Below are 72,089 nucleotides of genomic sequence, written 5' to 3' on the forward strand. Positions count from 1 at the left end.
AGGGAACTCACAAGTATCAATAATTACACTAAATGTAAACAGATTAAACTCACCAATAAAAAGGCACAGAGTAGCAGAATGGATTAAAAAAGAAAATCCAACTGTATGCTGCCTACAGGAAACTCATCTAAGTAACAAGGATAAAAACAAATTCAAAGTGAAAGGCTGAAAAACAATACTCCAAGCAAATAACATCCAAAAAAAAGCAGGTGTAGCAATACTCATATCGGATAATGCTGACTACAAGACAGGAAAAGTACTCAGAGACAAAAATGGCCATTTCATAATGGCTAAGGGGACACTGAATCAAGAAGACATAACAATTCTTAATATATATGCACCAAACCAAGGAGCACCAAAATATATAAGACAGCTACTTATTGATCTTAAAACAAAAACTGACAAAAAACACAATCATACTTGGAGACCTCAATACACCGCTGACGGCTCTAGATCGGTCATCCAAACAGAGAATCAATAAAGACATAGTAGCCTTAAACAAAACACTAGAGCACCTGGATATGATAGATCTCTACAGGACATTTCATCCCAAAGTGACTGAGTATACATTTTTCTCCAGTGTACATGGATCATTCTCAAGAATTGACCATATGTTGGGCCACAAAAACAACATCAGCAAATTCAAAAAAATCGAAGTTGTACCAAGCATATTTTCTGATCATAAAGCCTTGAAACTAGAATTCAACTGCAAAAAAGAGGAAAAAAATCCCACAAAAATGTGGAAACTAAACAACATACTTTTAAAAAATGAATGAGTCAAAGAAGAAATAAGTGCAGAGATCAAAAGATATATACAGACTAATGAAAATGACAATACGACATATCAGAATCTATGGGATGCAGCAAAAGCAGTGATAACAGGGAAGTTCATATCACTTCAGGCATATATGAACAAACAAGAGAGAGCCCAAGTGAACCACTTAAATTCCCACCTTAAGGAACTAGAAAAAGAAGAACAAAGACAACCCAAAAGCAGCCGAAGAAAGGAGATAATAAAAATCAGAGCAGAAATAAATGAATTAGAGAACAGAAAAACTATAGAAAAAATTAATAGAACAAGGAGCTGGTTCTTTGAAAAGATCAACAAAATTGACCAACCCTTGGCAAGACTTACCAAGGAAAAAAGAGAAAGAACTCATATAAACAAAATCCAAAATGAAAGAGGAGAAATCACCATGGACACCGTAGATATACAAAGAATTATTATAGAATACTATGAAAAACTTTATGCCACTAAATTCAACAACCTAGAAGAAATGGATAAATTCCTAGAACAATACAACCTTCCTAGACTGAGTCAAGAAGAAGCAGAAAGCCTAAACAGACCTATCAGTAGAAAAGAAATAGAAAAAACCATTAAAAACCTCCCCAAAAATAAAAGTCCAGGCCCTGACGGCTATACCAGCAAATTTTATCAAACATTCAAAGAAGACTTGGTTCCTATTCTACACAAAGTCTTCCAAAAAATTGAAGAAGAAGCAATACTTCCAAACACATTTTATGAGGCCAACATAACCCTCATACCAAAACCAGGCAAGGATGGCACAAAGAAAGAAAACTACAGACCAATATCTCTAATGAATACAGATGCTAAAATACTAAACAAAATACTAGCAAATCGAATACAACAACATATTAAAAAAATAATACATCATGATCAAGTGGGATTCATCCCAGAATCTCAAGGATGGTTCAACATACGTAAAACGGTTAACGTAATACACCATATCAACAAAACAAAGAACAAAAACCACATGATCTTATCAATAGACGCAGAAAAGGCTTTCGATAAAATATGAAACAATTTTATGTTTAAGACTCTCAACAAAATGGGTATAGAAGGAAAATATTTCAACATGATAAAGGCCATATATGATAAACCATCAGCTAACATCATATTAAATGGCACTAAACTGAAGGCTTTCCCCCTTAAATCAGGAACAAGACAGGGTTGTCCACTCTCTCCACTCTTATTTAATGTGGTACTAGAGGTTCTGGCCAGAGCAATCAGACAAGACAAAGAAAGAAAAGGCATCCATATCGGAAAAGAAGAAGTAAAGGTATCACTTTTTGCAGATGATATGATCCTATACATCGAAAACCCCAAAGAATCCACAAAAAGACTACTAGAAACAATAAGCCAATACAGTAAGGTCGCAGGATACAAAATTAACATACAGAAGTCAATAGCCTTTCTATATGCCAACAATAAAACAACTGAGAACGAACTCAAAAGAATAATCCCCTTCACAATTGCAACAAAAAAATAAAATACTTAGGAATAAACATAACAAAGAATGTAAAGGACTTATATAATGAAAACTATAAACCATTGTTAAGGGAAATCGAAAAAGATATAATGAGATGGAAGAATATACCTTGTTCTTGGCTAGGAAGAATAAATATAATCAAGATGGCTATATTACCCAAAGCAATATACAAATTTAATGCAATTCCCATCAAACTTCCAATGACGTTTTTTAAAGAAATAGAGCAAAACATCATCAGATTTATATGGAACTATAAAAAACCCTGAATATCCAAAGCAATCCTAAAGAAAAAGAATGAAGCTGGGGGCATAACAATACCTGACTTCAATCTATATTATAGGGCCACGACAATCAAAACAGCATGGTATTGACAGAAAAATAGACACTCAGACCAATGGAACAGAATAGAAAGTCCAGAAATAAAACCACATATATATAGTCAAATAATTTTTGATAAAGGGGCCAAGAACACACAATGGAGAAAAGAAAGCCTCTTCAATAAATGGTGCTGGGAAAACTGGAAAGCCACATGCAAAAGAATGAAACTGGACTACAGTCTCTCCCCCTGTACAAAAATTAACTCAAAATGGATCAAAGATCTAAACATAAGACCTGAAACAATTAAGTACATAGAAGAAGACATAGGTACTCAACTCATGGACCTGGGTTTTAAAGAGCATTTTATGAATTTGACTCCAATGGCAAGAGAAGTGAAGGCAAAAATTAATGAATGGGACTACATCAGACTAAGAAGTTTTTGCTCATCAAGAGAAACTGATAACAAAATAAACAGAAAGTCAACTAAATGGGAAATGATATTTTCAAACAACAGCTCAGATAAGGGCCTAATATCCAAAATATACAAAGAACTCATAAAACTCAACAACAAACAAACAAACAATCCAATAAAAAAATGGGAAGAGGATATGAATAGACACTTCTCCCAGGAAGAAATACAAATGGCCAACAGATATATGAAAAGATGCTCATCTTCTTTAGCTATTAGAGAAATGCAAATCAAAACGGCAATGAGATACCACCTCACACCTGTTAGATTAGCTGTTATTAGCAAGACAGGTAATAGCAAATGTTGGAGAGGCTGTGGAGAAAAAGGAACCCTCATACACTGTTGGTGGGAATGTAAAGTAGTACAACCATTACGGAAGAAAGTATGGTGGTGCCTCAAAAAAACTGAAAATAGTACTACCTTATGACCCAGCAATCCCTCTACTGGGTATATATCCCAAAAACTCAGAAACATTGATACGTAAAGACACATGCAGCCCCATGTTTATTGCAGCATTGTTCACAGTGGCCAGGACATGGAGACAACCAAAAAGCCCATCAATAGATGACTGGATAAAGAAGATGTGGCACATATACACTATGGAATACTACTCAGCCATAAGAAATGATGACATTGGAACATTTACAGCAAAATGGTGGGATCTTGATAACATGATACGAAGCGAAATAAGGAAATCAGAAAAAACCAGGAACTATATTATTCCATACGTAGGTGGGATGTAATAGTGAAACTAAGAGACATTGATAAGAGTGTGGTGGTTACAGGGGGGAGGGGGGAATGGGAGAGGGAAAAAGGGTAGGGAGTGGCACAAAGAAAACAAGATAGAAGGTGACAGAGGACAATCTGACTTTGGGTGGTGGGTATGCAACATAATTGAATGACAAGATAACCTGGACTTGTTATCTTTGAACATATGTATCCTGATTTATTGATGTCACCCCATTAAAAAAATAAAATTATAAAAAAAAAAGAAAGAAGAGAAATCACCACAGATATCATAGATATACAAAGAATTATTGTAGAATACTATGAAAAATAATCAGGAAAAAGCCCAAGTGTCTATCAGTGGACAAGTGGATTAAAAAGCTTTTGGTATATATATACTATGGAATACTACACAGCCATAAGAAATTATGACATCGAATCATTTACAACAACATGGATAGACCTTGATAACATTATAGTGAGTGAAATAAGTAAATCAGAAACAACTAAGGACTATATGATTCCATACATAGATGGGACATAAAAATGAGACTCAGAGACATGGACAAGAGTGTGATGGTTATGGGGGGAGGAAAGAAGAGGGAAGGGATTTGGGGAGGAGAGGGGCACAAAGAAAACCATATAGAAGGTGATGGAAGACAATTTGACTTTGGGTGAGTGGTATGCAACATAATCAAATGTCAAAATAACCAGGAGATGTTTTCTCTGAACATATGTACCCTGATTTATCAATGTCACCCCATTAAAATTAATAAAAAAATAACTATATGCCACTAAATTTAACAATCTAGAAGAAATGGATAATTTCCTAGAACAATACAATCTTCCTAGACTGAGTCATGAAGAAGTAGAAAGCCTAAATAGACCCATAAGCAGGAAGGAAATATAAACAACTATCAAAAACCTCCCAAAAAATAGAAGTCCAGGACCAGATGGCTACACTAGTGAATTCTATCAAACATTCAAAGAAGACTTGGTTTCTATTCTACTCAAAGTCTTCCAAAAAATTGAGGAAGAGGCAATACTTCCAAACATATTTTATGAGGACGACATAACCCTCATACCAAAACCTGGCAAGGACAACAAAAAAAAGAAAACTACAGACCAATATCTCCAATAAATACAGATGCTAAAATAACTAAACAAAATGCTAGCAAATCAAATACAACAACACATTAAAAAAGTAATTCATCATGATCAAGTGAGATTCATCCCAGAATCACAAGGATAGTTCCACATATGTAAAATGGTTAATGTAATATACCATATCAATAAAACAAAAACCATATGATCCTATCAATAGATGCAGAAAAAGCATTCGATAAAATACAATACCTTATGTTTAAAACACTCAACAAAATGGGTATAGAAGGAAAAATATCTCAACCTGATACAGGCCATTTATGATAAACCATCAGCTAACATCATGCTAAATGGCATAAAACTGAGGACTTTTTCTCTAAACTCAGGAACATGATGAGATTGTCCACTCTCTCCACTCATTCAACGTAGTGCTGGAAGTTCTAGCCAGAGCAATCAGACAAGAGAAAGAAATAAAAAGCATTCATATTGGGAAAGAAGAAGTAAAGGTTTCACTTTTTGCAGATGACATGATCCTATGCATCGAAAACCCCAAAGATTCCACAAAAAGAATATTAGAAACAATAAACCAATACAGTAAAGTTGCAGGATACCAAATTAATACACAAAAATCTATTGCCTTCCTATATGCGAACAATGAAACATCAGAAAACCAATTAAAAGAAATAATACCCTTCATGGTTGCAACAAAAATAAAAATAAAATACCTAGGAATAAACATAACAAAGAAGGTAAAGGACCTATAAAAGGAAAACTACAAAGCTTTGTTTAGGGAAATCGAAAAAGATACAATGAAATGGAAAAATATTCCTTGGTTTTGGATAGGAAGAATAAATATAGTCAAAATGACTATGTTACCCAAAGCGATGTAAAAATTTAATGCAATTCCCATCAAAATTCCAATGTTATTTTATAAAGAAATGAATATGGAACCATAAAAAACCTTGAATAGTCAAAGTAATCCTAAAAACAAAAAAAAAACAAAGCTGGGAGCATTCATTATACTACCTGACTTCAAATTATATTATAGAGCTACGATAATCAAAACTACATGGTATTGGCAGAAAAAATAGACACTTTGACCAATAAAACAGAATAGAGAGCCCAGAAATAAAACCACATATATATGGTAAAATAATCTTTGATAAAGGGGCCAACAACACACAATGGAGAAAAGAAAGCCTCTTCAACAAATGGTGCTGGGAAAACTGGAAAGAATAAAACTCAACTACAGTTTGTCCCCTTGTACTAAAATTAATTCAAAATGGATCAAAGTCCTAAATATAAGACCTGAAACAATAAATTACATAGAAAAAATCATAGGTACTGAACTCATGGACCTTGTCCATAAAGAGCACTTTACAAATTTGACTCCAAAGGCAAGGGAAGTGAAGGCAAAGATAAATGAATGAGACTACATCAGACTGAGAAGATTTTGCACAGCAAGAGAAACTGACAACAAAACAAACAGATAGCCAACTAAATGGGAGATGATATTTCCAAACAACAGCACAGATAAGGGCCTAATATCCAAAATATACAAAGAACTCATAAAACTCAACAACAAGCCCTGGCCGGTTGGCTCAGTGGTAGAGCGTCGGCCTGGCATGCGGAGGTCCCGGATTCGATTCCCGGCCAGGGCACACAGGAGAAGCGCCCATCTGCTTCTCCACCCCTCCCCCTCTCCTTCCTCTCTGTCTCTCTCTTCCCCTCCCGCAGCCGAGGCTCCATTGGAGCAAAGATGGCCCAGGTGCTGGGGATGGCTCCTTGGCCTCTGCCCCAGGCGCTAGAGTGGCTCTGGTCACGACAGAGTAATGCCCCAGAGGAGCAGAGCATCGCCCCCTGGTGGGTGTGCCGGGTGGATCCCTGTCGGGTGCATGCGGGAGTCTGTCTGACTGTCTCTCCCCATTTCCAGCTTCAGAAAAATACAAAAAACAACAACAACAACAAAAAAAACTCAACAAACAAGCAAACAATTCAATTAAAAAAAAAAGGGAAAGAGGATATGAACAGACTCTTCTCCCAGGAAGAAATACAAATGCAACAACAGATATATGAAAAGATACTCATCTTTATTAGCTATTAGAGAAATGCAAATCAAAACTCTAATGAGATACCACCTCACACCTGTTAGACTGGAACACACCTGTTAGATTAGCTATTATCAACAAGACAGGTAATAACAAGTGTTGGAGAGGCTATGGAGAAAAAGGAAACCTCATCTACTGTTGGTGGGAATGTAAAGTAGTATAACCATTATGGAAGAAAGTATGGTGGTTCCTCAAAAAATTAAAAATAGGCCCTGGCTGGTTGGCTCAGCGGTAGAGCGTCGGCCTGGCGTGTGGGGGACCTGGGTTCGATTCCCAGACAGGGCACATAGGAGAAGCGCCCATTTGCTTCTCCACCCCCCCTCCTTCCTCTCTGTCTCTCTCTTCCTCTCCCACAGCCAAGGCTCCATTGGAGCAAAGATGGCCCAGGCGCTGGGGATGGCTCCTTGGCCTCTGCCCCAGGTGCTAGAGTGGCTCTGGTCGTGGCAGAGCGATGCCCGGGAGGGGCAGAGCATCGCCCCCTGGTGGGCAGAGTGTGGCCCCTGGTGGGTGTGCCGGGTGGATCCCGGTCAGGTGCATGCGGGAGTCTGTCCCCATTTCCAGCTTCAGAAAAATACAAAAAATAAATAAATAAAAATAAATTAAAAATTAAAAATAGAACTACATATGACCCAGCAATTCTTCTACTGGGTATATACCCCCAGAACTAAAAAACACTGGTATGTAAAGAAACATGCAGCCCATGTTCATTGCAGCATTGTTCACAGTGGCCAAGACATGGGAACAACCAAAAAGCCCTTCAATAGAAGACTGGATAAAGAAGATGTGGTACATATATACTATGGAATACTACTCAGCCATAAGAAATGATGACATCGGATAATTTATAACAACATGGATGGACATTGATAACATTACACTGAGTGAAATAAGTAAATCAGAAAAAACTAAGAATTGTATGATTTTATACATAGGTGGGACACAAAAATGAGACTCAGGGACATTAACAAGAGTGTGGTGGTTACCAGGGGGTGTGGAAGGGAAGAGAAGGAGGTGTTGGGGTGTGGAGAGAGGCACAAAGAAAACCAAATAGAAGGTAATGGAATAAAATTTGACTTTGGGTGATGAGTATACAACACAATCAAATGTCAAAATAACCTGTAGATGTTTTTGCTGAATCTATGTATCCTAATTAATCAAGGTCACCCCATTAAAATTAATTTAAAAAAATTTTTTTAAATGGTGGAAACTTATAGAAATAAGGAATGTAGGCATTTGAGAGTTTATGCAGGTAAGCATCAGTTTTGAAGGTTTCTAGTCTATTGCCACACACTCTCGAAAGCAAGGGCTAGCCCTCTTCCTCACCCTGTCTAACCCAGGCAGGTGAAGTCACTTATTCATTCAGTGTCTACTTACATGATGCTTACTATGTTGCCATGGTTCTACAGGTTGACGTGTGTTCCCTTAAAGTCATATGTTGAAGTCATATTCCCTAATTCCTCAGAAGGTGACTGTGTGTGGAGATTGAGCCTTTAAAGAGCTAATTATGTTAAAATTAGGTCATTTGGGTTAACCCTCATCCAATATGACTGGCATCATTGTGAAAGAGGAGATTAGGACACAGATATGTGCAGACAGAAGACCATGTGATGACACAGAGAGAAGATGACCGTCCACAAGCAAAGAAAAGAGGCCTCAGAAGAAACCAGTCCCACTAACACCTTGATCTCAGACTTCTAGCCTCCAGGATGGTGAGGAGCTAAATTTTTGTCGTGAAACCATCCAGTCTGTGGTACATTGTTATGGCAGCCCTAGCAAAAGAATATGCAAGATAATATGAATTTTCTGGGTTTAGCACAGGGAAAAACGCAGAAATTGTCCTCAGACCCATGGCATTTACAGGCTGGTGGAGGTCAGATACAATACGTACGTGTTAGAGGAGGCCCTATGAAGTCACATATTGATTGCTGTAATAGAGAAGGCCAAAATGGGTGGAAGTTGGTCCACTTTAGATGGAAGGACTCTCTGAATCACTAACATCTAAGCTGTCAAGTTGAGACCTGAAGGACGAGCATGAGGCAGACATGTGGTAGCAAAAGGAAGACCCATCCACTTTGAGGAAGCAGCAGATACAAAGGCCTGGAGATGAGAAGAAAATATTCTTATTTGGGCCAAAATGGAGTTTGTGATGAAGAAAGCATGAAATGAAGTGTATAAGTGAACAGAGGGGTTAGGGGCAGTGCGTTGAAATTTCATGGTGGAGAGCTTGGATTTTATTTCAAGTACCAAAAAAAGCAATTGAATTTTTTTTTAATAAATTTTTATTAATGGTAATGGGATGACATTAATAAATCAGAGTACATATATTCAAAGAAAACATGTCTAGGTTATTTTGTCATTAATTATGTTGCATACCCCTCGCCCAAAGTCAGATTGTCCTCCGCCACCCTCTATCTGGTTCTCTGTGCCCCTCCCCCTCCCCCTAACTCTCTCCCTCCCTCCTCCCATGTCCTCCCTCCCCCCACCCCTGGTAACCACCACACTCTTGTCCATGTCTCTTAGTCTCGTTTTTATGTTCCCCCAATGTATGGAATCATGTAGTTCTTGTTTTTTTCTGATTTACTTATTTCACTCCGTATAATGTTATCAAGATCCCACCATTTTGCTGTAAATGATCTGATGTCATCATTTCTTATGGCTGAGTAGTATTCCATAGTGTATATGTGCCACATCTTCTTTATCCAGTCTTCTATTGAAGGGCTTTTTGGTTGTTTCCATGTCTTGGCCACTGTGAACAGTGCTGCAATGAACATGGGGCTACATGTGTCTTCACGTATCAATGTTTCTGAGGTTTTGGGGTATATACCCAGTAGAGGGATTGCTGGGTCATAAGGTAGTTCTATTTGCAGTTTTTTGAGGAACCACCATACTTTCCTCCATAATGGTTGTACTACTTTACAGTCCCACCAACAGTGAATGAGGGTTCCTTTTTCTCCACAGCCTCTCCAACATTTGCTATTACCCGTCTTGTTGATAATAGCTAATCTAACAGGGGTGAGGTGGTATCTCATTGTAGTTTTGATTTGCATTTCTCTAATAACTAATGAAGCTGAGCATCTTTTCATATATCTGTTGGCCATTTGTATCTCTTCCTGGGAGAAGTGTCTGTTCATGTCCTCTTCCCATTTTTTTATTGGATTGTTTGTTTGTTTGTTGTTGAGTTTTATGAGTTCTTTGTAAATTTTGGATATTAGGCCCTTATCTGAGCTGTTGTTTGAAAATATCATTTCCCATTTAGTTGGCTGTCTGTTTATTTTTATATCAGTTTCTCTTGCTGAGCAAAAACTTTTAATTCTGATGTAGTGCCATTCATTTATCTTTGCCTTTACTTCTCTTGCCATTGGAGTCAAGTTCATAAAATGTTCTTTAAAACCCAGGTCCATGATTTTAGTACCTATGTCTTCTTCTATGTACTTTATTGTTTCAGGTCTTATATTTAGGTCTTTGATCCATTTTGAATTAATTTTAGTACACGGGGACAGGCTGTAGTCGAGTTTCATTCTTTTGCATGTGGCTTTCCAGTTTTCCCAACACCATTTGTTGAAGAGGCTTTCTTTTCTCCATTGTGTGTTGTTGGCCCCTTTATCAAAGATTATTTGACCATATATATGTGGTTTTATTTCTGGGCTTTCTATTCTGTTCCATTGGTCTGAGTGTCTATTTTTCTGCCAATACCATGCTGTTTTGATTATCGTGGCCCTATAATATAGTTTAAAGTCAGGTATTGTAATGCCCCCAGCTTCATTCTTTTTCCTTAGGATTGTTTTGGCTATTCGGGGTTTTTTATAGTTCCATATAAATCTGATGATTTTTTGTTCCATTTCTTTAAAAAATCTCATAGGAATTTTGATGGGAATTGCATTAAATTTGTATATTGCTTTGGGTAATATGGCCATTTTGATTATATTTATTCTTCCTATCCAAGAACAAGGAATATTTTTCCATCTCATTGTATCTTTTTCGATTTCCCTTAACAATGCTTTGTAATTTTCATTATATAGGTCCTTTACATTCTTTGTTATGTTTATTCCTAGGTATTTTATTTTTTTTGTTGCAATCGTGAAGGGGATTATTTTTTTGAGTTCGTTTTCTAATATTTCATTGTTGGCATATAGAAAGGCTATGGACTTTTGTATGTTAATTTTGTATCCTGCAACCTTACTGTATTGGTTTATTGTTTCTAATAATCTTTTTGTGGAGTCCTTCGGGTTTTCGATGTATAGGATCATATCATCAGCAAAAAGTGATAGCTTTACTTCTTCTTTTCCGATATGGATGCCTTTTATTTCTTTGTCTTGTCTGATTGCTCTGGCCAGAACTTCTAGCACCACATTAAATAAGAGTAGAGAGAGTGGACAACCCTGTCTTGTTCCTGATTTAAGGTAGAAAGTCCTCAGTTTTATGCCGTTTAATAGGATGTTGGCTGATGGTTTATCATATATGGCCTTTATCATGTTGAGATATTTTCCTTCTATACCCATTTTGTTGAGAATCTTAAACATAAAATTCTGTTGTGTTTTATCGAAAGCCTTTTCTGCATCTATTGATAAGATCATGTGGTTTTTGTTCTTTGTTTTGTTGATATGGTGTATTACGTTAACCGTTTTACGTATGTTGAACCATCCTTGAGATTCTGGGATGAATCCCACTTGATCATGATGTATTATTTTTTTAATATGTTGTTGTATTCGGTTTGCCAGTATTTTGTTTAGTATTTTAGCATCTGTATTCATTAGAGATATTGGTCTGTAGTTTTCTTTCTTTGTGCCATCCTTGCCAGGTTTTGGTATGAAGGTTATGTTGGCCTCATAAAATGTGTTTGGAAGTATTGCTTCTTCTTCAATTTTTTGGAAGACTTTGAGTAGAATAGGAACCAAGTCTTCTTTGAATGTTTGATAGAATTCACTAGTATAACCGTCTGGGCCTGGACTTTTATTTTTGGGGAGGTTTTTAATAGTTTTTTCTATTTCCTCCCTGCTGATTGGTCTGTTTAGGCTTTCTGCTTCTTCATGACTCAGTCTAGGAAGGTTGTATTGTTCTAGGAATTTATCCATTTCTTCTAGATTGTTGTATTTGGTGGCATATAATTTTTCATAATATTCTACAATAATTCTTTGTATATCTATGATGTCTGTGGTGATCTCTCCTCTTTCATTTTGGATTTTATTTATTTGAATCTTGTGCCTTTTTTCCTTGGTGAGTCTTGCCAAGGGTCTGTCAATTTTGTTGATTTTTTCAAAGAACCAGCTCCTTGTTTTATTGATTTTTTCTATAGTTTTTCTGTTCTCTATTTCATTTATTTCTGCTCTGATTTTTATTATCTCCTTTCTTCGGCTGGTTTTGGGTTGTCTTTGTTCTTCTTTTTCTAGTTCCTTAAGATGTGAAGTTAACTGGTTTACTTGGGCTCTCTCTTGTTTCTTCATATAGGCCTGAAGTGATATAAACTTCCCTCTTATTACTGCTTTTGCTGCATCCCAGAGATTCTGATATGTCGTATTTTCATTTTCATTTGTCTATATATATCTTTTTACCTCTGCGCTTATTTCTTCTCTGACCCATTCATTTTTTAGAAGTATGTTGTTTAGTTTCCACATTTTTGTGGGTTTTTCCCCCTCTTTTTTGCAGTTGAATTCTAGTTTCAAGGCTTTATGATCAGAAAATATGCTTGGTACAATTTCAATTTTTCTAAATTTGCTGATATTGTCTTTGTGGCCCAACATATGGTCAATTCTTGAGAATGTTCCATGTACACTAGAGAAAAATGTTTACTCTGTCGCTTTGGGATGAAGTGACCTGTAGATGTCTATCATATCCAGGTGTTCTAGTATTTCGTTTAAGGCCACTATATCTTTATTGATTCTGTTTGGATGACCGATCTAGAGCCATCAGCGGTGTATTGAGGTCTCCAAGTATGATTGTATTTTTGTTAGTTTTTGTTTTAAGGTCAATAAGTAGCTGTCTTATATATTTTGGTGCTCCTTGTTTTGGTGCATATATATTAAGGATTGTTATGTCTTCTTGATTCAACTTCCCCTTAATCATTATGAAATGACCATTTCATTTGTCTCTGAGTACTTTTTCTGTCTTGTAGTCAGCATTATTAGATATGAGTATTGCTACACCTGCTTTTTTTGGGGTGTTGTTTGCTTGGAGTATTGTTTTCCAGCCTTTCACTTTGAATTTGTTTTTATCCTTGTTGCTTAGATGTGTTTCTTGTAGGCAGCATATAGTTGGATTTTCTTTTTTAATCCATTCTGCTACTCTGTGTCTTTTTATTGGTAAGTTTAATCCATTTACATTTAGTGAAACTTGTGGGTTCCCTACTGCCATTTTATAAATTGCTTTCTGTTAGTTTTGTGTCTTGTTTGATTCTTCTCTTTTGTTTTTCTATCATTTGTTTTTGTTTGTTTGTGTTCCATACTTCTTTCCTCTGTTGCTACCTTTTTTAAGTCAAGTGTTTTTGTGGTGGTTTTTTCAAGGGTGGTTACCATTAAGTAATGAAAAGGGTAAAAGGGTACCTACCATATTCATTGTAGTACCCTATCTTATGAGTATTTCTGCACTTCATCGTCCTTTGCTACTGTTAATCTCCATCCTCTCCCCCCTTTTTTTCCTTTGTTGTCACAGTTTAAGTTTGGTTTTATTGTGTTCTTGGTGGAGCTGTTACTTGTGGTGTTGTTTTCTTTTGTTCTTTGAATCTGGTTGGAAAACCCCCTTTAGTATTTCCTGGAGTGGGGGCTTTCTGATGATAAATTCTCTCATCTTTTCTGTATTTGTGAATGTTTTTATATCTCCTTCATACTTGAAGTATAGCTTTGATGGGTATAGTATTCTTGGCTGAAAGTTCCTCTCTTTCAGGACTTTAAATATTGGGGTCCACTCTCTTCTAGCTTGTAGAGTTTCTGCTGAGAAATCTGATGATAATCTAATAGGCCTTCCTTTATATGTTGTACTCTTCTTTTCCCTGGCTGCCTTGAGAATTTTTTCTTTGTCATTGGTTTGTGTCATCTTTATTATGATGTGCCTTGGATTGGGTTTGTTGGGGTTAAGAAAACTCGGTGTTCTGTTTGCTTCTTGAATTTGAGGCTTTAGTTCTTTCCACAGGCTTGGGAAGTTCTCGTCTATTATTTGTTTGAGTATATTCTCCATTCCATTTTCTTTCTCTTCTCCCTCTGATATACCTATTATTCTTATGTTATTCTTTCTGATGGAGTCAGACAATTCCTGTATGGCTTTCTCATTTTTTATTATTTTTGAGTCTCTTTCTTCTTCTCTCTGTTGTGCCTCAAGTTGTTTGTCTTCTATTTCACTAATCCTATCTTCAATCTGGGCTGTTCTGTTAGCTAAGCTTGTTACCTCGTTTTTCAGCTCGTGAATTGAGTTTTTCATTTCTGTTTGATTTGTTTTTATAGTTTCAATTTCCTTGGTAATATATTCTTTGTGTTCATTGAGTTGTTTTCTGAGTTCCCTAAATTGCCTTTCTGTGTTTTCTTGTATATCTCTGAGTATTTTTAAGATTTCTATTTTAAATTCTCTGTCATTTAGCTCCAAGGCTTCCAATATGTTAAGTCTTTTCTCCATAGATTTTTCCACATCTATTTGTGTTACCTCTCTTTCTTTTGTATCCATAATATTCGATTTCCTCTTTCTTATTGGCATCTGAGGGTGGTCTTGTTGATAGCACTAATTAGAATTAATAAAGAGTAAAAAGTAAAAAAAAAAAAAAAAAAGGTAAAACACCCCACAAAAAAAACAGTAATAATTTATTATTTCCCCCTCTTTTCTTTCTTCTCTTTCCCTCCTCTGCCCTCCTCAGGGAAATATCGTGATGACCTGTGAATTATATTATGCTAAATGGAACAAAAACTGCCTATAGTAGAGGGCCTGATTTGGGGTGAAGAGTTCAAGGGGCAAAAAAAGGGAGTAGGAACCTACTAAATGCAAAAAAAAAAAAAAAAAAGGAAGTAAATCTTAGACAAGCATAAGATGATTTGCTTGTAAGTGATGGTCGACTATAATGAGAGGGATAAGAGGGAACCAGAAAAAAGGAGGAAAAGAGAGAATAATAAGAAAAAAAATAAAAATAAGTAAAAATCTGTTGTATTAAGTGGAGCAAAGACTAAATACAGTGGAGACCTTGGGTTGGAAGGAATGCTAGTGAGTTAAAAAGCAACGTAAAGCCCTGGCCGGTTGGCTCAGCGGTAGAGCGTCGGCCTGGCGTGTGGGGGACCCGGGTTCGATTTCCGGCCAGGGCACATAGGAGAAGCGCCCATTTGCTTCTCCACCCCCACCCCCCTCCTTCCTCTCTGTCTCTCTCTTCCCCTCCCGCAGCCAAGGCTCCATTGGAGCAAAGATGGCCCGGGCACTGGGGATGGCTCCTTGGCCTCTGCCCCAGGTGCTAGAGTGGCTCTGGTCACGGCAGAGCAATGCCCCGGAGGGGCAGAGCATCACCCCCTGGTGGGCAGAGCTTCGCCCCTGGTGGGCGTGCTGGGTGGATCCTGGCTGGGTGCATGCGGGAGTCTGTCTGACTGTCTCTCCCCGTTTCCGGCTTCAGAAAAATACAAAAAGAAAAAAGAAAAAAAAGCAACATAAAAAGTACCCAAAATGCCACAAAAATAAACAAACAAACAAAAAAAACAAACAAAAACAAAAGCAAAAAAAAAATAAAGCCAAAAAAAAACCTTGAGTCCCAGATTAACTAATTTGTTCGTGATTGAGGATTAAATGGGAGGAAAGTAAAACAAGAAAAGAAAAAACGAATAGAAAGGAATAAATAAGAAAAAGAGAAAAATGAAGGAAGAAAAAAAAAGGAAGAGAAAAAAACAAAATAAAGCAAAACAAAAAAAAACAAAACAAAAGAGGAGAGAGTGATAGTTAAGTGTTTTGGAGTATAACCTTAAAGGAGGGTGAGGATGAAGAAGAGAAATAAAATGTAACACTCATGGGTAGTGTAGTTCAAGAAAAGGGAAGCATAAGATGGGCAGAGAATAGAAGGACCGAGGTGGAGGAAATAGAATTAATAATAATAAAGGCAATAATATAGAAGAAACAAACAAAAAAAAATAGTGGAACAAGTTGTAAAGTCTGTGGATTTTTCTTGATTTTGAGAGGTTAACTTCTTCCTTTTTCTTTTCTCTCCCTCTTTCTGGTTGGTGACTCTGTACCCCAGGCTCTGCCCCTGTGTCACACTTAGGTAGGGATTTGCAGTTGATGGGATTCTATGGCAATGTCATATAATTGGCCTTAGTCTTGCTGGTAGTCAAGGCTTGTTGGTGTTTGCAGGGTCCAATGATGAGAGAGTTTGCTTTCCTGGAGTCTCTCTCCTAGTCCCCCCTTCCTGAATTAGCAGCCTGGTGATCCAGCTATAAGGCTGCAACTGCTTCTGCCTGGGGAGTAAGAGGCTCAAAGAGCTGGAAAATCCCCACTCTATCCCCACTCTGCGCAAGGCTTTGGGAAAGGCTCTGGCAGTCAGAGCCTCCAGTGTAATCAGGCGGGGGTGGGAGTCAATTGTTGTCAAGGTGACTGTTCAGTGCCTAGCATTCAGTTGGACCACTCAACCCAGGCTTTCCACACTTTGTAGCCTGTTTTGGCTGGGAAGAAGAGGCACTAGTCTCTGCTTGCGACTAGTGTAGTATAGATCTTATTATCTGCCAAGTCCCTCTTGTTAGCGTTTATCCCTGAATATGGAGGCTCTATCAATCAGAAGTTGCCCCCGCCCCTTTAGCGAGAGGCACTAAAAAATATCACGCCTCTTGTCTTGGATCTCTGAACTGAGAGAGATCTTATCAATTAGAACCCGTGGGTGCGTAGATTTCATAGGTTAAGTTAATTTCAGTGATTGAGTCCGTAACTGTGCTCCCGAAGGTATTTCAGGCTGCCTGCGTGCCCCTCCCCCAACGCTTGATTGTTAGCTTGAATGGCTGGGTGAGGTGCCCCGCCCACGGAGAGAATCTCCCAAGTAGAAAAGACTGCCCTGGCGCCTCTTCCGCTTGCCCCACCGCTGGCGGCTGGGGCGCACCAGGCACAGGATAATGGGGCACCCTGGGTGTGTGGGCCAGTAGGGCGCTCTGGGCACGTGGGATGCCCAGGGCACGTGCGCGAATGGGGTGCTCCAGGCACCGGTGGCTGGGGTCTCTCACTCGCAGTGTGCGGGCTGCTGGGAACGTTAGCGGTGCTCGCTCTGCAACCGGACCGGGCGCGCGCCGGCGGCTGCTCGCCGCTCCCGAGTGTGGGCTGACTCACCACAGGCGCACTCCCTCCGCGGCTTGAATGAACGTCCCTGCGGTAGCTTCCTCCACACTCTCGTCTCTCAGATTCAAGTGATAACAGTCCTTTTGCTTTCAGTTTGTGTGGAACTCCGGAATGCTCCGAGGATAAATTTTTCTGTTTCTAGTTGATAAATTTGTTGTGATTTTGGGGAGATCTGTTGGACGCGCTGCTCACGGCACCATTTCCGTGACGTCCTGAATTTTTTTTTTTTAAGGAGCAAAAAGATTTTGAGCTCACCCTCAGGTAATTCACAACTATAGCATAACCTTTTTATTGGAACCACAAGATTGTGACCAAAGCATCATCACCCCAGCTCATAGTATACTAAAGCGCCCTTTCATTTTTTGAATAGTAAACCATTGGCAGGTTTAAAATGCACAATGGATTGAGATGAACAGAAATGTTACATTTTAAATTTGCTAAATCAAACTTAGCTTATGAGATCCTATTTTCAATAGTGGTAGAATAAAAGTTTATTCTTATTTCTTTAAAACACACACACACATGAATACTTGTAATCAGGAATTCACATTTATGTGGAACGGAAAATAAAACACAGCCCTTGATATCTCAGTTTTGGCTGCAGCATGAAGACATCAGACACCATATTCTCAAGTTAAACCCATGCTGACATTTTAGAGGTGTCTAAAAACTGGTTTTGTGTGTAAAAAGACCTGCAGATTAAAAAAGAGATTTGAGGATTTTTAAAAAAAATTTGAACAGAACTATGGAAATGCCCAAAGGCCCACTATACATTATTGCCTAGAACATCTTTTCAGGCCACTATATTAATGACTCCTTGTCAATTGGAGTGGATGAGCAAGAAGCATCAAGTATATCGAGGACTTCTTAAAGTACCAAATTCCAGAGAATGGAAGATAAATGCTAAGAAACTGCAGAGTCCTGCCCCATCTTTGAAGACTTTAGGGGTCCAATGGTCTCAGGCATACCAGGACATGCTGTCCAAAGTAGAGAGCACATTACTGCATCTTGTACTTTACACCACTAAGAAGAGAGCACCATGCTTGGTAGGCCTGGGCTCACTAACCACCAAGGATTTTCCAGGACTGAAGGATGTCCTGGAGGGCAGGATAAAAACCAAAAAAGTCCCAGGCAAACCCGAACAGTTAGTCAACCTAGCTGGCCTCAGTTTTTTTAAAAGCCGCTTTGAGTCAGGTCTCTGTACCTTGTAGCATTCTAACTAATACTTTCCTGAAGTCTCAAACAGATCCTGGCACTAAAGAGAAACTCTATAAGTTGTCTGCTGATTGGATTGAGCTCTAAATGGAATCAACTGCTACTGAGCAAACAATAAAGGTATATACATCTGCTATATCCTCAGTATCTAACACAGTCCCTACATCATAGAAGTATTTGGCAAATATCTTTTTAAAGCTAGAATGCCTTCAGGATGTTAGCAAGAAGAGAAATGTTACAAGAATGGATGGAAGACTGAAAATGAGGAAAATTAGCTCAGTAAAAACTCAAGTTCTGGAAGAATCCCTGAACAAAAAAAGAACTGCCCAGGCAGGGTCAGGGGAAGAACCTGAAGAGGTCTCTAGGCCTTCCCTAGTCATTCAGAAGAGAAGGAAGCATGTTACTCGAGTCTGTCCTAGGGTGGCGATGGGAAAGGGGAGTAGAAAAAATATAGCCACAAGAGATATTCCTTAAAAACAGGGGCAGGGCAGAATTTTATTTTTAGAGACTTTCTTAGAAAGAAGGTGAGTGATAAATCAAAGGAAACTTCAAGCTCTCCAACCTGAATCCATTTCATGAGCTCATGGGAGCAGCGGCAGCTGAGCTGGGCCATCTGGAATGGCCCTAGCTTGAGGGCTGGCTCACCTAAGGTCAAGCTCCCTTCCTGGCAGCAGCCTGAAATCAAAAGCTTATTGAGGCAAGGATAAAGGCCCAAGCCACCTCTCTAACTCAGGACAACTTTGAAAGGCCATTCTGGCTTCAGAATTGTCCATCCATGGGATTGAGGCTTCTCTTGTTCAACAGTTTAACTTCTCCAGCCCAGCCCTCTGTCCTTCATGTCTATAATGGTGCTGATTTTAAGAGCATTTCCTATTGCCCTTGGCATGCAACTATCCTTCTTAGACTCTGCTTCTCGATGTCAAAAACTGTGAAGAGGCTGAGCTTTTTACCAGCTTTCAGGCTAACAAGTTAAGTTGCCATAGGTTCATAGATTTTAGGCAGAAGACTCAGTCAAGACTCCTGGGTCAAGTACAAAGAAACATTATTCATGGCACAGTAGCCAGCATGAACTTCATGTTCAAGTTAATTTTTCATGCTCCTCAAATCCCACCAGCTGATGCAGAACACACATGGGCTTACAGCTGAGGAAGCCTGAGCTTAGGAAATCCCTATCTTTTGAATGTGGGGTTACTAGTAAATTTGCCCTAAAGAAAGCAATTATATTTATTATATTGGTCAGGAAACAAATCTGCCTTCTGTCTTGGAGATGGATATTAGCTCTATTTTCTAAGCCTGTGTCTATTCTCTTGGTTCAAGATGTTTAGTGCTTCCTCAGGTAGAGCTCAAAGCTCTTGACCACTGTCTATCTCTTTTCTCTATGGTGCTGCCAATCCTCTGGGTTCAGTTCTTCATCCATCTTATCCACTGCTGAAAGTTCAAGCAGCACCCTTGGTGAAGAACTTCTCAACCCTGCTAGATGATCTCCTGACATGTGATTTACCAGCTTTCACTCTTTGCTAATTTCTATGTTCCCACACTGGGCCTATAGAAATTAGGAGCCTCAGGAGCCATGAAAAAGTTTTGTGGGGCCTGACCAGGCAGGGGTGCAGTGGATAGAGCATTCGACTAGAACACAGAGGACCCAGAAACAAAACCCCGAGGTCGCCAGCTTGAGCATGGGCTCATCTGGCTTGAGTGCCAGCTCCCCATCTTGAGCGTGAGCTCCCCAGCCTGAGTGCAGGGTCGCTGGCTGGAGTGTAGGATCAGAGACACAACCCTTTGGTCACTGGCCTGAGCCCAAAATGTGGTGATTTGAAGTCTAAGGTCACTGGCTTGAGCCCATGGTCACTAGCTTGAGCCCAAGGTTACTGGCTCTGCTGTAGCCCCCAGTCAAGGCACATATGAGAAAAAATCAGTGAACAACTAAGGAGCTACAATGAAGAATTCATAGTTCTCATCTCTCTCCTTTTCTGTCTGTCCCTTTCTGTCCCTCTCTCTGTCTCTGTCTCACACACACACACACACACACACACACACACACAAATGTTTTGTGGGGGATGAGGTGTATCACTGGCCTGTTCATTTCCATCTGTACCATTCTGCCCCTTTGCTTAGCCATCGTGGAGCTTGCCATTATTCCAGATTTCTCCTGGTACTCTCCTCTCTGGGATCCTGAGAGGTAAGGAGATTTGAAAGGGTGGACACACAGACATGGGTGGCATTCAGAGAGTGAAGTCACTACACTGCTTCTAATTTCTTTTGTCTTTTCTCCAAATTTTCTCCTCTCCTCTAGCTTGGATGTGATTTGGAAAGTTTGATGGTTAGGGGGCAGAAATAGAAACATGTTCCTTCATTTCCTCAAAGCTATTTCTGGTCTCTTCTCTTTCATCCCCACCTGAAACTTAGATTAAAGAGTAAGTCAGCTTTGTTCTTAGTTGTGAATTATCTAAACATCAATTAAAGTTCTTGTTGCAAAATGGGAAAAAGTGGGCAACTATGAGGTAGACTTGAAATAGTACAACAAGTGATGATTTGTAATATTATCCTGCAACTCTAACTATAAATACTGTAAATACCATATTTCTCCATGTATAAGATGCTCCCATGTAGAAGACACACTTTAATTTTGGGGCCCAAAATTTGAAAATAAAAATGTATTACATAAAGTTATTGAACTCAAGTTTTATTCATTATAAAATTCAAACAACTCATTCATGCGAAAAAGCAGGAAATGCAAGTAAAAAAATCTACAACCACTGTATAAGATGCACCCAGTTTTTCAACCACAAATTTTTCAAAAAAGGTTGAGTCTTATATATGGGGAAATATGGTACTTAACAGAAATCTAGCTTTTAACCATTTTCTCCCTCAAATCAGTGTACATGAGTAAACACAAGTATAAAAAGCAAACTTGTGTACTAAGTATCTGTATAGATTCCACTTTCTTATATAGCAATATAAATGTTCAAAAGTCTGGAGAGAAGCCAAGAGAATATTTGTATGGTACAAATTTTTATACACAGTTTAAGCCAGATTGGAGTTGTTTGAAAGCATTTAGAATTAGTCAGAGAGAAACTAGAGATTTTCATGATTCTTCACAAGTTTCTAGCCTTGACTCTGAAACAACAATGTGAAAAGAGATACAGAAAAACAATGGGGAAGTGACATATACAATCATTTGGAAGTCTCACTTTGTTTAAAGACAAATAATGATCATAACAAAGGTGACTTACCTTAACAGAATTTTAAAAGCAAATAATTTGAAATAAAAAGCACAAGGGTATTTAATATGTTGAGCTGCTTAAAGAGTGGTCAATGCAAATTAGCTGGATCAACCATTTCCCCTGGCAGAGAAGCAATTATATTTAAGAAAATTTTAGAAGGTGGTAACTAAGCAACTACATTCAGCCTACACAAATTGTTCATCATTTCTGGTAAATTATAGGAGATGACAGCCTGTCATTATAAAATAGAGACATGCAAAATTAGGGCACTGTTATTCTATGTTCCTCCTACATAAGAAAGAACAATTATATATTTGGCACAATGATTGGGTTAACTAACTGCAATAAGTATTGAATGTTAGTATATCATAGAGAAAATGTATAAAAAAGAAAAATAAAAAAAGCCTAGGGATTTTTCAAAGAATGACCCCCTCAACAGGTACAATCCTCCCCTGACCTGATTTTACATATTTTCTGTCACAGCAAGAGCAGCTCAAAACAATCTACTCTATTGGCAGAATTATAAGTGAGTCTTTGGTAGAAGAGCTACATAAGAAAAAGACCTGTACTAGTATTTTTCAGAACTCGGAATTCTTTTTCTCTCTAATCAGATAATGATATTATTGGAGTCAAGGCTGTTTTGATAGTGGTAACTTAATGACTGCCTAACAATTCCTTTGGATAAGAAGATACTGATCTTCTTAACAGTAGATGAACTCTAAATGCCCTGATTGAAGAGCATTGAACACCTCATCTCTTGGGTAACAAAATATCTCTTTTAAAAGAGTACTCCTCTGGCCTGACCAGGCAGTGGCATAGTGAATAGAGCATTGGACTGGGAAGCAGAGGACCCAGGTTCATAACCTCAAAGTCACCAGCTTGAGCACAGGCTCACCAGCTTAAGTGCAGGGTTGCTGGCTAGAGTGTGGGATCATAGATATGACCTCATGGTTGCTGGCTTGAGCAAGGGGTCAATTACTCTGCTGTAGCCCCTGGTCAAGGCACATATGAGAAAGCAATCAATGAACAACTAAGGTGATGCAACAAAGAATTGATGCTTTTCATCTCCCTCCCTTCCTGTCTGTCTGTCCCTATCTGTTCCTCTCTCTGACTCTCTGTCTCTGTAAAAATATTTAAAAAAACTAAAAAATAAATTAGAGTATTCCTCTGAATTAAGAAAATATGTGGCCAATATACAACAGATAATATAGGTGTTCTCAAATTTCAGGGAAACCCTGTTGAACAAATCTGTTTTGACCTTTTGTTTATTCTCTCTTCATTAAAAAAAAAAAGAAAGAAAACTCTTACGGTTGAATAAAACCAGATCTCTACTAAGTTATCTATTTACCTTTTAAGATGCATTATCAAACAATCCATGTTTGGAAATAATAAAGTATTTCCTTGCAACCACTTCCCATACCTCCTCACAGCCTATTATGACCAAGTACAGATGGAATAAGGAGCACAGAGTGGCTCTTCCATGCTACTAAGCAGCAACCATTTTACACAGTTACTTCTCTCTGACAGTGGCTCTAACCACCATGTCAGTAAAAATTCTAAGGAAAGAAGAAACTTGTGCTCCAGCCCTATCCATTCAGCACATCTTATTTCCATGTAGGACATGGTTATTTACTGTGACCTAGAAAACTGGGGAAGAAAGTCAATGAACTGGAGCTAAACAGGAATCACCAGACAGGGGCCATTCCAGAGGCTTCCTGCCTTATCATGGCCCCTCTCCAGAGCAACATGAATTTTCTTCCATTCCATTGCTCCTTCCCTCTTCACTGTCTCTCTATTCAATAGATGTTCTGCTTTCTCACACTGTCTGCTTATTCAAACGTTTCTTTGTCCATGGTCTTGTGTGTAGATTATGTGACTGTTTCATCTCTGCCTTCCACATCAAACTAGATCATTCCTTTTCATTACTCAGTTTAAATTTTTGAAAAAGAAAATGATTATCCCAGTTTATCTTTCTAAGCCGGACCATGTTATACACCACTACCTAGCCCAGGGGTCCCCAAACTTTTTACACAGGGGGCCAGTTCACTGTCCCTCAGACCGTTGGAGGGCCAGACTATAAAAAAAACCTGAACAAATCCCTATGCACACTGCACATATCTTATTTTAAAGTAAAAAAACAAAATGGGAACAAATACAATATTTAAAATAAAGAACAAGTAAATTTAAATCAACAAACTGACCAGTATTTCAATGGGAACTATGGGCCTGTTTTTGGTTAATGAGATGGTCACTGTCCGGTTCCATATTTGTCACTGCTAGCCATAACAAGTGATATGGTGCACTTCCGGAGCCGTGACGCGTGCGTCCCACATTACTGTACATGAGCGACGCCGTGCTTTGAAGACCGCCACATACAGTACTCTCACTGACCACCAATGAAAGAGATGCCCCTTTGGAAGTGCGGCGGGGGCCGGATAAATGGCCTCAGGGGGCCGCATGCGGCCCGTGGGCCGTAGTTTGGGGACCCCTGACCTAGCCTATGGGTTGAAGTATCCAAAATTCTTGGAAAATCCTTTTATCTAGAGATGAGGAGGGTATGATCTGTATCTTCTTCCCTTAAATTTGGGCTATGTAAACACAGTATAAGTGACATAGTCCAGGTTTCCAGGACCAGACCTTGGAAAAATAAAAGTTTGCTCTTGGAACTCAGCCATCATGCTCTAAGGAAACCCCTAGCCACATAGAGGAGCCAGGTAGGTGTTGTGGTTGACTAACCAAGGTTCCAGTCAACAGTCAACATCAATTACCAGACATGTGTGAGTAAATCCTCCTCCAAATTTACCAGACCCCAGCCATTCTGCCACTTCTAGTCTTTCCAGCTGTTGCATCAGATAACATGAAAAAGTCACAACCCACCCTTACAGGGCCCTGTCTGAATTCTTGATCCACAGATCTATGAGCATAATAAAATACAGACTTTATACCAGTGGTTTTCAATAGCCGTCTGCCAGAAATTTCAAGTGGACCCATGAAAGAGTTGTAATCTTATATGAAGATTACAGTCTATAATCATTGGGTGGTTAATTCCTGAGAGTTGCTTACCCCCAACAAGGTCTGACTGACATGTTTACAACCACAAATATGATAACCTTATGCTAATAGAAAGGCAACCTGGGCCCTGGCCGGTTGGCTCAGCGGTAGAGCGTCGGCCTAGCGTGCGGAGGACCCGGGTTCGATTCCCAGCCAGGGCACACAGAAGAAGCGCCCATTTGCTTCTCCACCCCTCCGCTGCACCTTCCTCTCTGTCTCTCTCTTCCCCTCCCGCAGCCAAGGCTCCATTGGAGCAAAGATGGCCCGGGCGCTGGGGATAGCTCCTTGGCCTCTGCCCCAGGCGCTAGAGTGGCTCTGGTCGCAACATGGCGACGCCCAGGATGGGCAGAGCATCGCCCCCTGGTGGGCAAGAGCGCCGCCCCATAGTGGGCGTGCCGGGTGGATCCCGGTCGGGCGCATACGGGAGTCTGTCTGACTGTCTCTCCCTGTTTCCAGCTTCAGAAAAATGAAAAATGAAGAAAAAAAAAATAAAGAAAGGCAACCTGAAGTCACGACCAGTTATAACATCCAGAGAACTGTCAAAGGGGGTCTCTGCTCTCTGAATTGGGCTTGCTCCACTTTAGGGCATTGGGATGTGACTAGGTCCAGGTGGCTGTGGCCAGTTGCTGCCGCATGAGCTGGAAAAGATCTATGAGACGCTTTTGCTGGTGGAGCAGTGCAGCTGTGCTGCGGCAACTTTCCAGTGGTGCACAACAAAGTGGACTTGTGCTGCATGTTAGTGCCTCCCAATTACCACCACATGCAGACCTTGTACAGGTGTTACTATGCAAAGAAAAAGGTTCCAGTTCTCACAGTCTTCATTCAGGAAAATTGTGAAGCCTCAAATCATTTGCAAGAGTTACCCTATGGTGGCTGGGTGGCACCAACAGTTATTATTGAGGTACAATAATAAGGTATAAAAGTTGGTGGAATCTCTGGTATCTTGAAATCCCTTGACTCTCAAAAAGCTGAAGCAACCTATGGACATACTCTTATCTCATGATTGGCCAAGAATTATATACCATTATGAAAATAAGAAGCAACTTCTTAAGACTAAATCTTTTTCTGACAAGAAGTGGGAAATAACACATTAGGAAGTCCCGCTGCCTCAGAGATTTTAGAGCACTTCAAACCTACTCACTGGTTTTCCACGCACCTTCATGTGAAGTTCATAGCCTTGCTGTGGTGTCAGGCCAAGGCTAAAGGAGAGACTGCCAAAGCACCAAATTTTTAGCCTTGGACAAATGCTTACCACATAGACACTTCTTTGAGGTAATAGAAATAGATCATGATCCAGTCCTCCTTATTATTTAAGAGTATGATATTGAATGGCTCCCTGTGCAGCCCCATGTTCATCGCAGCATTATTCACAGTGGCCAAGACATGGAAACAACCAAAGTGTCCCTCGATTGGGTAAAGAAGATGTGGTACATATAAACAATGGAATACTACTCAGCCATAAGAAACAATGACATAGTGACATTTACAACAACATGGATGGACCTTGAGAACATTATACTGAGTGAAATAAGTAAATCAAAAAAAGTTAAAATCTGTATGATTTCACATATAGGTAGGATATAAAACTAAGACTCGTGGACATGTATAAAAGTAAAGTGTTTACCAGGGAGAAGGGGACATGGGGGAGGGGGAAGGTGATTTGAGTTAATGGAGTGGGGAAAGGGGACAGGTGTAAAGTGGGACAAATATAAGGTGATGGAAAATGACTTGACTTTGGGTGATGAGTATACAACATAATCAACAGTTCAAATGCTATAGAAATGTGCATCTGCAACCTATATACTCTTATTGATCAATGTCACCCTGTTAAAGTTAATTTTCTAAATAAAGTTTAAAAAATGGTTCACTGTTCTCAGGGCTACAATCTTCTTCCTGTGACTGAGCACCTATGAAATGTGCCTGAAAATAATGGCCTGCATACAAGGCAGGATTATAGTGCAACAAAGGAAGTTATTAATGAAGTATTGGAAAAACTGAATCAGGACCTCAAAGTTCCATTGAACTTTATTATGATGGCTGCTTGTTATGAGCCAAGCAACCCACAGACACAAATGCAGTTGGTTCATAGGACCCATCCTCAGATAACTGAGTTTTGTGCCACACTTGGAATCACAGACATTAATGTAAGTCTTCAGAAAGCCAAGAAAGAGCTCACTTGTGGTGAATATGAAGAGCAGGATGAAGAGCATAGTAATGCCTGCAGAGAAGATACTAGTGGCTGTACTCTGTGAATCCAGATAAAATAATGGTGGATGAAGAAGAGGAACATAAATATAGTTTTGTAAGTGCACAGTGCACATAGTGACAAAATATAACATCCAAAGAACCTTCTTCTAATTAAGCTTCTGACTTTTCCACAAGCTTTTTTGGTGTCAGGATCTTGCCAGGTTCCATGTTTGTGTTTTCTGATGATTACACTGGGTTTCTCAGTTGGCAGAGATGGAAAACCTGGTAATGCTGTGGGTTCTGGAGATGGGAAAGACTTACCCAAAGGGCCACTGAGAAGGCTGAGTGATGAACAAAGAAAATTACAAGCAGAAATCAAGTCATCTATGATGCAATGGATGATGATGATACAGCATAAGGCAGTTTACTTGTCTTAGTTAGGTATTTGTCTAAGTTGGGGTTTTGACTCAAGACTTAACTTTGTAATAATGAAGTTATGTAAGAATTGATTTTACCTTTAGGCTTTTGTATATTTCAGATAGAGGCATATTAAATTTTCATGTATTTACTTGCTTGAGGACTCATTTTTTAAAGATGAATATTATTTTCATTTTTTCAGCAGATACTTATTGAACACCTACCTTGACAAAGGCAAACTTATATAAGATACCACTATAAAGATGATGGCTCTGGCCAGTTGTCTCAGTGGTAGAGCATCGGCCCAGCATGTACATGTCCTGGGTTTGATTCCTGGCCAAGGCACACAGGAGAAGCAACCATCTGCTTCTGCATCCTTCCCCCTCTCCCTTCTCTCTATCTCTCTCTTCCCCACTACCCCACCTCCAGCCATGGCTTCATGGGAGCGAGTTGGCCTGGGCACTGAGGATGGCACCAAGGCCTCCTTGGGTGGCCCACTGACAAAACAGAGGTTTAGTTTCTCTACATGGCTCTTAAAAATACTCTATATTAACAATCCATTATGCAGAATGAAGGGCAGCATAATTTGTGCAGCTCAATCCCTTCTACTAATTAATACTGAGCTGAACTATGCCCAAAATGACCTATATGTTGGATCTATATACAGTTAGGCCAATGCTCTAACACTAAGCCAACCAACCAGCCAAAGCCTCAAGTGTTTTTCTTAATTTAAAATGCAATTCATAAATTTGTGAGTAAACTTGGTGGACTGAATATAATTGTTATATTTAATTGTTACCTCCTGAAATCTCACTAAAATAAGAAGAAAAAGAATTAAAATCTATTAATCTTCAAGAAAAAAAAATCCAAGGAAAAATTAGAACATATGAGGGATGTCAACAAAATCTGGAAACTGGAAAGCAATGAATTAAAAATGGTTGAATATGCCATTGAGTGATGAAGCCTAAATCAGTAATGGGAAATCCAATAAGTACACTAATTATGTGTCAAAAATTTGATAAAACAGAACCTTGGGAATTCTCAAGAATTGAATAAACCAGATATCACTGAGTCTAACGGTTTAGTTTGGGCTGACAGCAATAAGATTGGTTGAAAGTCTTTGTATTCCCAAAGCACTCCCCCAGCCCATTCAGACAGGGCATGAAAAAGAGCAGAAGACCAGAGATCTGAACACCAGAAAATTGATTGAGAGACTCTGACCTGAGCAAGACCAGTCACAACTGAGTGCAGGAATGAGGTGGCTTACTAAAAAAGCAATTTTGCTAAAATGTTAATACTACCCAAAGCAATCTACAGATTTAAAGCAATCCCAATAGTGTATTTGGCATGAATTATAAAACATCCTTCCTAAAATTTATGTTGAATCTCATGAATGCTAAAGAGCAAAAGTATTCTCAAAAAAAGGAGAGTAAAATTTAAAGTTTCACACTTCTTGAATTAAAAATTATTACAAAGTCACAGTAATCAAAATAGTGTGATACTGGCTTAAAGACAGACACATAGATCAATGTAACAGAATAGAAATGGAAAGCTCAGAAATAAACCCTCATACATATGGGCAAATTATTTTTGATAATGGTATCAAGATCATTCAATAAGGAAAAGACAATCTTTTTAACAAATGGTGTTGGGGAAACTGAATATCCGCATGCAAAAGAACAAATGTGGGCCTTTATACCACATTTGGAAATTAACTCAAAATAAATCACAGATCTTAGAGTAAGACCTAAAACTATTAAACCCTTAGAATTAAGTATAGGGGGAAGATTTCATGATATTGGAAAATGACTCCGGATGTGATAGCAAAAGCATAGGCAATAAAAGTAAAATTAATAGATTAGGGCAGAGACATGGGAGGGGCTGCCACTCCCATGAGTAAGCAGGGCAGAGGGTCTGGAGGGACTCTCACTGTGGGGAAGGTCGCCCTGAGACGTGTGGGTCTTTAGCCCCAGGACCGGAGCCCAAGTCTAGAGTCCCAGAGCCTAGAAGAGGCGCCCAAATAACATTTGGCAGTAAAAAGAGCAGGGTTTCTGTCTGCAGGAAAGACAGCTTTCAGAGATGCAGGCTCCATCTTAAAGGGTCCACACAGAAAAATCTCATTCAGAGCCATCTACCCGAGGCTCTAGTAAAGGGAAAGCTGAGAGGACTGGAGTTGCAGGAAGAGAGTATAAAGTTGGAGGCTCACAGAGAGACACTGTGAGGGATGGCCACTGGAACCCCTGTGCTGAGTGATTCTCCAATACTGCAGTCACCATCTTTCTTGGGCAGAGCAACCCTTCTGTGTGGCATCAGCCTGAGGGAAAGCAACTGCTCCGCCCTTGGGAGTCTCTCCCACCCCAGTCATGATGACAGGTCAATCCGAGAGGCCAGGAAGCAGGGGGCATGTAAGTGACTCAATTTTCTACTGCTGAGGTCAAAGCTTTCCCCCACATGATCCCAACTCTAAGACAGGTGCTTACACCTCACTGAAGACTGAGTATAAACAGTCAAGACTACAAGCAGACCATACCCTGGATCTCAGAGGCCACACACACCAGTTTCCTGTGGCCACAGCCTACTGAGGTCTGTAAAAAAAAAGTGTAGACAGACTGAAACCTGCAGCCAAGGAGTGGAGCCACGCACATCACCCTTCTTAATTCCTGAATTGCTGAAGATTCTAGACTCTACCAGAAGTTTTTCTCAGTGGGGGAGCCCAACAAGCAGCCAGCAGACAGAAGCTACAGGAGATGGGACTCAGAAAACCTTGGCCTTTTAAGCGGACCTTCCCTCAGACCCAGTGTGGGTAAAAGCCAGCCTAGGTGTGCAGCTTGATATTTCCATGTGCACCTGGGCCCAGCAGAGGCAGCACAAACTCTGGATTGCTTTTGGCTCCAAGTAAGTTGCTGAAGGCCCAGTCACGGGCAATGATTGCCACTGATCTGCGCCAGGTTTCTGTCAGGAAGACGCAGTGCTGGCACATCCAGGGGCCAGTTGTGGAAAGCATCAGTTCAGAACCTAACAACCCTTGCAGGAGAGGTATCCTAAAGAAAGGCTTCTAACATCAGGCTCAGCTGAGACGAGTTCCACTCACTGTTATCAGCACCTGCACAGTGGCTCTTGTGCACTGGATAAAATGGAGCTTCACATTTAGCAGGCCTAGGTGATGGATATTCAGCTGTGCAGGGTTAGATTCCAAAGGGAAAAGGGTCAGAGGCTAGGAGCATAGACATTTATCAGGGAGGTCCATGTGAGTCTATAGTTGGATCTAGTTGAGAAGCTTAGTCACCTTTGAGGGGAGCACAGTGAGCCCAAGAGAGGACTCTCTCAGTCTTCCTCCCTGAGTCCAGGGTCTCACCAGCTGAAATAATTTCTGCAGAGGGGACTATCGGCAACACCGGATCTGAACCTGCTGCTCACCTTGTTGAGGAGAAATAAAATTTGAGTATCTAGCAGTGGCTGAAGGATTAAACTCTAGAGTAGGGGCCACATTCCCCATACTGAGCTCCTGATCAAGAGACCCCTGAAGTAGAGGGTCCCACTAATGTTGTACTCACAACCTCAGCTGCCCTAACCCAACAAATGTGCAACCTGTAGAGGGATTGATTGGGTGAGGCCAGTCTGAGCCCACACTACAGTCTTTCTACAGAAGACTCTGTGGGAAAACCAGGCAGCTGCAAGAGCAGAATGAGCAGCTTAAAGTAGGAACAAATCTTACAGAGATGCTGTCATCTCTAAGCAGGAGAAGCTGATCCTTATACAAAGGTTGGCCCCTCCTACACTATCCACAAAAAAATGTAGACATAAGCAGCAAAAAGTATAGTAGCTGCAGAGAGGTAGCCCAAATCAGTCACAAACAACAGCTGACACCAACCAAAGAAAATCTAGAGCCAGTACAACTGGTAGTGGGTGACAAATAGCAAGAACCTTAGACACAGCTACCTACACAAGCAGCAGACCCAAAGATGGAGTCTACCAGGCACCAGGCACTGTGAAGAATAAATATGCCCAACAAGATATATATATTGCACAGTATGTAATACACATGATCAAGGTTGAGCCAAAGAGCCATACAGCCTGAAGGGATAAACATACCCATGAAAGGACCAACTACATTTAATACACACATACAACAGGAGGGAAAATAGTACCCTCAAGAAGCATTCATAGAAAGAAGAAAAAAAACAAAACAAGTAGCTTGAAGGTCAGTACCACCAAGTCCATATTCTTCATAAGGACTACACAAAAATTTCAAAATCAGACAGTGCTATGTAATACACAGACAATATGGGCAGAAAAAGAAATGTGAATCAAATGAATCAGTGAGAAATCCCCAGAAAAATAACTGAATGAGATGGAAGTAACCAAATTACCAGATCCAGAGTTTCAAATAATGATTTTCAGTATGCCCAATGATCTTAGAGCAACAATGAATGGACATAATGAGCAACTAAATAAAGATATAGCAAGCCTCAAGAAGGACATTGAAATCATTAAAAAGAACCAGTCAGAAATGACAAATACAATATCAAAAATGAAGTTTTTGCTAGAAGAAATCAACAGCAGGCTGCATGAAGCAGAGGATCGAGTCAGCGATATAGAAGATAAGATAAAAGAAAGCACAGAAGATAAGCAGCAAAAAGAAAAGAGTCTCAAAAAGACTGAGTAAACTCTAAGAGAGCTCAATGACAACAAGAAGAAAAACTACATCCACATCATAAGGGTTCCTGAAGGAGAAGAGAATGAACAAGGGATACAGAAACTGTTTGAAGAAATCATAGCTGAAAATTTCCCTAAATTGATGAAACAAAAGTCACACAAGTTCAAGAAGCAAAGAGAGTCTCATTAAAGAGAAACCCAATGAGGCCTACACCAAGACACACCATAATTAAAGTGTCAAAGTTAAAAGACAAATAAAAAATACTAAAAGCTGCAAGAGAAAAGCAGTTAATTACCCACAGAGGAGCCCCCATAAGGATGACATCTGACTTCTCAACAGAAACACTTGAGGTCAGAAGAGATTGGCAAGAAATATTCAAAGTGATGCAAAAGAAAAACCTACAACCAACATTACTTTATCCAGAAAGGTTATTGTTTAAAATGGAAGGAGAAATAAAAAGCTCCCAAGACAAAAAATTTTTTAAAAACTCGAGGAATTCATTACAACCAAACCAGTACTACAAGAAGTATTAAGGGGCCTGCTCTGAAAAGAACAACAAAAAAAATCTAAAAAAAAGAGGATTGTAGAGTTAAAGAATAAAATGGTAATAAATAAATATAAATCACTAATAAACTTAAATGTAAATGGATTAAATGTTCCAATCAAAAAACATACTGTAACTGCATGGATAAGAAAACAGGACCAATACATATGTTGTCTACAAGAGATTCACCTCATAAAAAAATATACACATAGACTGAAAGTGAGGGGATAAAAAAAGTATTCATGCAAATGAAAATAAAATAAAAACTGAAGTAGCAATACTTATATCTGATGAAATAGACTATAAAACAAAGGCTATAGGAAAGGACAAAGAAGGTTACTACCTAATGATAAAGAGTGCAATCCAACAGAAAGATATAACCATTGTAAATATTTATGTGCCTAATATAGAAACACCTAAATATATAAAGTAGATTTTGAAGGACATAAATGGTGAGATCAACATCAATACTATAATAGTAGAGGATTTTAGTACCCCACTAACATTAATAAATAGATCCTCCAGATCAGGGGTCTGGAACCTATGGCTCGCGAGCCAGATGTAGCTCTTTTAATGGCTGCATCTGGCTCACAGACAAATCTTTAATAAAAAAATAACATTAAAAATATAAAACATTCTCATGTATTACACTCCATTCATTTCCTACCGCTCATGTTCATAGTTGTGGGTGGCTGGAGCCAATCACAGCTGTCCTCTGGAACAACACTAAATTTTTATTAGATAATGCATAATGTACACAGGTCGTTGTATGGCTTTCATGGAATTACATTTTAAAATATGTGGCGTTCATGGCTCTCTCAGCCAAAAACATTCCCAACCCCTGCTCCAGATGGAAAATTAACAAAGAAACAGCAGCCTTAAATGACACAATAGATCAAGTGGATTTAATAGATATTTTCAGAACCTTGCACACCAAAGCAGAAGAATATACATTCTTTTCAAGTGCTTGTGGTATATTCTCTAGTATAATCCACATGTTAGGACACAAAGAAAGTCTCAGTTTATTTAAGAACATTGAAATTATATCAAGCATGTACTCTCATCACAATAGCGTGAAACTAAAAATCAACTACAATAGAAAAACTGAAAAACATTCAAATACTTGGAGGCTAAATAGCATGTTATTAAGTAACAAATGGGTTAACAAGATCAAGAAAGAAATCAAATATTTTCTTGAAACAAATAAAAATAAATATACAACAACTCAAAAGTTATGAGACACAGCAAAAATAGTCCTGAAAGGGAAGTTCATAGCATTATAGGAATAATTTAAGAAGAAAGAAAAAGCTCCAATAAACAACTTAACCCTACAACTAAAAGAACTAGAAAAATAACAACAAACAAAGCCCAGAGGAAGTAGAAAGAAGGAAATAATAAAGATCAGATTGAAAATAAATGACATACACAATAGCGAAGATCTGGAAACAGCCCAAGTGTCCGTCAGAGGACGAGTGGATTAAAAAGCTTTGGTACATATATACTATGGAATACTACTCAGCCATAAGAAATGATGACATCGGATCATTTACAATAACATGGATGGACCTTGACAACATTATACGGAGTGAAATAAGTAAATCAGAAAAAAAAAAAAAACTAAGATGAATCCATACATAGAAGGGACATAAAAATGAGACTCAGAGACATGAACAAGAATGTGATGGCAACAGGAGCGGGAGGTTGGGGGAGGGGGGAGGGGGTGAAGAAGGAGAGAGGGGTTAGGGGAGGGGAGGGGCACAAAGAAAACCAGATAGAAGGTGACAGAAGACAATTTAACTTTGGGGGAGGGATATACAGCACAATCAAATGTCAAAATAATCTAGAGATATTTTCTCTCAACATATGTACCCTGATTTATCAATGTCACTGCATTAAATTTAATATAAAAAAACCTGGAAAAAAAAGAAAAGAAAATAAATGACATAGAGGCTAAAATCAATACAAAAGATCAATGACACCAAGAGCTGATTCTTTGAAAAGTAAACAAGATTGACAAACCTTTAACCAGACTCATCAAGAAAAAAAGAGAGAGAACTCAACTCAAATTAGAAAAGAAAATGGAGAACTAACAAGTGACATTGAAAAAAAACCAAAGCATTGTAAGAAAATACAATGAAGATCTATATGCCAAAAAACGGACATCTTAGGTGAAATGGATAAATTCCTAGAAACATACGATTGTTCAAAACTCAAACTAAAAGAATCAGAAAACCTAAACAGACTGATTATAACAAATGAAATTGAAACAGTTATCAAAAAAACTCCCAACAAACAAACACCCTGGACCTGATGGCTTCACAGGCAAATTTTACAAAACAGTCAAAGAAGAACTAACACCTGTTCTTCTCAAGCTATTTCAAAAAATTCAAGAGGAGGGAAGACTTCCAAGCACCTTTTATGAGGCAAGCATTATCCTCATTCCAAAACTAGGTAAATACACTACAAAGAAAGTATAAACCAATATCCCTGATGAACATAGATGCTAAAATTTTCAACAAAATATTAGCAAACCAGAACGAGCAGTACATTAAAAAAAGTCATACATCATGATCAAGTAGGATTTATTCTATGGAAATTATATCAATAGATGCAGAAAAAGCATTTGATAAAATTCAGCACCCATTTATGATCAAAACTCTCAGCAAAGTGTGAATACAAGGAACCTACCTCAACATAATAGTAGCCATCTATGAGAAACCAACAACCAATATCATACTCAAAGGGCAAAAATTAAAAGCAATCTCCTTAAGAACAGGAACAAGGCAGGGGTGCCCCCTTTCACTACTCTTATTAAACATAGTTCTGGAAGTCTTAGCCACAGCAATCAAACAAGAAGAAAAAATAAAAGGTATCCATTTGGAAAAGAAAATGTAAAACTATCATTATTTGCTGATGATATGATACTGTACATAGAAAACCCTAAAGTCTCAGTCACAAAACCACTAGACCTGATAACTGAATTCATCAAGGTGGCAGGATATAAAATTCATATTCAGAAATCACTAGTATTTTTATATACCAACAATAAATTGTCTGAAAGAGAAATTATGAAAACAATCCCCTTCACTATTGCAACAAAAATAAATGAATAAATAAATAAAGTGCCTAGAAGTAAATTTAACCAAGGAGATAAAAGACTTGTACTCAAAAAAATATAAGACATTGATAAAAGAAATCAAGGAAGATACAAACAAGTGGAAGCATATACCGTGTTCATGAATAGGAAGAATAAACATCATTAAAATGTATATATTACCCAAAGCAATCTATAAATTTAATGTAATTCCTATTAATATTAATATACCAATTGCATACTTGAAAGATATACAGCAAATATTCCAAAAATTTATATGGAACTAAAAAAATACAAGAATAGTCTCAGCATCTTGAAAATGAAAATAAAGAATAAAGTATCACATGTCCTGATATTAAGTTATATTACAAGGCCATAGTAATCAAAACAGCTTGAAGCTAGCATAAGAACAGGCATATAGATCAATGGAAGAGAAAAGATAACCCAGAAATAAACTCATACCTTTATGGTCTATTGATATTTGACAAAGGAAGTAAGAGCATACAGAGTTTCTTTAATAAATGGTGTTGGGAAATTGGACAGGTACATGCAAAAAGAATAAAATTAGACCACCAATTTACACCATTCACAAAAATAAACTAAAAATGGATAAAAGACTTAAATGGAAGTCACAAAACCATAAACATCTTGGAAGAAAACATAGGCAGTAAACTCTCCAATATCTCTAGTAGCAATTATCTTGCCGATTTATCTCCATGGGCAAGTGAAATAAAGGACAAAATAAACAAATGGGACTATATCAAACTAAAAAGCTTTTGCACAGCAAAATACATCATGAACAAAGACAACCCACATAATGGGAGAACATATTTGCCAATATGTCTGATAAGGGGTTAATAACCAAAATGTATAAAGAACCTCTAGAACTCAACACCAGAAAGGTAAACAATCCAGTTATAAATGGGCAAAAAACTGAATAGACAATTCTCCAAAGAGGACATACAAATGGCCAATAGGCATATGAAAAATGTTTAATGTCACTAATCATTAGAGAAATGCAAGTTAAAACCACAATGAGATATCACTTCACACCTGTCAGAATGGCACTTATTTACAAAACAACACAAAATAAGTGCTGGTGAGGGTGTAGAGAAAAAAGAAACTTCCTACACTTCTGGTGAAAATGCAGACTTGTGCAGCCACTATGGAAAACATTATGGAGTTTCCTCAAAAAATTAAAAATGGAATTGCCTTTTGACCCAGCTATCCCACTTTTAGAAATATATTCTAAGAATACCACATCACTGATTCAAAAGAAGATATGCATTCCCATGTTTATTGCAGCATTGTTTATAATAGCCAAGATCTGAAAATAGCCTAAGTGTCTGTCCGTCAGTGGATGAAGGGATTAAAAATCAGTGGTACATATAGACAATGGAATACTATATGGCCATGAAAAAGAAGGAAATCTTACCTTTTGCGATGGCATGGATGGACCTGGAGATTATTATTCTAAGTTAAATAAGCCAGGCAGAGAAAGACAAATATTATATAATCTCACTTATATGAGGAATCTAATGAACAAAGTGAACTGAGGAATGGAATAAAGGCAGAAGTGGGGTCACAGAAGTAGAGAGACAGCTGTCAGAGAGAAGGGGAATGAAGGGATTGGATCAGAGGAGCTGAAACGATTAGTGGAATTATATATATAACACAAAGATACAGACAACTGGAAAGCAAATCCCAAAGGGAAGGGGGAAGAGAGTTAGGGGGAGGGGGGCAAAGGGGGTGTAAAGAGGGACAAGGCAATGGGGATGAGAGAGTGATAGTGAGTGGAACACTTGAATCTATGTTAACACAATAAATTAAAATTAATTAAAAATTTTAAAATTGGGTAGAGGACTTGAATAGACATTTCTCCAAAGGAAATATACAAAAAACTAACAAGCACATAAAATGGTGCTAAACATCACTAATCTTTAAGGAAATGCAAATGAAAACCACAATAAGATAATGCCTCACATTAATTAGGATGTCTGCTACAAAGAAAAAAATCACAGCAGAAAGTAACAAGTACTCGCTAAGATGTGGAAAAATTAAACCTTATACACTGTTGGTGAGAATGTAAAAGAGTTTAGTACTATAAAACATAGTATAATGGTTACTCAAAAATACTAAAAGTAGAAATACCATATAAGCAAACAATCCCACTTTTGGATATATATCCAAAAGAATTGAAAGCAGGGTCTCAGAATGATATTTATATATCTATGTTCATAATGGCATTATTTACAATATCCAAGAGACAGAAGTAACCCAAATAAATATTGATGAATGAGTGGATGAGCAAAATATAGTATATACATGCAATGGAATATTATTCAGCCTTTAAAGGGAAGGGAATTCTGACACATGCTGCAACATAGATGAATCTTCAGGACATTGTGCTGAGACAAATATTAAATATGTAATTGTACTTACATGATATGTCTTGGGTAATGAAACTCATAGAAATAGAAAGTAGGATGGTGATTTTCAGGGCAAGGGGAAGAAAAAATGAGGAATTTTGAGGTATAAAAAGTTCTGGAGAGTGGTTATACAACAATGTGAATACACTTAATATATTCACATTGTACATTTAAAAGTAGAAGGAGAAATAAAAACATAAACAGATATAGAAAAGATGAAAAAACTTATCAACAGAAAACCCTCACTTTAGGAATTACTAAAAGAGATTATTTGATCAGATAGTAAAAAAAACAAAACAAAACAAAATCAAAAGGAAAAGCTCCAAAAACATCACAACAAAAAGATTAATCTATGACAACAAAAACAAAAAAGGGGAAAGGACAAAGATTAACAGTAGCAAAGAAGGATGGAGTGAAGAAGCATTCACAGGCATCCTCAAACTACAGCCTGTGGGCCACATTCAGCACCCTGAGGCCATTTATCCAGCCCCCCGCCGCCCTTCTGGAAGGGGCACCTCTTTCATTGGTGGTCAGTGAGAGGAGCACTGTATGTGGCGGCCCTCCAATGGTATGAGGGATAGTGAACTGGCCCCCTGTGTAAAAAGTTTGGGGACCCCTGACTCATGAGATAACATAATACAATAAATATTATATATATCCTTTTTATTATCTATTGGTAACCACCCCTGAAAAAAACACTACAGAAACACATGGCTTAAAAAAAAAGAAGAAACAAAGAAAGAAGAATAGAATACAATCAAACAAAAACAAATGACAGGAAAACAAAAGAGAAGAACCAAACAAGAAATAGAGCTATCAGAAAGCAATATATAAAATGGTATAGGAAACCCTCAAGTGTCAATAATTAAATTAAATGTTAATGGTTTGAACTCATCAATAAAAAAACACAAGAGTAGCAGAGTGAATCAAAAAAGAAAATCCAGAGCAAGATGGCAATGGAGTACCACTTCCATCTCCATACCAACTTCCACCTCCCAGAACCAAAGTGGATTAAATTTTAAGAACCATCTTAATTTTAAGAACCATCATCTGGAAAAACTAACTTTGGACTAAATTAAGAGGACTCCTCAACCAAGGAACACTGAAGAAACCACATGAAACTGGGAGAAAAAAAATGGAAATGCAGAGAGAGCTGTTCAGCTCCCAGGAGTGAACAGCAGCCCAGAGGGACTCAAGTGGTGGGAAGCAAGTTTAGCAGAGAGGGAAGGGTTCTGGGCCCCAGGAACAGAGCCCTGCCTGCAGCCCCAGAGCCTAGAAAAAGCATATGACAGTATTTAGCTGCAAAACAAGCCAGGATACCATTTGTGAGAAAGAGACAGATTTCTCAGACCCAAGGATTCTTCTTAAAGGGACCGCACAGAAAAACTCTTTCACAACCACTAACTTGGGACTGTGAGAGACTGGGAGAGTTGAGAAGACTTGAGTAGCAGGAACAGAGTGTAATCTAGGAGGCACAGGGAGAAACACTTTGAGGGACAGCCACCCTAACCCCTGGGCTGAGTCACCCCCCAAATCTAAACTGAATATTTCCCCTGGAACCAGCAATACCAGCAAAGGGAAGAAGGACATGAGCCAAACAAGCTCTCCTGTGGCACTCAGAGCAGAGTCATTTTTTAAAAATGAGCCTTCACAAATACAGTATTGAGTACTAAGGTCTGAGCTGCAGTGCCAACATCCACACTACTAAGGGCTTGCCAGAGGGCGGTGGCAGTGGGACACAGAAGTGTGGTCCTATTGGAGGGGGTGGAAACCGGGCCAGCCATGACTGAGGTCCGGCATGAGCTCAGTCTTGCCTGACAGGGGCAGAAGGGTTGCATGAAAGCAGTTCAACCAGGCTGCAGGCCAGGTGAGCAAGAGTGGACCCTCCTTCAATCCTGCCCACAAAGGAAAGGCAAAGCCAGTGAACAGGCAGAGACTCGTGGCTGAGCATTGGTATGTAGCCCTACACCTGCTGACAAAGCTTGCAGCCACAGCACAGCATGCAGCCCCACCAGCAGAGGCATGGCGAAGGCCAAGATCCACCAAGGCTTGTAGCCCTGGCACATAAACCCAGCCCATCTGGGGAGGAAAGGCAGAAACCCCAGCGACTGCCACAGCAGGACGGCGCCAGCAACATCCATACCTGAATGCCTGAGGCAGTGGCAGAGGGGTTGGTGAGCCTGCAGACAAACCTAGAGAACACAGAGTCTACACCCATTGAACTCCAGTGGCCACACCCTTCTTATACACAGACAAAATAGGAAGGCAGAGAAATGCAACCAAAATAAATCAGGAGAAATCCCCCCAAAATAACTTGAATGAATCAGATATAACCAAATTACCAGATGCATAGTTTAATATACTGATTGGTAGGATGTTCAAAGATCTTAGAATAACAATAGATGGACATAAAAAAAACTAAATAAAGAGATAGAAAGTATAAAAACATTAAAATAATAAAAAGAATCAGTCAGAAATGAAAACTACAATATCAAAAATGACAAAAAAAATGAAAAGAATTAAAAGCAAGATAAATGAAGCTGAGGATCAAATCAGCGAGTTAGAGGACAAGATAAACAAAAGCATGGAAGCAGAGCAGAAAAAAAAAGAGACTCAAAAAGTCAAGGGATAAAGACCTTGTTCAATCAAATCATAGCTCAAAACTACCCAAAACTGATGTAGGAAAAAGTCACACAAGTTCAAGAAGCACAGAAAATTCCATTAAAGAGAAATCCAAAAAAATCTACACCAAGACACATCATAATTACAATATCAAAATTAAGAGATAAAAAGAAAATATTAAAAGCTGCTAGAGAAAAAAAATCACCTAAAAAGGAGCCCCCATATGGATGACATTCAACTTCTCAATAAAAACACTTGAGGCCAGAAGGGAATGGCAAGATATATTCAAAGTAATGCAGAACAAGAGCCTACAACCTAGACTACTATATCCAGCAAGACTATCATTTAAAATTGAAGGAGAGCCTGACCTGTGGTGGCGCAGTGGATGGGGCGTTGACCTGGAAATGCTGAGGTCGCCAGTTTGGAACCCTGGGCTTGCCTGGTCAGGTGGCATATGGGAGTTGATGCTTCTGGCTCCTCCCCCTTCTCTCTCTCTGTCTCTCCTCTCTCTCTCTCTCTCTCTGTCTCTCTCTCTGTCTCTCCCTCTCCTCTCTAAAATGAATAAATTAAAAAAATTAAAAATAAATAATAAATAAAATAAAATAAAATAAATTGAAGGAGAAATAAAAAGCTTCCCAGACCAAAAAAAAAATTTTTTTTTCAAGGAATTCACTACAACCAAATCAATGCTGCAAGAAATGTTAAGGGGTCTGTTGTAAATAGATCAAAGGGGGGAAAGAATATAGTAAAAGAGAAATATAGCTTTAAAGAATAAAATGGGAATAAACAACTACATATCAATAACAACCTTAAATGTTAATGGATTAAATGCTGCAATCAAAAGACATAGGGTAGCTGCATGGATAAAAAAACAGGACCCATACATATATTGTCTACAAGTGACCCACCTCAAAACAAAAGAGACACACAGAATGAAAATGAAAGGATGGAAAAAAATATTTTATGCAAATGGAAATGGAAAATACCTGGGTTAGCAATACTTATATCTGAGAAAAATAGACGTTAAAACAAAGGCTATAGTAAGAGATAAAGAAGGTCACTACATAATGATAAAAGGAGCAATCCAACAGGAAGATATAACCATTATAAATATCTATGTGCTTAATATAGGAGCACCTAAATTTATAAACAGATTTTGATTGAAATAAAGGGCAAGCTCAACAGCAATTCTATAATACTAGGGAATTTTAATACCCCATTAACATGAATGGATAGATCCTCAAGAAAGAAAATTAACAAACAAACAGCAACCTTAAAGGACGCACTAGATCAACTGGATTTAATAAATATCTTCAGAACCTTTCACCCTAAAGCAGCAGAATATACATTCTTTTCAAGTGCTCATGGTACATTCTCTAGGATAGACCACATGCTAGGACACAAAACAAGTCTCGATAAATTTAAGAAAATTAAAATTATATCTAGCATGTTCTTTCCTCACAATGGCATGAAACTAGAAGTCAACTACAATAAAAAAAACTGAAAAACATTTGAACACTTTAAGACTAAACAGCAGGTTATTAAATAATGAATGGGTTAACGATGAGATCAAAGAAGAAATTAAAATTTTCCTTTAAACAAATGAAAATGAACATACAGCAACTTCAATTTATGGGACACAGCAAAAGCAATCCTGAGAGGGAAGTTCATAGTATGGTAGGCAAAAAAAAGCCCAAATGAACAACCTAACCCTACATCTAAAAAAAAATCTAGAAAAAGAACAACAAAGCACAGAGGAAGAAGGAAGGAAATTATAAAGATCAGAGTGGAAATAAATGACATAGAGGCTAAAAAAGCAATACAGAAGATCAATGAAACCAAGAGCTGGTTCTTCGAAAAAGTAAAAAAGATTGATGAACCTATAACCAGAGTCACCAAGAAAAAAAGAGAGAGGACTCAAATAAATAAAAATAGAAATAAGAGTGGAGAAGTAACAACTAACATAACAGAAATACAAAGGACTGTAAGAAAATACTGTGAAGAACTGTATGCTAAAAAATTAGACAACTTTGGCTAAATGGACAAGTTTCTCGAAACATATAATCTTTCAAAAATTAATCTGGAAAAATCAGAAAACGTAAAAAGACCAATTACATCAAATGAGACTAAAAGAATTATCAAAAACCCCCCAGCAAACAAAAGTCCTGGGACAGATGGCTTCAAGGGAGAATTTTACCAAATATTAAAAGAACTAACTACTATCCTTCTCAAGTTATTTCAAAAAACTCAAGGTCAGGGAAGATTTCCAAGATCCTTTTAATAAGAAAGCATAATCCTCATTTTAAACATCAGGCAAAGATGCTACAAAGAAAAAAAGCTATAAGCCAATATCCATGATGAACTTAGGTGGTAAAATTCTCAACAAAATATCAGTAAACTGGAACCACCAATACAGAAAAAAAAATCATATATCATAATCAACTGAAATTTGTTGTGGGGAGGTAAGGCTGGTACAATATTTTCAGATCAATGTGATTCATCACATTAAAAAGAGGAAGGAGAAAAATCACATGATAACATCAGTAGATGCAGAATAAGCATTTGATAAAATTCAGCACCCATTTATGGTCAAAACTCTCAGCAAAGTGAGAATACAGGGAACATAACCTCTACAAATGATAAAGACCATTTATGACCCATGGCCAACATCATACTCAATGGGCAAAAATTAAAAGCAATCTCCTTAAGATCTGGAACAAGGCAGGGGTGCCCCCTTTCACCACTTTTATTCAACATAATTCTGGAAGTCCAAGCCACAGGAATCAGACAAGAAGAAGAAATTAAAAGCACCCAAGTTGGAAAAGAAGTTTTAATATTTGCTGATGATATAATACTGTACATAAAAACCCTAAAGTCTCAGTCAAAAAACTATTGGACCTGATAAATGAATTCAGCAAGGTGTCAGGACAAAAAATTAATGTTCAGAAATCAGTGGCATTTTTATACACCAACAATGAACTGTATGAAAAAGAAATTAAGGAAAAAATCCCCTTCACTATTGCAACAAAAAAAAATAATAAAGTACCTTGGTGTAAATTTAACAAAAAAGTTTAAGGACTTGTACTCAGAAAATTATAAAACATTGAAAAAAAATTAAGGAATATACAAACAAGTGGAAGCATATACTGTGTTCATGGATAGAATGAATAAACATTATTAAAATTACCCTAAGCAATCTATAAATTCAATGCAATTCTTTTAAAATACCAATGGCATAATTCAGAGATATAGAACAAATATTACAAAAATTTATATGGAACCAAAAAAGAACACAAATAGCATCAGCAATCTTAAAAAGATTAGTTAGCATCATCCTGAAGCACAGAGGTTGCCGGCTCGATCTCCAGTCAGGGCACATACAGGAACAGATTGATGTTCCTGTCTCTCTCTCTTGCTCTCTCTTCCTCTCTCTAAAATCAATAAAATAAATATTTAAATTGGTGAACTTTGGAAAGATAAGATGGCAATGGAGTAGGTGGACGTACCAACTTCCACCTCCCAGAACCAAAGTGGATTACAAATGAATTTTAAGAAAATCATCTGGAAAAGCAAACTTTGGACTAAACTAAGAGGACTCCTCAACCAAGAAACACTGAAGAAGGCACACTGAAACTGGTAGGAAAAGCAGAAATGCAGAGAGGGCTGCCCGGCTCCCCAGAGCGAACGGCAACTGGGATAGAGTCGCATGGCGGGAAGTGCGTTTAGCAGAGAGGGGAGGGTCCTGAGTCCCAGGAACAAAGCCCCAGCCTGCAGCCCCACAGCCTAGAAGAGGTGTATGGACAGTATTTAGCTGGAAATAAGACAGGATACTGTTTGTGATAGACTGATTTCTCAGACCCAGGATTCTTCTTAAAGAGACCGCACAGAAAACCTTTCTCACAACCACTCACTCAGGGCTCCAGGAAACAGGGAGAGAGGAAAGGTCTGAAGTAGCAGGAAAAGAATGTAATCTAGGAGGCACAGGGAGAAACATTTTGAGGGACAGCCACCCTAACCTCTGGGAAGTCACTCACCAAATCTGAAGTGAATATTTCCCCTGGAAACAGCAATACCAACAAAGGGAAGCAGGACACTAGCCAAACAAGCTCTCCTGTGGCACTTAGAGCAGAGTTGCTTAGAAGGAGGGACTTTTCAGGACTAAAGTAGTGAGTGTTACACAGTCTGAGCTGCAGCGCCCCCACTCACAGGGCTGAGGGCTCACCCGAGGGCAGGCAGCAGCAGGACACAGAAGCGCAGTTCTGTCGGCAAGGGCGGAAGCCAGCTGGCCACACTAAGGCCCAGGTGTGAGCTCGGTCTAGCCCAGCTGGAAATGAGGGGACGTGCAAAAGTGGTCAAGCCTAGCTGCAAGCCACCTGCAATCCAGCCTGCGGGGGGAAGGGTGGGAACCCCAGAAGGGGTGGAGACCTGCCCTTGAGCAAGGGCACCGGAGCAAAGCCTTGACACACCCGAGAACTGAGGCTTGTGATCTGACTTGGGAGCCAGCTCCTCCTGTGGGGGTGGAGCCAAAAGCCCAGAACTGGCAGAGTCCCACTACTGACCATCGGTATGCAGTCTCACCCAGCAGGTGGAGCCAAGGCTTACAGACCTCCCATGAACCAGCTCCTCCTGCAAGGGTGGGGAGAAAGCCTAGAATCAGGTGGAGACCCACAGCTGAGCAAAGGTGCTAGCCCCTGCCCTCAGAGCCGAGCATAAGGCCACCCGCAGGAGCAGGGTAAAGGCCAAGGCCACCGAGGCTTGTACACCTGAGCAGGTGATCAAAGCCACTCCCACGAAGGAGAAAAGGAAACCACAGCAACAGCCCCAGTGGGCAGGCACCAGCAACACCCATACCTGAATACCCTAGGCAGCAACAGCAGAGAGGATAGCGGGCTGCAGACAGACCACACCTAGGGAACACAGAGGCCACACCCAGTGGACTACCATGACCAAAACCTTCTTTTACACAGACAAAATGAGAAGGCAGAGAAATGCAACACAAAAGAATCAAGCGAAATCCCCAGAAAAGGACCTGAATGAGTCAGATATAACCAAATTACCAGATGCAAAGTTTCAAATAACAATTGTTAGGATGCTAAAAGATATTAGAAAAACAATAGATGGTCATTACAAACACCTAAATAAAGAGATAGAAAATATAAAAAAAGGACTTTGAAATTATAAAAAAGAATCAGTAAGAAATGACAAATACAATATCAGAAATGAAGAACACAATAGAAGGAAATAAAAGGAGGATGGATGAAGATGAGAATCGAATCAGCGAGGTAGAGGACAAGATAAATAAAGGCACAAAAGCAGAACAGAAAAAAGACTAAGGAAACTCTAAGAGAGTTCTGTGACAACATAAAGAGAAATAACATCCACATCATAGGGGTTCCTGAAGAAGAAGAGAAAGAACAAAGGATAGAGACTTTGTTCAAACATATTATAGCTGAAAATTTCCCTCAATTAAGTCAGGAAAACATCATACAAGTTCAAGAAGCACAGAGAACTTCATTAAAGAGAAACCAAAAGAAATCTACAACAAGACACATCATAATTAAAATTCCAAAGGTATGTGATATTAAAAGCTGCTAGAGAAAAAAAGACTATCACCTACAAAGGAGCCCCCATAAGAATGAATTTCAACTTCTCAACAGAAACACTTGAGGCCAGAAAGGAATGGCAAGAAATATTCAAAGTAATGCAGAACAAGAGCCTATAACCAAGACTAATTTATCCAGGAAGGCTATCATTTAAAATTGAAGGAGAGGCCCTGGCCGGTTGGCTCAGTGGTAGAGCGTCGGCCTGGCGTGCGGGGGACCCAAGCACTAGAGTGGCTCTGGTCATGGCAGAGCGACGCCCTGAAGGGGCAGAGCATCGCCCCCTGGTGGGCAGAGCGTCGCCCCTGGTGGGTGTGCCGGGTGGATCCCAGTCGGGTGCATGCAGGAGTCTGTCTGACTGTCTCTCCCTGTTTCCAGCTTCAGAAAAAAATACAAAAAAAAAAAAAGAAAAAGAAAATAAAATTGAAGGAGAAAAAAAATTGAAGGAGAAATAAAAAGCTTCCCAGACAAAAAAAAACTTAAGGAATTCACAACAACAAAACCAAGGATACAAGAAATGCTAAGGAGCCTGTTGAAAACAGATCAAAGGAGAAAAACAAAATAGCAAAAGAGGGACAGTTTTAAAGACTAAAATGGCAATAAACAATTACTTATTAATAAAAACCTTAAATGTAAATGGATTAAATGACCCGATCAAAAGACATAGGGTAGCTGCATGGATAAAAAAACAGGACCCGTAAATATACCGTCTACAAGAGACACACCTTAAAACAGAAGATGTAAATTGACTGAAGATAAAAGGATGAAAAAAATATTTTATACAAGTGGAAATGAAAAAAAACCTGGGGTAGCAATACATATATTAGACAAAATGGAATTTAAAACACAGACTATAGTAAGAGATAAAGAAGGTCACTACATAATGATAAAGGGAGCAATCCAACAGGAAGATATAACCGTTATAAATATCTATGCACCTAATATAGGAGCACTAAAATATATAAAGCAGACTTTGATGGATTTAAAGGGTGAGATCACAGCAATACTATAATAGTAGGAGATTTCAATACCCAACTAACATCACTAGATAGATCCTCAAGAAAGAAAATTAACAAAGAAACAGCAGACTTAAAGGACATACTAGATCAACTGGATTTAATAGATATCTTCAGAACCTTTCACCCTAAAGCAGCAGAATATACATTCTTTTCAAGTGCTCATGGTACATTCTCTAGGATAGACCACATGTTAGTGCACAAAAACAGTCCCAACAAATTTAGGAAGACTGAAATCATATCAAGCATTTTCTATGAGCATAATGCCATGAAACTAAAAATCAACCACAACAGAAAAACTGAAAAATACTCAAACACTTGCAAATTAAATAGCATGTTACTAAATAACACACGGATTAACAATGAGATCAAAGAAGAAATTTAAAAATTCCTAGAAACAAATGATAAAAAGCATACATCAACTCAAAATATATGAGACACAGCAAAAGCTGTCCTGAAAGGGAAGTTCATAGCATTACAGGCATACCTCAAGAAGCTAGAAAAAGCTCAAATAAACAACTTGACCCTGCATCTAAAAAAACTAGAAAAAGAACAGCAAGTAAAGCCCGGAGCTAGTAGAAGGAAAAAAATAATAAAGATCAGAACAGAAATAAATGACATAGAGGCTAAAGAAACAATACAGAGGATCAATGACACTAGGAGCCGGTTTTTGAAAAGGTAAACAAGATCAATAAACTTTTAACTAGATTCACCAAGAAAAAAAGAGAGAGGACTCAAATAAATAAAATTAGAAATGAGAGTGGAGAAATAACAACTGACACAACAGAAATACAAAATATTGTAAAAAAAAAATACTACGAAGAACTGTATGCCAAAAAACTAGACAACCTAGATGAAATAGACAAATTTCTTGAAACATATAATCTTCCAAAAATTAACCTGGAAGAATCAGAAAACCTTAACACATTGATTACACCAAAGAGGTCAAAAGAGTTATCAAAAAATTCCCAACAAAGAAAAGTCCTGGGCCTGATGGCTTCTCAAGTGAAATCTACCAAATATTCAAACAAGAACTAACTTCTATCCTTCTCAAGCTATTTCAAAAAATTAAAGAGGAAGGAAGACTTCCAAGCTTTTTTTATGAGGTGAGCATAATTCTGATTCCAAAGCCAGGTAAAGACAACACAAAGAAGAAAATTATAGGCCAATATCCCTGATAAATTTAAATACTAAAATCCTCTACAAAATATTAGCAAACCAGATCCAGCAATTTATGAAAAAAATCATACACCATGATCAAGTGGGATTTATTCTTGGGAGGCAAGGTTGGTACAATATTCACAAATCAATCGATGTGATTCATCAGATAAACAAAAGGAAGGAGAAAAACCACATGATAATTTCAATATATGCAGAAAAAGCATTTGATAAAATCCAGCACCCATTCATGATCAAAACTCTTGGCAAAGTGGAAATACAGGAAACATACCTCAACATGATAAAGGCCATCTATGACAAACCCACAGCCAACATCATACTCAATGGGCAAATATTAAAAGCAATCCCCTTAAGATCAGGAACAAGGCAGGGGTGCCCCCTTTTACCACTCTTATTCAATATAGTTCTGGAAGTCCTAGCCATAGCAATCAGAGAAGAAAAATAAATAAAAAGCATCCAAATTGGAAAAGAAGTAGTAAAACTATCATTATTTGCAGATGATATATTTGTGTATAGAAAACCCTAAAGTCTCAGTCAAAAAACTACTGGACCTGATAAATGAATTCAGCAAGGTGGCAGGACATAAAATTAATACTCAGAAAACCGAGACATTTTTATACACTAACAATGAACTGTCAGAAAGAGAAATTAAGGAAGCAATCCCCTTCACCATTGCAACCAAAAAAATTAAGTACCTAGAAATAAATTTAACCAGGGAGATTAAAGACTTGTACTCGGAAAATTATAAAACATTGATGAAAGAAATCAAGGAAGATACAAACAAGTGGAAGCATATACCGTGCTCATGGTTAGAAAGAATAAAAATCATTAAAATGTCTATATTACCCAAAGCAATTTATAAATTTAATGCAATACTGATGAAAATACCAATGACTTACTTCAAATATATAGAACACATATTTCAAAAATTTATATGGCCTGACCTGTGGTGGCGCAGTGGATAAAGCGTCGACCTGGAAATGCTGAGGTTGCCGGTTCGAAACCCTGGGCTTGCCTGGTCAAGGCACATATGGGAGTTGATGCTTCCAGCTCCTCCCCCCTTCTCTCTCTGTCTCTCCTCTCTCTGTCTCTCCCTCTCCTCTATAAAATGAATAAATAAATAAATTAAAAAATTTAAAAAAAATTTATATGGTGCCAAAAGAGATCAGTAATAGCCTAAGCCATCTTGAAAAGGAAGAATAAAGTGGAAGGTATCACACACCTGGATATCAAGTTATACTACAAGGCCATTGTACTCAAAACAGCCTGGTACTGGCATAAGAACAGGCATATAGATCAATGTAACAGACAGAGAACCCAAAAATAAATCCACACTTTTATGTACAACTGATATTTGACAAAGGAGGTAAAAGCATACAATGGAGTAAAGACAGCCTCTTTAATAAACGGGCTGGGAAAATTGGACAGCTACCTACAAATAAATGAAACTAGACCACCAACTTATACCATTCACAAAAATAAACTCAAAATCAATAAAAGACTTAAATGTAAGCCATGAAACCATAAACATCTTAGAAGAAAACACAGGCAGTAAACTCTCTGACATCTCTCGCAGCAATATATTTGCCGATTTATCTCCACGGGCAAGTGAAATAAAAGACAGGATGAACAATTGGGACTATATCAAACTAAAAAGCTTTTGCACAGCTAAAGACAATAAGAACAGAATAAAAAGACAAACTACACAATGGGAGAACATATTCGACAATGCATCTGATAAAGGGTTAATAACCAAAATTTATACAGAACTTGTAAAACTCAATACCAGGAAGACAAACAATCCAATCAGAAAATGGGCAAAAGAAATGAACAGACACTTCTCCAAAGAGGACATACAGATGGCCAATAGACATATGAAAAAATGCTCAACATCACTAATCATTAAAGAAATACAAATTAAAAGCACAATGAGATATCACCTCACACCAGTCAGAATGGTGCTCATCAACAAAACAACACAGAATAAGTGCTGTTGAGGATGTGGAGAAAAGGGAACTCTCCTGCACTGCTGGTGGGAATGCAGACTGGTGCAGCCTCTGTGGAAAACAGTATGGAGATTCCTCAAAAAATTGGAAATCAAACTGCCTTTTGACCCAACTATCCCACTTTTAGGAATATACCCTAGAAGAACACCATAGAACTGCTCCAAAAGGAGAAATGCACCCCCATGTTTAGGGCAGCATTGTTCACAATAGTGAAGATCTGGAAACAGCCCAAGTGTCCGTCAGTGGATGAGTGGATTAAACAGCTTTGGTACATATATACTATGGAACATTACTCAGCCATAAGAAATTGTGACATCAGATCATTTACAACAACATGGATGGACCTTGATAACATTATACTGAGTGAAATAAGTAAATCAGAAAAAACTAAGAACTACAGTCTGTCCGTAAAGTCATGGTGCACTTTTGACCGGTCACAGGAAAGCAACAGAAGACGATAGAAATGTGAAATCTACACCAAATAAAAGGAAAACTATCCCAGTTTCATACTTATTCAGTGCAGTTCGATGTGACTCATGCACAGATTTTTTAGGGCTCCTTAGGTAGCTATCCTGTATAGCTTCTACAGACTCATCACTGACTGATAGCCTACCAGAACGGGGTTTCTCCACCAAACTGCCAGTTTCCTTTAACTGCTTCTCCCACAGAGTAATGTTATTCCTATGTGATGGCGCTTCATTATAAACGCGCCAATATTCACGTTTCACTTTGGTCATGGATTCGAATCTAGCGAGCCACAGAACACACTGAACTTTCCTCTGTACCATCCACATCTTGACTGGCATGGCCGTGGGCTGCTCCGCTGTATACATGGTGTTATGTCATCATCTGCACTTGCACACATGCTGCCACATCATCCTACAGAAACTCGGAGGGTTTTCCTTTTATTTGGTGCAGATTTCACATTTCTATCATCTTTTGTTGCTTTCCTGTGACCGGTCAAAAGTGCACCATGACTTTATGGACACCCTGTATATATTGCCTTTCAGAATAGAGGCAATATACTGAATAAGAAAATGTATAAGGTGATACTAAATAAGAAAACTGTAAAAGAACCTGACCATGCAGTGGTGGTGTGGATAGAGTGTCAAACTGGAATGCAGAGGACCCAGGTTTGAAACTAAGGTCACTGGCTTGAGTGCAGGCTCACCAGCTTGAGCATGGGATCACTGGCTTGAGCATGGGATCACAGACATGACCCCATGGTCACTGGCTTGAGCCCAAAGGTCACTGGCTTAAGCAAGGGGTCACTCGCTATGCTGTAATGCTCCAGTTAAAACACATATGAGAAAGTAATCAATTAACAACTAAGGAGACTAAGGAGCCGCAACAAAGAACTGATGCTTCTCATCTCTCTCCTTTTTTGCCTGTCTGTCCCTATCTGTCCCTCTCTCTGACTCTGTCACAAAAAAAAGACAATACATATGTATTATTACCTATGTGAAATTCAAAAGCCAAAAACTGGTACAGAATATGGTCCTTCAAAAGACAAAAGGGGTAAATGTGAACTGATACATGTCAGAACAGGCTTCAAGGATTTTGAGCCTTGAAAGATAAGTTAAATGGAAAACCAGCATTCCTGGTAGAGGGCATAGTGTAAGAAAAGACTTGGCGCTGATTTATGGATCAGTGAAGAAACCACCAGACTGTCGCAGTGACAATGAAATTAGGGAATAACATAAGAAAAAGCTCTGATTATAAAAAGCCTAAAAGGAATCCAGAAAGACTGAGGCTTGATTTTATAAGCAACAGAGAGCCATAGGAACCTGTTGTACTGAGGAGATATATATACAAAGAACACAACATATCTTAGGTTACATAAATGGGAAAAGGTTCAAGAGGAAAGATTGGAGAATACTAAGAACATATTGCAAGGTGTCAAGTCTCAGGTGGTGATAGTGATAGTATGGGCAATGGTAAAGTGACCAACGTTTTTACAATGAAAAAAAGGACAAAAATAAATTGAAGAAAACATCATAAATAAAAGAAACATTTTATTCATTGCAACAATAATACACTATAATATGATAAATGCATAATAAAAACATTTGTAATACTTTATATTGTAATTATGCTTACATGCCTATTAACTTTAATAATAACTGTAAGAAAAAAATACTTATTTAGATACAAATACATCACATCACACACAATGGATCGACTCTATATCGATCGAATGTGATCATTTAGAGATTAGTCTTCCAATATCAAAAAGGAGGACATGTAGGAGAACACTTTTTGAGGAAGGATGGAACTTAAAAAGAAGGACTGTCCTCCCTAAAGGAGGATTGATCACCTTAACAATGGAGCCAAAAGGATAATAAACTTAAACTCAATTTCTAGTCCCAGTTTTTTACTGTCTGGTTTAATGATCATGGACAAGCCACTTAATCTCTGGACCTTTTTTTTCCCCCACTACAATGATCCCTTGAGATTAAAGAAAGCATCTTTGGAGGCAACAGCAGGCCAGATGTGCCCTTGCTTCAACCAAATAAGATTCAGTGGTAGCAGCAGTAGTAGTAGTTGTCATCATAGTGGTAGCAGTTGGGGGACTTCTAGGTATCATTTGGAGAGAACTTTATGCTACTTAAAAAGTTTTGAAAAAATGGGACTATAGGAGCTTTCCTCAAAGACACAAAATTCTGAGATTCTATGGAGTAGAGCAGCATAAGGAATACAGTCAATAATACTCTAATAACTTTGTATAGTGTCAAGTTATGTAATGTGTAATCACTGGGGTGTACATCTGAAGCTAATATAATAATGCATGTCAACTGTATTGAAAAGTAAAAAAAAAGAAAGACTTTGTAGGAGTTTGTAACTGATTGCATAGAAAAGGAAAGAGTGAGAGATCTCAAAGAAAATTGAATGACTAGAAGACATGAAGCAGTAATTATTAGAAGCGCAAGAGATGGTTCCTGGGAGAAAACATTTACTTTTTCCTAGTTTGAAGGATAAACTATTATGAAAATATGTATTTTCATTATTTCCTAATGCTCTCAAAATAGATCTTAAGATATAATCTGAAATGTCCAAAAAGATAATAATTATATTCCAAACATAATCTAAAATATTATTTATGATGCTTTTTATCATTTATTAGAATGGAATTGTATTTGGAATAATACAATCTCCAAATAAGAATAAAAAAATTTAATGTATACTTAAGAAAAATGATTTTGCTTCAATGATATAGATATTTGTAGTAAATCTTTGGAGCTTATATTATTGGCTTGAATTTCCTTTTTCCCACAGCTGAACCAAACCACAATCTCAAGAAGTATTTTCCTCCTAAGGTACTTCTTTTAACTTAAAAAGAAGGGGAGGTGGAGAATGATAGAGGGGGAACCAATGGTGATTGAAGGAGACTTAACCTGAGGTGGAGAACACAACAATGCAATATACAAATGGTATATTGTAGAATTATGCACTTGAAACCTGCATAGTATTATTAACCAATGTCACTTTAATAAATTCAATAAAAAATTTTATTGAAATAAAGAAAAAAATTGATATATTACCTTTTAAAATGTTACATTTGCCCTCAATTATTCATGCTATTAATAGATTCTGTATGGTACATTCAAGAATGCTTTGAACAAGCAAAACTACAATCCTTCCATATGTAAAATCAGCATATATTTAAAAATTCTCACAGCAATTACAATATCACATGTAATCAGGAGCAAAATCTACAGGGAACAAAGTGTAATGAATCGTGATGACTGTTTTAGAACAGCTTGAACCTCCTTATAGCCTACAAGAAGGTTATGTGAGCTGAATTCAGAAGCACTAAAAATGAATTTTTTTGCAAGCTGCAAAGTTTCAGGGGCAAATATATTTTACAACTTAAACTATAGAAGAACTTTCAAGAAAAATGATTCATTCCAATAGAAAGATGTTATTCATTCTCCCTGTCCTTCTGTTTTGTGTATTTCTTCTTACTACAAAGCACCCACATTAAGCATACAGAAAATGGCTTTTAAATTGTGACACATTTTGTTCCAACTGCTTGCCACTAATACAACAAATTACATCTTTTTATCATTTTATTGGTGCTATGATTCTTCTCTTGTGAATGGAATTATTATACCTACAATATATCGATTTAGATTTTGTTTTAAGACAAAAGAGAGGACAAAGAGTGAATTTTTAATTTACTGTCTCTATCTTCTACATGTACTATACTTATGTTTGAAATAATTGTATTAACCATAAAAAAGGAGGAAAGAAGAAATACGTACCACAATTCTATTCTGTTCTAGCTTTTAATATTCTCAAGATATATATTACCGTTGGCTTATCTCCTTGTAATTTTCATTGAGTGCAGGACCACTTTTGTTCAGATTAAATTTTCCAACTTGTGCTCAGTTTTAGCAGACTCTTAATGAACAGAAGCCTTCCACATCCTGACAAATCTTGTCACATCAGTGTGACTGAGATGATAATCTTCAATTCCCCACTAAGGGATTACAAGTAAATATATTTAGGAAGAATAATGACCAAAGACATTTGACATTGGTAAAACTATTCTTCCAGTAAGGTGACCCCACCCATAACCCCTCCCTGGGAACCGGGCATGCCCAAATGGACCTTCATCAGAAGAGAATGCCATTGTTACATGGCTCTTTGGTTGCTTGAGAATCATGACACAGATTTAGCTGCCCATCAGCACATTAGTACATGACTTTTAGAAAACAACAGAAAATTCTTAAAATTCTCTTTATTAATTTCATTTCTTCTAATCCAAGCCCTCCCAGGAGAACACTCACACTGTCTCCCTTTTTATCCTGTTTTGTGACTCTCCAATCTATTTCTGAAGGACTCAAGCAAGCATTTAATGGTTCAGAACAAGCAAGGCAGGCCTCTCTGCAGTGCACCCCATCACAATGAGTGTGCACCCCATGACTCAGAATGAGTCAGATGGAGAGGAAAAAATAACAGCACAAAACTGTAGCTTAAGATATAAATGGCAACGTATGATCCAGAGAAAAAAAGGCTGCACTGCTGGTTACAGTTATCCAAGAGCTAACTGTCCTGCCTGCTGCATTCTTCAAAGAGCAGGTGAAATGTAGAACAGGTTTTTCTTACAAAGGAAATCAAAATATTCTGTTGTTTAAATACATTCTGGCAAAATAAATCACTTATCTGTTCTCCCAACCTATTTTTGATTCAAAATCAGAGGTATATATCAAAACCTGTTTGTTTGCATTTACTTTTCTTACTATCCCAATTTTTTGCCCTTTGTATGGTAGCTTTACAAAGCTTTCTATAGAAAGGGAGGAAGGAGGAGGAAGGAAGGAAGGAAGGAAGGAAGGAAGGAAGGAAGGAAGGAAGGAAGGAAGGAAGGAAGGAAGGAAGGGAGGGAAGGAGGGAGGGAGGGGGAAGGGAGAAAGGAAGGAAGGGCAGGCTCAGATAAAACACAAAATACATGTGTGTGTTTGTATTTCAAACTATTGGAAGGGGGAAGTTGTTTGGGTTGTGCCTATTTCCTTTTTCATTATTTTTAATCGAAACAAGGGAAGTCCTTCACTAAGAATAGCCAGCAAATTCCCTTATGTGTAAGAGCAGCCAGCCCATGCTCACCCAGATCTATTCTCTTTCTACTTGTTGCTAGAATTTTTCTTCCTTCCATCTTTCCTTCTCCTTTTGTTTCTGTGCTTCCACTGCTACCTGGATCCTCACCTATCTTCTCATTCCCACCACTCCACATTCCACACCCCACTTGCAACTTCACCCCACAACCAGTGAGTTGAGAAACTTGTCATAGGAAGACAAGCTGTCAAGGGAAGACCAGGGATCAGGGTAAGGAAGACTTCTCTGAACACTCCTTGCTTTTTACCACACCCCAATGCAATCTGTGAGAGAAAAATAGAAAGAATGCCCCAATCTTTGCTGCTCCTCCTTGTCCAGTCCCTCCCACCCTTGCTTCATAGCCAACTATTTCAGCCACAACTGGGGAAGGGAGAAATGAAGCAATGGAAAAGAAAAGGAAGCCCAGAATCAGATGCCCACATACCCTCCCACCTTGGCACAATGTAAGCACCTTGGAAAAGGGGCAGAGAATCCCTAAATAACTGAGATTAAGTTCTTGCACTTTGCAGAATGAACAGTTAAAACACAAATTTACTTCTCTTACTTTTCTTACCCACCTGATTTGTGGCCTAAGAGTCATATCTGGTGCACTAGGAAGAAAAGGATTCTTTCTCAACATAAGGAATATCTGCTTCAAACCAACAACCAACCAAATAACTTACAGGAAAACATTAGAGGCATTCTCATTAAAAATAAAAATTAAAAACAATATGCTACCATCATTCTTCTGTTGAGTCCAATTAGAAAGGAAAGAAAAGTAAAAATAAGCACTTTACTGGAATGAGAACACAAATCATTATTTGTAGCACATATGAGAATTAATTGAAAAGCTCAAATTATATTTTTTAATTTGGAGAAAGTAATCAGATACAAGATAAATATCAGATAAAAGATAAAAAAGACTTTCAAAGTCTTGCCTATATAGCATCAATGACCAAGAAGATGTAATGGGAGAAAATCAAGTCTATGAAAAACAGTAATATAAACCATATATTACCTATGAATAAACCTAACCAATAAGAATGTGATTAATAAGCCTGACCTGTGGTGGTGCAGTGGATAAAGCGTTGACCTGGAAATGCTGAGGTCACCGGTTCAAAACCCTGGGCTTGCCTGGTCAAGGCACATATGGGAGTTGATGCTTCCAGCCCCTCCCCCCTTCTCTCTCTCTGTCTCTCTCTCCTCTCTAAAAATGAATAAATAAATAAAAATAAAAAAATAAAAGAATGTGATTAATAAGAAAAAAAAAGAAATTTCTCTGAGATATAGAAAAGATTTACATAAAAAAGAGGCATGTTACATATAAGGATGGAAACATCAAATACTATTAATGGTAATCAATGGTATCATTAATGAGAGACACAGAGTAATGGCAGTTAATAAGACTTAATTATTTTAGTTAATGAGCACCTACTATATGCTAAGAATTGTTTAAGGCAGTGATTTTCAACCCTTTTTTTTTTTTTTTTTTTTTTTTGTATTTTTCTGAAGCTGGAAAAGGGGAGAGACAGTCAGACAGACTCCCTCATGCGCCCGACCGGGATCCACCCTGCACGCCCACCAGGGGGCGACGCTCTGCCCACCGTGGGGGCGATGCTCTGCCCCTCCGGGGCGTCGCTCTGTTGCGACCAGAGCCACTCTAGCACCTGGGGCAGAGGCCAAGGAGCCATCCCCAGCGCCTGGGGCCATCCTTGTTCCAATGGAGCCTCACTGCGGGAGGGAAAGAGAGAGACAGAGAGGAAGGAGAGGGGGGGGTGGAGAAGCAGAAGGGCGCTTCTCCTGTGTGCCCTGGCCGGGAATCAAACCCAGGACTTCTGCACGCCAGGCCGACGCTCTACCACTGAGCCAACCAGCCAGGGCCCAACCTTTGTTTCTCATGCACTCATAAACTAATTACTAAAGAAAAAGGGGCCCTGACCTCTTCTTCTTTAGTAACTAATTTATTTGTGCCATGAGATGAAAATGGTTGTATTTAGTCAGGGGCACTGACCTTAGTAATTAGTGTGTGTTTGTGCCATGAAAAAAAAAGGTTGAAAATCACTGGTTTAAGGTGTTTCACATTCTATTGGGGCATTCTTTCTATTTTTCTCTCACGGATTGCATTGGGGTGTGGTAAAAGGCAAGGAGTGTTCAGAGAAGTTTTCCTTACCCTGATCTCTGGTCTTCCCTTGACAGCTTGTCTTCCTCTGACAAGTTTCTCAACTTGTTGTGGGGTGAAGTTGCATTTTATTTTACCTTTCCAACAAACCTACCAAAGACTACTATTCTTACACATTTTATAAATAATGTATAAAACCTGTACTTTTAACCGATTTGATACTTTACCTCCGTTAAAATGCATAGGTATCACTTCAAAAGCATATGCCTTTAACAAAACACCTCTATTAATTTTTAGCATGATAAAGTTATTCTAAAGTTCTTCCAAAATAAGGTGTTAAGTAAATAAAGCCTGACCTGTGGTGGTGCAGTGATCAAGTGTCGACCTGGAATGCTGAGGTCATCAGATCGAAATCCTAGGCTTGCCTGGTCAAGACACATATGGAAGGTGATGCTTTCTGCTTCTCCCCTCTCCTTTCTCTATCTCTCTAATGTGAATAAATAAAAAAATCTTAATTTTTTTTTAATTTTTAAGAGCAATGCCACAGAAGAATAGAGACAAAATAGAAATAGAACATAGTATACACCAATTTTTAACATTTGGTCAAGGAAGCATCACAAGCCATTGGAAAACCAATAATTATATTTTAAATGATGTTGAGAAAATTGACAAACTAAGTTACAAAAGTTTTAAAGAATTCATTTTAAAAAGATGCACATATCATCATCACAAGCTAGAAGAAACTATATAAGAATAAACTAAGCACAAATGCAAAAAAATTACGAAGAAAAAGTTCAACAAATTTAACTGTATAATAAAAATTTCCATATTTTATGAATAAAATGTAAAGGTAAAAACACTGGGGTAATATTCACAATGTACACATGAAAGAGTTAATATATAAATACATAAAGAAGTTCTATCAATCAAAAGACAAAATTCTCAACAGAAATATAAACAAAAAATAGGAAACTTATAAAAAGACTTCAGATTTTCTATTTCTGCTAATATCAAAAATAGATGTCAGTTTTAGTCAGTTGTGTTTATTAGTAATTAGATTCAATTTATTTTTTCAATTCACTGGAATAAATATTTATAATATTCTCATATTTTTTAACGTCTATAGGATGTAAAGTGACATCCCATTTTTAATTCCTGATATTGGTAATTTATAACTTCTCTTTTTTCTTGGGTAGTCTTTCTAGCACAAAACCAGCTTTCATTTATGTTGATCCATTTTACTATATGTTTGTGTTATTTCCTAATTTCTTCCTTTATCTTTACTATATCTTTTTCCTTTGGGTTTAGTTTGTTGTTTCTCCAACTTCTTGAGATAGATAGCTAGATCATTGATTTTCCTCCTTCTTGTTTCTTAATATGAATTAGGGATTATAAACTTTCTTCTAAGCTAAGCTGCATCCCTAAACTTATAAAATACTTATAATGGTTTGCCTAGTCATGAAACTAAAGTCAATTAAGTAAATTAATTTTTAATAGCAATGATAATGGAAAAATAGTGACAAAGAGATAGAACTTTCAGCCTGGCCTGTGGTGGCACAGTGGATAAAGTGTTGACCTAGAATGCTGAGATCACTGGTATGAAACCCTGGGCTTGCCTGGTCAAAGCATGTATGGTAGTTGATGCTTCCTGCTCCTCCCCCTTCTTTCTCTCTCTAGAAATCCTCTCTAAACTGAATAAATAAAATCTTTTAAAAATATAAAATAAATAAAATCTTTTAAAAATATAAAATAAGAACTTTCAGGTAAAAATAAAATTGGCTGGAGTAGAGACTGACCATAAATAAGTAATGATTTCAGGAAACTAAAATAAGAAGATAATGAGAAAATTTTTCCTAAAAGTGAATCAAATTTTGCTTTTTATTTCCCCATGAGGGAAAGGAGTCTCACAACAGAGGTCTCATCTTCTTTTAATAAAATTGATGTTCATTTCTCCCAACCCACAGAGATTACCACACATGATCCCTGAAAGATAGCAGGGATTGGGAGAAGAAAAGATTGTAAAGTGATTGATAAGAGTTCAATAAGAACCTGACCAGGCGGTGGTGCAGTGGATAGAGTGTCAGACTGGGATGCAGAGGACCCAGGTTTGAGACCCCGAGGTCACCAGCTTGAGCGCGGGCTCATCTGGTTTGAGCAAAAGCCCACCAGCTTGAACCCAAGGTTGCTGGTTCCAGCAAGGGGTTACTCGGTCTGCTGAAGGCCCACGGCCAAGGCACGTATGAGAAAGAAATCAATGAACAACTAAGGTGTTGCACCGCGCAATGAAAAACTAATGATTGATGCTTCTCATCTCTCTCCGTTCCTGTCTGTCTGTCCCTGTCTATCCCTCTCCCTGACTCACTCTCTGTCTCTGTAAAATGTTATCACAGGTTTAGATTTTTGTAACCAACAGTATCTGTAATCAGTATATACAGCTGTTTCACTACCCTAAAAAAACTCCTCATACCAATTCGTAGTCCTCACTACAACTATATCCCTGGTAGCCACTGATCTGTTTCATCATTATAATTTTGTCATATTAAGAATGTTTAAATAATGGAATTCTATGGTTTGTACCCTTCCGTGATTGGCTTTTTCACTCAGTCTAATACCCTTGACATTCATCCAAGTTGTTGCATTTATTTTTATAAATAAATTTTTATTAATGTTAATGGGGTGACATCAATAAATCAGGGTACAGATATTCAAAGAAAACATGTCCAGGTTATCTTGTCATTCAATTATGTTGCATACCCATCACCCAAATTCAGATTGTCCTCCATCACCTTCTATCTAGTTTTCTTTGTGCCCTTCCCCCTCCCCTTCCCCTCTCCCTCCTTCCCTCCCCCCCACCCAGTAACCACCACACTCTTGTCCATGTCTCTTAGTCTCATTTTTATGTCCCACCAATGTATGGAATCATGTAGTTCTTGTTTTTTTCTGATTTCCTTATTTCACTCCGTATAATGTTATCAAGATCCCACCATTTTGTTGTAAATGATCCGATGTCATCATTTCTTATGGCTGAGTAGTATTCCATAGTGTATATGTGCCACATCTTCTTTATCCAGTCTTCTATTGAAGGGCTTTTTGGTTGTTTCCATGTATTGGCCACTGTGAACAATGCTGCAATGAACATGGGGCTACATGTGTCTTTACATATTAATGTTTCTGAGTTTTGGGGGTATATACTCAGTAGAGGAATTGCTGGGTCATAAGGTAGTTCTATTTTCAGTTTTTTTAATATTTTTTAATTTATTCATTTTAGAGAGGAGAGAGAGAGAGAGAGAGAGAAGGGGGGAGGAGCAGGAAGCATCAATTCCCACATGTGCCTTGACCAGGCAAGCCCAGGGATTCAAACCAGCAACCTCTGTGTTTCCAGGTTGACGCTCTATCCACCGCGCCACCACAGATCAGGCCTCTATTTTCAGTTTTTTGAGGAACCACCATACTTTCTTCTATAATGGTTGTACTACTTTACATTCCCACCAACAGTGAATGAGGGTTCTTTTTCTCCACAGCCTCTCCAACATTTGCTATTACCTGTCTTGTTGATAATAGCTAATCTAACAAGTGTGAGGTGGTATCTCATTGCAGTTTTGATTTGCATTTCTCTAATAACTAATGAAGATGAGCATCTTTTCATATATCTGTTGGCCATTTGTATTTCTTCCTGGGAGAAGTGTCTGTTCATGTCCTCTTCCCATTTTTTTATTGAAACCAATACAGTAAGGTCGCAGGATACAAAATTAACATACAAAAGTCCATAGCCTTTCTATATGCCAACAATAAAATATTAGAAAACAAACTCAAAAAAATAGTCCCCTTCATGATTGCAACAAAAAAAATAAAATACCTAGAAATAAACATAACAAAGAATGTAAAGGATCTATATAACGAAAATTACAAAGCATTGTTAAGGGAAATCGAAAAAGATACAACGAGATGGAAAAATATTCCTTATTCTTAGATAGGAAGAATAAATATAATCAAAATGGCCATATTACCTAAAGCAATTTATAAATTTAATGCAATTTCCATAAAAAATCTGATGATATTTTTTAATGAAATGGAACAAAAAATCCTCAGATTTATATGGAACTACAAAAACCCCAAATAACCAAAGCAATCCTAAGGAAAAAGAATGAAGCTGGGGGCATTACAATACCTGACTTCAAACTATATTATAGGGCCATGACAATCAAAACAGCATGGTATTGGCAGAAAAATAGACACTCAGACCAATGGAACAGAATAGAAAGTCCAGAAATAAAACCACATATATATGGTCAAATAATTTTCGATAAAGGGGCCAACAACACACAATGGAGAAAAGAAAGCCTCTTCAACAAATGGTGCTGGGAAAACTGGAAACATGCAAAAGAATAAAACTCGACTACAGCTTGTCCCCTTGTACGAAAATTACAAAATGGATCAAAGACCTAAAAAGAAGAACTGAAACAATAAAGTACATAGAAGAAAACATAGGTACTCTAAAGTCATGGACCTGGGTTTTAAAGAGCATTTTATGAATTTGACTCCAAAGGCAAGAGAAGTGAAGGCAAAGATAAATGAATGGGACTACATCAGACTAAGAAGTTTTTGCTCAGCAAGAGAAACTGACAACAAAATAAACAGACAGCCAACTAAATGGGAAATGATATTTTCAAACAACAACTCAGATAAGGGTCTAATATCCAAAATATACAAAGAACTCATAAAACTCAACAGCATATGTTTCTTTTATTTTTTTCTGAGCAGTATTCTCTTAAGTAGAAATCTTGTGGTTTACGCATTTACTTAGTGAAGAACATTGGGATTGTTTCCAGTTCTTGCCTATTACAAATAAAAGTGCTATGAATAATCAGGTACAGGTTTTTGTTTAACAAGTTTTCATTTATTTAGGGTAAATATCAAGGATTAGGATTTCTAAGTTATATGGTAAGTAGATGTTTAACTTTATAAGAAACTACCAAGCCATTTTCCAGAGTAGCCATGTCATTTTTGGTTCTGCCAAAAATGTATGAGACCCAATTGCTTCACATCCTCATCAGCACTTGCTATTGTTTGTATTTTTATTTTAGCCATGCTGTAGTATCTCATAGTGACTTCCTTTTGCATTTCCCTTGTGGCAATGATTTAAGCATATTTTTATGGCTTATTTGCCATTCTTTTTCAAACTATTTGTTAAATTCTTTTCTCATGTTCAAGTAGTTTTTTTACTGTTGAATTTTAAAAGTTTTGCTAATATATTCTGGGTACAAATCCTTTGTGGTATATGTAATTTGCATGTTTTTCCACAGTGGAACTTTATTTTCACTTTCTTAATGGTGTTTTGCAGAGAGAAAATATTATTAACTTTGATGAAGTCCAGTGTACCAATTCTTTTTCTTTTATGAATCATGCTTTTGATGTCATGGTTAAGAACTCTTGGCCTACCTATATAGATCACAAAGGTTTTCTTCTGTAAGTTTTAGAATTTTATGCTTTGAACAATGGTAAATTTTGAGGTAAATTTGTATAAGAGATATACTATCCTTTCAGTTACACAGGCCAAAAACTTTGAAGTTACATTTGACTTCCTTCCTTTACACCCCACATCCAAACCTTTTAGGAGTTTTACTGATTCTCCATTCTTACCAGTTCTACATCTACCACTCTGGCCTGACCCACTACCATTTCTCATCCCATTACTGCACATGCCTCTTAATTAATCTCCATTTCCCTTCCTTGACCAGTACACTCTATCCTCAACACAGCAATAAAAAAATTTTAAAAGCATAAGAGAGATCAGGTCACTCTTCCACTAAAAACCCTTTGGGAGCTCCCTTTTCTCTACATAATCTGCTTCCATCTCTGGCTAAATAAGCTAGGCTTTTATCATTCAATCCCTCCACTGCCTCTTCACTGGCTTCCTGGTGCTTCTTTGACCAGGCCAGTCGTACTCCCACATTACTGTCTTTATATGGCTGTTTCCTTGACTGAAATGTTCCTCTATCAGATAGTCACCTGGCTAACTCCATTACCTCTTTTAAGACTGCTCAAATTTGGCCCTGGCTGGTTTGCTCAGTGGATAAAGTGTCAGCCCAGCAATGTCCCAGGTTTAATTCCTAGTCAGGACACATCTACTTCTCTCCTCCTTATTTCCCCCTTCTCTCCCTTTTTCCCTCCTGCAGCCAGTGGATTGAATGGTTCAAGTATCAGGCCCAGGTACTGAGGATAGCTCAGTTGGTCTTGGTACCTCAGCATCAGGAGCTAAAAATTGCTCTGTTGATTTAAGCATCAGCCTTAGACCAGTGGGTGGGCACATGCAGGAGTCTGTCTCACTATCTCCCCTTCTCTCCCTTAAAAAAAAAGACAGCTCAAATTTCACCTTTGCAAGGAGGCCTGTCCTGACCACTCTAACATTTCCTCCTACTTGACACCTACTGGCATTCATAACTACCCTTACCTTCCTCTAATTTTTATTTTTCCATAGGACCTTTATATCCTAATGCATTTCCAAATTTAACTATTTATTACTGTTGTCTTACTGACTGTCACTAATGCTACTAGAAAATAACCTCCAGAAAGGCAGAGGCTTGTTTTATCCACTGACACATCTCATGCGCTCAGAAGTGCCTGGTAATAATAGGTACTCAAGCCTGACCTGTGGTGGCGGCACAGTGGATAGAGTGTTGACCTGGAACACTAAGGTTGTTGGTTTGAAACCATGGGCTTGCCTAGTCAAGCCACATACGACAAGCAAGTAATGAACAACTAAAGTGAAGCAACTATGAGTTGAGATTTCTTGCTCCTCCCCCTCTGTAAAATCATTAAGTAAAATCTTAAAAGATAATAACAATAGGTACTCAATAAGTCTGTTTTTGAATAAGTGATAGCATTTTTAAATTAATTAATTTAATTTAATGATAGAATTTTTTTTTAAGGTTTTTTTTTTTTAATTTTTTATTTATTCATTTTAGAGAGGAAAGGGAAAGACAGAGAGAGAGAGAGGAGAGAGACAGAGAGAGAGAGAAGGGGGGAGGAGCTGGAAGCATCAACTCCCATATGTGCCTTGACCAGGCAAGCCCAGGGTTTCGAACCGGCAACCTCAGCATTTCCAGGTCGACGCTTTATCCACTGCGCCACCACAGGTCAGGCTAATGATAGAATTTTTAAGGCAGTGATTCACAGAATAAGGTCTGCCAACACTTGGGGGTTCTCAAATCCTTTCAAGGGATCTACAAAATAAAACTTTTTTTTTTCTGAAGCTGGAAACGGGGAGAGACAGTCAGACAGACTCCCACATGCGCCCGACCGGGATCCACCTGGCACACCCACCAGGGGGCGATGCTCTGCCCCTCCAGGGGGTTGCTCTGTTGCGAACAGAGCCACTCTAGCGCCTGGGGCAGAGGCCAAGGAGCCATCCCCAGCGCCCGGGCCATCTTTGCTCCAATGGAGCCTCGCTGCAGGAGTGGAAGAGAGAGACAGAGAGGAAGGAGAGGGGGAGGGGTGGAGAAGCAAATGGGCGCTTCTCCTGTGTGCCCTGGCCGGGAATCGAACCCAGGACCTCTGCACGCCAGGCCGACGCTCCACAACTGAGCCAACCAGCCAGGGCCAAAATAAAACTATTTTTATAATAATACTAAGATGATATTTGTCTTCTTTGCTATACAGTGGTACCTTGAGATACAAACAGACCAACATACAAATTTTTGAAGATATGAGCTGCGACTCGGTCCGTATTTTGTTCGAGATCCGAGCAAAATTCCAAGATATGAGTCATGATTTGGGAAGCTGCCGCTAGTTGGCGTGTTGGCACATGGGTCCAGTATGGGCAGTTTGATATGCAAGGTGACTGACTTACGAGCTCGGTTACAGAACAAAGCAAATTCATATCTCAAGGTTCCACTGTACTGACATTTACACTGATGGTGCAAAGCAATGTGGGTAAAACTTCTGGTACCTTAGCACCAACCAAGGCAGTGGCATCAAACTACTCTAGTAGACATTGTACTCTTTATTGCCATATACTCCAGTTAAAAAAAAAAAAGCCAGTTTCACTTAAGAATGCCTTTGATAAAGCACTAAATATAGTTATTAACCCTTGAGTATACTTTTTTATAACATTTTATATTATGAAATGTACTCATAAAGCACTTCTGTATACCAAAGGACAATGTTTGGCTCGAGGAAAACAACTGTGTATTTAAGTTGCAAGCTGAACTGAACAATTTCTTTCTGGAACACAATGTTGTCTTAAAAAAAAAAAAAAAACACTGACAAAATATGGTTATTTGAATTTGAGTATTTTTTTAAATTATTTATTTATTCATTTTAGAGAGGAGAGGGAGAGACAGAGAGAGAGAGAGAGGAGAGACAGAGAGAGAGAAGGGAGAGAGGAGCAGGAAGCATCAACTCCCATATGTGCCTTGACCAGGCAAATCCAGGGTTTTGAACCGGCGACCTCAGCATTTCCAGGTCGACGCTTTATCCACTGCGCCACCACAGGTCAGGCGAATTTGAGTATTGGTGGACATTTTCACTTCACAATCTAACTATTTCAAGGAAAAGAACACAATATTTGTTGCCAATTACAAACTCTACTCTTTCCATATAAATTAGATTAATGGAAATTCACATCCTTTACCAACTGCTTGTAAGCTTCCTGATACTTACAGATTTTTCTGATTTAACTCCTAATATGACAAACATAAGTACATATAGCCAATATAAGCAAAAGTTATTTGGGTTCTTCAGTCATTTTTTTAGAGTTTAAGGGGTCCTGAAACAAAACGGTTGAGATGAGATGATTTGTTCCAATCAGCATATGATACTTTTTAATTTTCTTTACAGCCCCCACTGCTTTCATGGGCATGTCACATGGCCTAACACACACTACTCAGCACTTCTGCTCTGAGAGGTCCCTAGCCCACTGCCTCTCTATAAACCCTTTGTTTTTGTTGCACAACTAAGGATTACTTTGAAGGTGGGGCATCGATAAGTGAAATAATTGCTTGGTAAGAGTGGGAGGTCCTGGTGGTTAGAAGAGAGCAGGGATTTGCTGCAAGACTCACCATCAAAAATAGACCTCTCAGGTTTCCAAGGTGAAAATCATCTGATATCTCATGGTTTTCCAAATAATTCTCACATAAATCACAAGTACCACTTGATTTACTGTATCCTGTAAATACTGCACATTAACAATTGCTTTTCATGTTTGGGATTCACCTCATACCCTACCATCCAGCCCTTAAAATAAAGTTGCACATACAAATTAAAACTACAAAAGAATAGCCTGAGCAGGTGGTGGTGCAGTGGATAGAACAACAGACTGGGATGGGGGAGGACACATGTTTAAAACCCCAAGGCCATCGGCTTGAGCTAGTCTCATCTGGTTTGAGCAAGGCTCACCAGTTTGAGCCTAAGCTCACTGGCTTGAGCAAGGGGTCACTCTGTCTTCAGTAGCCCCCCCAGTCAAGGCACATATGAGAAAGCAAACAATAAACAACCAAGGAGCTGCAACAAAAAATTGATGCTTCTCATCACTCTCTCCCTTTCTATCTGTCTGTCCTTATCTGTCCCTCTCTCTGTCTCTCTCTGTTGCTGTCACAAAAACAAAACAAAACAAAAAACACTTCAAAAGAATACCTATAGAAGCTGATGAGGATGTCTGAGCTGACATGCAACCCCCCCCCCACAACACAGACCAATCCTGAGCAGCAGCGGAGGCCAAGACAGCCTCAGATGTGGTCTGAGCAGGCATGTGTGGGCCTACCCACAAGGGCAGAAGCCACAGCAGACAATGTGGAGGTCCAAGCCTGTGCTCAAAATTGCCCACGGCACAGGCCAGCCCTCAGCAGCAATGGAGGCCATGGCAGCCATGGGCGCAGGTAGGCACCAGCAGCACCTGAGCCCAAAAGCCTCAGGCAGCAATGGTGGCAGCCCAGTGGACAAACCACACAATGGGATCACAGGGGCCACACCCACTGGACCCCTGTGACTATACCTTACTGAGTGCTGAAAAAGAAGAAAAAAGCAAAATAAAATTAAATAAATAAATAAAAAGTCTGGATAGAATGACACCTGAGGCTAAGGAGCAGGCCACATCCAATACCATATCTAATCACTGAATTATAGTACTGACCCCAACAAGTAGCCAGCAATAAGAGGCAACAGAAAGCAGATCTCAGGGGAACTTGAACTTATAAAGAAACTTCCTCCAGGCCAAGAGTAGATAAAAGCAAGCCTAGGAGTGCAGCTGATATATACAATGGAACCTAGGCAAGCAGAGGCAGCCACAAGATATGGATTGCCTGTAGCTCCAAAAACGTTGATAAGAGCCAGTCATAGGCAGTGATCCCCATTGATCTGCACTGAGTCCAGACAGGGAGGTCCAGGGAAAGCACATTTAGCAGCCAGATACAGAAAGCAATAGTTCAGGACCTAACAACCCTTCTTAGAGTGGAAGTTTAAGGAAGGGCTCCTCACACCTGACCCAGCTAAGACATAAAAAATGCAGACACAAACACCAAAAAGAACAGTAATAGCAGATAAATAGCCCATGGTGGATTAAAAACATCGGCTGATGCCAATGAAAGAAGAGCTAGAAATAACACATCTGAAAGCTGGAGGCAGACAATACCAACCCTAGGCCTAGCTAGCTTCACAAACAACATACCCAAACAAGGCATGTAAACACAGACAAAATAAGAAGACAGAGAAATGAAATTCAAATGAATCAACAAGAGAACCTGCCAGAAAATGAATTGAGTGAGATAAAAATAGCCAAACTACCAGATGCAGAGTTTAAAATAATGATTATTGGAATACTCAAAGATTTTAGAGAAACAATGAATAGACACAATGAGCACCTAAATATAGAGATAACAAGCATCAAAAAGGGTATTGAAATAATAAAGAAGAACCATCCAGAAATGAGAAATACAATATCAGAAATGAAGGCTACACTAGAGGCAATTAAAAGCAGGCTGGATGAAGCAAAGGATCGAATAAGTGGTTTAGAAAACAAGATAAATGAAAGCACAGAAGTGGAGCAGCACAAAGAAAAAGAATCAAAAAGTATGAGGAAACTCTATGAGAGCTCTGTGACAACCTAAAGAGAAACAATGTCCATATCATAGGGGTTCATGAAGAAGAGAAAGAACAAGGGATAGAGACCATGTTCAATCAAATCATAGCTGAAAACTTTCCTAAATTGATGCCAGAAAAAGTCACACAAGTTCAAGAAGCACAGAGAATTTCATTAAAGAGAAACCCAAAGAAACCTACACCAAGAAATATTATAATTAAAATACCAAAGCTAAGAGATAAAGAAAAAATATACTAAGCTGCAAGGAAAAAAATGTCAATTACCTATAAAGGAACCCCCATAAGAATGACATCCAACTTCTCAAAAGGTACATTTAAGGTCAGAAGGGAATGGCAAGAAATATTCAAAGTAATGCAGAACAAGAGCCTAAAATCAAGACTTCTTTATTACGCAAGTCTATTATTTAAAATTGAAGGAGAGGCCTGACCTGTGGTGGCGCAGTGGATAAAGCGTCAACTTGGAATGCTGAGGTCGCCGGTTCAAAACCCTGGGTTTGTCAGGTCAAGACACATATGGGAGTTGATGCTTCCTGCTCCTCCCTCCCCCTTCTCTCTCTCTCTCTCTCTCTCTCTCTCTCTCTCTCTCTCTTTCACTCTCTCTCCTCTCTAAAAATTAATAAAAGTAAAAAAATTTACTTTAATAGAAAGAGAAATAAAAAGCTTCCCAGACAAAAACAAAAAAAAATTAAAACTCAAGGAATTCATTACAACAAAACCAATGCTGCAAGAAATGTTAAGGGGCATGTTGTAAACAGAACAAAGAGGGGAAACAATATAGTTAAAGAGAAATGTAGTTTTAAAGAATAAAATGGCAATAAACAACTACATATCAATAATAACCTTAACTGTAAATGAATTAAATGCTGCAATCAAAAGACATATGGTAGCTGCGTGGATAAGAAAACAGGTCCCATATATATTCTGTCTACAAAGGACACACTTCAAAACAAAAGATACATAGAGACTGAAAGTAAAGTAATAAAAAAAATTTTCATGCAAATAGAAATGAAAAAATAGCTGGGGTAGCAATACCTATATCTGACAAAATAGACTTTTTAAAAAAGGCTATAGTAAGAGGCCCTGGCCAGTTGGCTCAGTGGTAGAGCGTCGGCCTGGCGTGCAGAAGTCTCGGGTTTGATTCCCGGCCAGGGCACACAGGAGAAGCGCCCATCTGCTTCTCCACCTCTCCCCCTCTCCTTCCTCTCTGTCTCTCTCTTCCCCTCCCGCAGCAGAGTCTCCATTGGAGGAAAAGATAGCCCAGGTGCTGGGGATGGCTCCTTGGCTTCTGCCCCAGGCGCTAGAGTGGCTCTGGTTGCAACAGAGCGACACCCCGGAGGGGCAGAGCATCGCCCCCTGGTGGGCAGAGCGTCGCTCCTGGTGGATGTGCCGGTGGATCCCGGTTGGGCTCATGTGGGAGTCTGTCTGACTGTCTCTCCCCATTTCCAGCTTCAGAAAAATACAAAAAAAAAAAAAAAGGCTATAGTAAGAGATAGAGAAGGTTACTACAAAATGTTAAAGGGAGCAGTTCAACAGGAAGATATGACCATTATAAATATCTATGCATCTAATATAGGAGCCCCTAAATATATAAAGCAGACTTTGATGGGCATAACGGAGAGATCAACAGCAACACTATAATAGTAGGGGATTTCAATAACCCACTAACACAATTAAATAGATCCTCAAGAAAGAAAATTAACAAAGAAACAGCAGACTTAAAGGACATACTAGATCAACTAGATTTAATAGATATCTTCAGAACCATTCACCCCAAAGAAGTGGAATATACATTCTGTTAAAGTAACCATGGTACATTTTCTAGCATAGACCACATGTTAGGGCACAAAAGGGGTCTCAACAAATTTAAAAAGACAGAAATCATATCAAGCATCTTCTCTGATCACAATGGCATGAAACTAGAAATCAACTACAACAGAAAAACTGAAAAATACTCAAACACCTGGAAACAAAATAGCATGTTATTAAATAATAAATGGGTTAACAATGAGATCAAAGAAAAATTTTAAAAATTACTAGAAACAAATGATAATGAACATACAAAAACTCAAGATTTATGAGACACAGCAAAAGCATTCCTGAAAGGGAAGTTCATAGCATTATAGGCATACCTTAAGAAGATAGAAAAAGCTTAAATAAACAACTTGACCTTGCACTTAAAATAACTAGAAAAATAACAAGTAAAGCCCAAAGGAAGTAGAAGGAAGAAAATAATAGAGATCAGAGAGGAAATAAATGACATAGAGGCTAAAAAAAACAATACAGAGGATCAATAAAACCAAGAGTGGGTTCTTTGAAAAGGTAAACAGGATTGATGAACCTTTAACCAGACTCACCAAGAAAAAAAGAGACAGGAGTCAAATAAATAAAATTAGAAATGAGAGTGGAGAAGTAACAACTGACACAACAGAAATACAAAGGATTATAAGAAAATACTATGAAGAACTGTATGCCAAAAAATTAGAAAACCTAGGGGAAATGGACATATTCCTCAAAACATAATCTTTCAAAAATCAATCTTGAAGAATTAGAATACCTAAACAGATCAATTACAACAAATGAAATCAAAACAGTTATCAAAAAACTCCCAACAAACAAAAGCCCTGGGCCAGATGGCTTCACAGGTGAATTCTATCAAATATGCAAAGAAGAACCAACTCCTATCCTTCTCAAGCTAGTTCAAAAAATTCAAGATGAGGAAAGATTTCCAAGCTTCTTTTATGAGGCAAACATAATT

The 72,089-nt window shown here is 38.4% G+C and overlaps 1 pseudogene; it reads left to right on the forward strand.

Moving 5' to 3' along the window:
• Positions 1-18,094: 18,094 nt before the first annotated feature.
• LOC136309402 (lariat debranching enzyme pseudogene) lies at positions 18,095-27,380 on the forward strand (annotated as a pseudogene).
• The last annotated feature ends 44,709 nt before the right edge of the window (positions 27,381-72,089 follow it).

The sequence above is a fragment of the Saccopteryx bilineata genome, chromosome 6, assembly GCF_036850765.1.
Source record: "Saccopteryx bilineata isolate mSacBil1 chromosome 6, mSacBil1_pri_phased_curated, whole genome shotgun sequence".
Lineage (NCBI taxonomy): Eukaryota > Metazoa > Chordata > Mammalia > Chiroptera > Emballonuridae > Saccopteryx > Saccopteryx bilineata.